This window comes from Procambarus clarkii, chromosome 44 (assembly GCF_040958095.1).
Source record: "Procambarus clarkii isolate CNS0578487 chromosome 44, FALCON_Pclarkii_2.0, whole genome shotgun sequence".
Taxonomy (NCBI): Eukaryota; Metazoa; Arthropoda; class Malacostraca; order Decapoda; family Cambaridae; genus Procambarus; species Procambarus clarkii.
This window is the reverse complement of record NC_091193.1, coordinates 16,396,657-16,468,745: the sequence shown is the minus strand read 5'-3', so window position 1 is coordinate 16,468,745 and position 72,089 is coordinate 16,396,657.

The following is a 72,089-nucleotide window of genomic DNA, read 5'->3' as shown; positions in this document are numbered from 1 at the left end:
TGGTGTGTGTCACGTGTGTACCTAGTGTGTGTGTCACATGTGTGCCTGGTGTGTGTGTGTTACATGTGTACCTGGTGTGTGTGTATCTCATGTGTGCCTGGTGTGTGTCACATGTGTACCTGGTGTGTGTGTTACATGTGTACCGGGTGTATGTGTCACATGTGTTCCTGATATGTGTGTGTGTTACATGTGTACCTGGTGTGTGCGTGTCACATGTGTACCTGGTGTGTGTGTGTCACATGTGTGCCTGGTGTGTGTGTCACATGTGTACCTGGTGTGTGTGTGTTACATGTGTACCTGGTGTGTGTGTGTCACATGTGTACCTGGTGTGTGCGTGCGTGTCACATGTGTACCTGGTGTGTGTGTGTTACATGTGTGCCTGGTGTGTGTGTGTCACATGTGTACCTGGTGTGTGCGTGTCACATGTGTACCTGGTGTATGTGTGTGTTACATGTGTGCCTGGTGTAGTAGACTCACATGTGTGCATGCATTAGACTTTTGATTTCAACATATTAGAGATAAATTAAGTTAATCCTTGACTGATATAGTTTGTGCTATAAAAGAATAAGCTGGGACTTGTAGATATGAGTTGAGAAAGAGATAAAGTGAGGGAAAGAAATATGTTGAATATCAGAAAAGGTCTGAAGCGAGTTTAAGCAAGATTTCCAATAAAAGTTAAGAGAGAAGCAAGTTTCAGCATACGAAGCGGCAAGAGGAGGAACATAGAAATAGAGAAAAATGAACGAGAGATGTAGCGAGGACTGGAAAGATGAAGGGAAGATAAGAAAGAGAAAGGACTAACTTTAAGTTCTTAATAAACAGAATTAAATGTTAAAGACAAAGGAGTTGTTGTAAAGCGAAACATCATCACAGGATCTCTCATCTTGCGGGTGACGAGGCCTTCAGGCTCAGTGATTCACACGTGGCAAGGTGGTTATAGCCAGTTATGGCCACAGGTGTGATGGCAGATCAGGAAAGGTCTTACAAACGGACCAGCCACAATGTCAAACTCCCCTCTTCATGTCGGGCGGGAGGCGGGAGGGATGGAGGGAGCTGAACCCCCTAATCAAAACAAGACCACGTTATATTATGCTCGTACCTGTAGGTCCTTGTTACATTTGTGTAACAAATACGTTAGACAAGGTAAGGCGTAACAAAGTCCTTCGGCCAGAATGTTCTCTCAGTCGCATTCTACTTTGTGGGAAATTCTTTACTTCGGCCGTGTTATGTGTAATGAAACGGCTATAGAGGATGTAAAAGAAAAAGTAAAAACTGATCCTTCGTAAATGTGACATTTTTGACCCGAAGTTTTTTTTAGCCGAACGCATGTTTTTGCCAGTCATTTTTCAGTTGCTTTTACAGAACATTTTGCTGATGTGACAAGACCAACAACATAGTCTAAAAAGTAATTTGACCTAAAAGCGATGTCCATTGGTATTTCAAGGGTCATTGGAAATTTTAAATTTGCATCTTAACTTTAAGTAGCAGGATAATGATTTAGTTGTAGGTTTGACTGACAATTACCTCGTCGTCAATCAGCTTCATAATATTCATCTTTTATCTCACCATTATCACCATCTTCACCACTATTATTATCAGTCACCTTCATCAGCCATGATCGCCATCTCCTCGACAGTCATTATCATCATCAATCATTAACAATGATCACCTTCACCGTCGTCACCACCATTCAAGCAATATCATTATAAAAAAACATGACTTTTGTTGGTAATCTTACTACATGAGCATGTCACATAAAGTGGCCCGACTTTGCCAGCACTCTGGTCCACACAGTACTAACGTTGATGGACTGAAAGGTTGCATGAAGGATTTTCTGCCCAGCTAATGGCATGGTTGCATCACGCTTTCCATTAAGCGTGATACAGCTCATGGCAGCCCTGCAAGCCGGGTAAACATCATAGCGTTCATACCTCTGAACTCTTGCCATGGAAGTATATAAACTTTAATTTTTCGTAAGTGCGCGAATTTAAATTTTTCAAGAGTGACTGGGAAGGCAAGGCATGACTGAGGAGCTTTTTATGGGGGGAATTATTAAGATAGCTTTGCTAAGCGAAGTAAATGTGATTTTAAATATTGTTATAAGTGATAACGAGGTTGATGATGTTGATAACGATAACAGTGGTGATGATATCGATGTTGGAATATAGATCTCGGGTCCAGCACTTAATAGAATAAGGATATATAGCGATATGTGTTACTTCCTTATGTGTTTCTATGCCTGAGTTTCGACTCGTGTGTTGCGTATTGTAAAGATTCCTTTTTGTATTTCTTGATACATTTGCTTTTTACTTTGTGTATCGAGTTACTTTCAAGTACTTTTTCGACTTACTTAAACTCGAGTAAACTTCCTCCGCGTGTTTACCTTCTCTTACACTCGTAGTTCTTTCTGACGTCTCTGTGGCTCATTTGTCTCTTCTCTTTGTCTTTTCATGGATCATTCTTTCACCGTTTTTTCAAATCCCCTACAATCGTACATATATATTATGTGCTAACTATTACTTTTCTCCTAGAATGCTGTGAGGACCAGTTTCCTCAGTGTTTCCTCCTCCATCTCCTCTTCCTTTTGCCTCACTCGTCCTCTTCTTTCATCTTTTCTTATTATTTTTTTTCCTTCTTGCATCTCCCTCTTCTACTTCATTTTTTTTTTTTTTACTTCTCCCTTTGACTTTTTTCTTTAACTTCTTACCTTATCCTGGTTATTGGTTTGTTCTTAACTACTTGTTCTCCTTTTTTTTATTCTCTACACCCATATATTCCTATTCGCTATCCTCTTTTTATTTTTATTTTATTTAATCTCTTTCCACCTGTTCCTCGTCGTGTTTTCCTCTCTTGTATTACTGTCCCATTTCTACATTTTCTCCACTCTTATCCTCATTCTCTCCCCTCCCAATTACCCAACTTTCTCTTCTCTTTCCTCTCGTCCTTCCTTTTCTTGCATCTCACCTTTCTCTCCTTATCTCTCTCTCTCTCTCTCTCTCTCTCTCTCTCTCTCTCTCTCTCTCTCTCTCTCTCTCTCTCTCTCTCTCTCTCTCTCTCTCTCTCTCTCTCTCTTTCTTTCTTTCTTTCTTTCTCTCTTTCTCTCTCTTTCTCTCTCTCTCTCTCTCTCTCTCTCTCTCTCTCTCTCTCTCTCTCTCTCTCTCTCTCTCTCTCTCTCTCTCTCTCTCTCTCTCTCTCTCTCTCTCTTCCTCTCTCTTCCTCTCTCTTCCTCTCTCTTCCTCTCTCTTCCTCCCTCTTCCCTCTCTTCCTCCCTCTCTCTCTCCCTCTCCCTCTCCCTATCCTTCGTCCTCCACCCCATGCAGAGAAACGAGACTGCCAGTTGCAAGACCAGATCAATACTTTCACAATATCGTTTCCCCTGAGAAAGTCACACCCTTAGATGCAACTTTTAAGCTTGGTCTTTTCTCGGAATATGACGGCTCTTCCCTGGTGCCAACGACCTTGGTAACATCCACTCCCCACCCCTTATCCATTTGATTTCCTTTATCGGCGCGCGGGGAGTCACAATTCTCCTTCTGTGCACTTCTTCTGAGCAGTGAAGTGCACCTAAGCACGCTTTATAGATGATGACGAGACGGGGAGATAAAGAGGTTATTGACGCTCTTTGAGCTATGGTATTGCTTTAAAGAAACTGTGTGCAGGGAAGAAAGGGGGGAAAGAAAGAGGAGAGGAAGGCCACAACATGGTATGGTGAATAAAAAATGGAAGGGAAGGACATTATAATTTTTTCTTAAGATTGAATTGCGTGTGTGTGGAAGGGTATTTCAAAGGAGAGTTTAAGTAAAATATGTTTTAGTGATATGGGTGTATTAGGAAAGGGTTATCTGTTCTGTATAAACGTACGGTTTGAGTGGGTGGTGTGAGAACTGGAGCATTATCGAGTGATAATGACATTAGAACGTTTCATTGAAGAATGATATGAAAACTTTTTATTTGGAGGCATTATGGAATAAGTGGGTTTTATTTGGAAGAATGATGATTTAAAACCTTTCTATTGTTAACCTGAAAAAATAGCAAGTATTGGGGGCAGGTATTTTGGACAGTTAAAAGTAAAAAAAAAAAATTAGAGTAAAGTCTTTAAAGATACAAAACAAAAAAAATGAGAGTGAGTATAGTCTTTTGGGAAGGTCAGTGATATTGCAGTGAGAGCAGGATGGAATTTTCCAAAGGCTAACTTGTAAACCAAAGACTTTTTTCAAGGGAGCGTGAAGAATATTTTGATAGAGAAGGGGGAAGAAGAAGAGCCTCTTTTTGAAAGTTTTAAGGATAAAATAAGGGCGACGAAAATATCTGGAGCAGTTATTTCGAGAGAAAAATCTCTTTAGGATTGCAGTAAAATATTGTTATTATACAGTGGAGAAGTAGTTGGCTGTGGGAAGATGTTTGAAAAGTTAGAGAATAGGAGTGTCTTAAGAAAAGATGGAAGCCGATGAGGGAATCATTCAAAGCAAGATGGTCTAAGATTGCGTGCGGCCCCTTTGGAATGATAAAGGGGAGGGATGGAGGGAGGAATTGGGTGAGAGGGAGATGTAATGGGTTTCCTCATCTTAGACGTGGGCGAGAGAACAATGCCACTCTGAGAGAAACTTTTTTTCTCTCCCAGCGTGATATCTGGCGAGCCCCGAGGCTTGTGGAGAGTAGACGGGGGAGGAGAGGGGGGGAGAAGGGAGAGGAAAGAGGGGAGGGAATAGGGGTGAGAGAAGTAGAAAAAAGAGGAGAATCTACGGGGAGGAGGGAGAGGAAAGAGGGGAGTGAATAGGGTGAGAGAAGTAGAGAAAAGAGGAGAATCTACGGGGGAGGAGGGAGAGGAAAGAGGGGAAGTGGACATTGAAGTGAGTGAGAAAAGCAAGAGGAAGAGTAATGGGTGGAGAGACTGCAAAGATTGCAAGAGGAAATTTAGTTAAGAAAGAAAGGGTCGAGGAGAAAAACAAAGAGAGATGGGAGTGTGCTAGGAGCAAAAGATGAGCAAGAAAGGCCAGGAAGGCGGAGAGAGGGCGTGAACGTCATGGGGGCACCCTAGAAGGGGAAATGGGCGGTGGCGTAAGTGGATGTGTGGGCGTGGGGGCGTGGGGGCGGGGGGGGCAAGATACTCAACACACCATCACCTTTCATTGCTGAAGACATTACAGCCTCACCTGGCACTGGTACTTATCAGCCTGGTATATTGAGCTTAAAATAGTTTTAATTGGTTATCCGAAACTGTATGTGATAACCGTTAGAGTTTTAACATTTTTGAAATACGTGATGGCTGACCCTTTGACGTAACTTGGTTTCTGTGTAATGTTGTTTTAATGGATGATGACGGAAGTTTCTGGCCAGACGCATCAGGTTGGGTGAATAAATTAAATGGTATATTTGCTTCCGAACGCGTGAGATTTTATCCTGTGTATGTGTGTAAATCCTTAAATTGAACTATTTACTGCAACTATTACAACCAATCCTTACATATGGAGATCTTGTTCAACCACCGACACACCTCTCCTAAACAAGTGCACAACCCTAAATACTCTTACAGAAACCTCGTGATTTTCGGCGAGCGAGGCGAGACAGAGTGACGGGATAAGCACTATATGGTGCGGGGAAGGTAAGTGAATCATTGATGTACAGGGACTGACAAAGACAAATAGAAAGAGACAAAGACAAAGAGAGACAGTCAATGACAAATAGAAACAGAGGCAAAGACAAAGAGAGACAAAGACAGATAAAGACAACGAGAGAGAGAGACAGATGGGAGACAAACAATGTAGTGATGGTGGTCGTTGATGTAAGCCCGCCACGTGACCCCGGCTAACAAAGACCAGCACCTAAGAACACATTGTTTTTTTCTGTCTGTATTGAGTATTTAAGTCTTGGTGAGCAAAATGTTTCTGCGATTCCATTTCTTCTTAACGAGATCATTTATTTTTAGAGTCGACAAATGAACCTTTTCCGAAAAAAAATCCGTAATATATAAGCTAGTCAGTAATATATCAGAAAACAAGGCAAGAATACCCTGTTCTGTCTTACGACCCAGCCTAACCAGTTCAGACTGTATACGCTGAAGTCATACCTTTAAGTGCTAAGGTATGACGATGTTCATTCTGCAGAATTGGAAATATCATTAATATACACGTGTATACTAGTTTATTGTACGGTATTTTGCTGCTTTATTGTTGTATTTCTTGATGTGTTGTGTGTGAGTGTGTAACTGCGGGTTTTGTCGGCCGGCCGCTGCTAGTGTCACTCCCTTGCCTCTGTGTGTGTGTCTGTCAGTACAACCAACACGGTACAGTTGGTAAGCTTCTTGTTTCTGTTCTATATACATATCTGTATGATGTTAATTTTGTGTAGTTGGAGGCGATGAGTCACAATAACGTGGCTGAAGTATGTTGACAAGACCACACACTAGAAGGTGAAGGGACGACGACGTTTTGGTCTGTCCTGGATCATTCTCAAGTCGACACAATCGACTTTACAATGGTCCAGGACGGACCGAAACGTCGTCGTCGTCCCTTCACCGTCTTGTGTGTGGTTTGTGTAGTTGAGCATCTACGTATGTTCCCAAGGTGTATATATGTACGTAAGAGTATTTTTATGTTTGTTTCTGTTCTCTGTGTTGATTTATATATTTTGTGTAGTGTTGATACTGTGAGTTGACCAGTGGTGTCAGCTAGCAGTTGATTCACTGGTCTGTCTTGGTTGTAGGCGGTCACACGTGTTGAGTTCTATTCCACGAGCCTTGCAAGAGATGCATGACATGACACCCTCCTGACATGTACACTCGATAGAATATGTATACTTAAAACGCACCGTATCGACCATCAAGTTTTGCATTAATTACCAAAGGGCGGACCGAATCGACTTGAGAATGGTCCAGGACGGACCGAAACGTCGTCGTCCCTTCAACTTCTAGTGTGTGGTCTGGTCAACAATTACCAAAAGAGTTCGAGATAAGACAAGATTTAAGCACAGACCATCCTAGACCTATTATAATGCATGTGTATAGTACATTAGGCCGACTCTTGGGAATAACATGCCTGAAACTTCCATTCGACCTGGAAAAGGTTAGATAAGGTTAAATGTTTGTAGTTTTTGTTATACTTTTAAAATCCTAACGTAACCCCTTCTTTTTATCTATATTTTGTGCATATTTCGTTAGTCACTATATGTACGTTCATTTTGGAGGGTTGGATTAAATATCCCGGAACTAACATCAGTATTAATTTATTTATGTCAATCCCATTTTGAATTACCCTCCATGAACACATATTGGATAGCAACAGTGAAAATAAGTGACGTTAACGATAATGGTTATAATATCAATTGGCAGAAGAGACGAGTATCGTTTCGATAGCAATAACAGTAACATTTTCAGTAACAACGACTGTAAAGAATGTGTTATTGATTATTTTAGAACGGGGGAGCCCGTCACATACACTGATTTACATGCTTATTTTGAAAATAGAACCTGAATATTCATGAACAGTAAGTCTACTCGCGCTTAATAGCTGGTAAATCTCTGGACGAGCACTCGGCACAAGATATTACATCTGCTATTGACTTGTATTTAAAGAAAACGGGAGACTGGCTAAATGAACAATGAAAAAATAGACGTGGAGTAAATAATTCACTGTAAGCCTTTGGTATCTCTCCCTCGCTACTTCCTCCCTCGCTTTCTCTCCTTTCACTAACATCTTTCATTCTGTTTTTCTCTCCCTCGCTTTTCGCTTATTCCCTACGTTTCTGCCTCATTCATTGCCTCGCTCTCACATCTACACCTCTTCTTTGCTCTAATGTCTTCCCCCATTACCCCGGGGCTCACCCATGGATCTCTGTTATCCCCAACCTGCGCTGCTGAACCCTCTCACCCTACACGCCTCTCTCTCACGACACAACTCTCACCCCATACGCCTCTCTCTCTCTCTCCCTCTCCCTCTTTCTCTCTCTCTCTCTCTCTCACCCCACACGCCTCTCCCTCCCCCACCATGCATCTCACAAAATTGCAGTGTGGCGTGCAGGAGACAGCCAGATATTTTTAAAAGGTTTCCCCAGTTTTATAATTTAAGTCTCCCTCGTTATGGTTCTCTTTCTGGGTCCTCTCTCCAGTACGTCGGTAGCCAGCGAGGCGTGTACATGTTCGCTTCCTAAGTCTCTCCCAGTCCCATGCTGCCTCTACAACTCTTCTTGCTACATCTTTTAGTTCTATGATGCGTCTTCAACTTTGCTGTTATGTGGCTTAGTCTGTTGGACTCCAAGCTGGTGTGTGTGTGTGTGTGTGTGTGTGTGTGTGTGTGTGTGTGTGTGTGTGTGTGTGTGTGTGTGTGTGTGTGTGTGTGTGTGTGTGTGTGTGTGTGTGTGTGTGTGTGTGTGTGTGTGTGTGTGTGTGTGCATGGAATAATATCTACCACAAGACTCTCTAACTCCAGGATAGTTTCCCCATATATTTGTTATCGGATCTGGCTATTATTCCCCTGCGCTCATCTTTATACCTTTGCATTTACTGAAAATCAATTCTAGTATCCACTTGTCAGACCATTCTTGTAGATTGCGCAAGGTCGCCTTTGTAGCTTTTCAAAATCTTCCTGTGTTTATTCTCATAATTCTCATGTCATCTGCAAAAGTGTGCAGGAAGAAGTCTAAGTTTCTGTGTGTTCACTCACATACTGTGACACTTATAGCTATTTCCCAGACACTACAGCACCTTCCAGAGAGCATAGCGCCTTCCCAGTCACTCCAATTGGCACAATACCACATTCCTGTCTACGAAAGTAAGTATTTTGTACATTATAAATGTGAGCATATTTATTTTACTATACAGTCAAGCTAAACACCGTTGGGTCTGGCCAGTAACTCGATGGGTGACCGCGTGCACATTGATATAGCCGTATAAGAGTTACATTGTTATTTAAACAGATTTACTCGAGTTTGTACTCTTTTAGTTCAGTCTGAACCCATTTTCTGTGATTAAGGTTCCGAATACAGTTTCATAATAGAAAATGGAATCTTAGCCAGAACTGATGTAGGTTTTCTGAGGCAGATCTGCCTCATGATTCAGAAGCATTATTTTGATATTTTTGTGACCATTCGGCCACTGGAGCGTAAGAGTAAGGTAATTTTCACGTCTAAAGCACGATTAAGATTTTGTGCATGTTCTTAAATAAGATCGTTAAGATCTGACATGTTCTCCATGTCGAAGGAAAACATGCTATTAAACAGGTGATTTGCGCAAGTCTTTCATAAACCAGACATTTAATCGAGCATGGAAAAGCTGGAAATATACAATACATAAACGATTATCCAATGTAAAGTAATTCAATAAATCGAATAATTTGTTTAAGTAATATTCTATAATGTTATGCCGGTTGCATTCCTTAATATGTAATCGGAGCAGTGAAAAAATTACATTATGGAGATTTGAATTATATACTTTGTACATCTTGCTCAGTTTACTTTAGCCCTGAGCAATGTATATATATATATATATATATATATATATATATATATATATATATATATATATATATACTACACACACACACACACACACACATATATATATATATATCCCGTCGGACTGAGAAGCTGTAGGAACTCGATAACCTAGTGAAAACTATGCTTAAACCTTCCATCTAACCAATGTTGTAACCCTTTTTGTGTAATGAAGTTTTTAATAAAATAATGAGAAACTTAAAAAAAATATAGGGGGTGGTTTCTATCTCTCTCTCTCTCTCTCTCTCTCTCTCTCTCTCTCTCTCTCTCTCTATCTCTCTTTCTATATCTTTCTATATCTTTCTATCTCTCTCTCTCTCATACTTCATTGTTAAATATTGAATACTGATGTCTGCAATATGTCTAATTATCATAATTTGCCTGTAATGACCTTTAATATGTGTTCATGACGTCATCAACGATGCAATCCGAACCATCGTACTTCCGCATCCCCAGACCCGCCCCCACACTGCCTCCTGAGTCTCCCCCCTACATACATACCCTCCTGCCTCGTCTTGTAAGTGTGTAAATGTGGCTTACAGTAGCAAAATAAGCAATGGCTTATTAGTAGCAAAAGAGAGAGAGAGAGAGAGAGAGAGAGAGAGAGAGAGAGAGAGAGAGAGAGAGAGAGAGAGAGAGAGAGAGAGAGAGAGAGAGAGAGAGAGAGAGAGACAGGCTTTCAGAAACACACACACAGTCAGACCTATACAGAGAGAGAGAGAGAGAGAGAGAGAGAGAGAGAGAGAGAGAGAGAGAGAGAGAGAGAGAGAGAGAGAGAGAGACAGGCTTTCAGAAACACACACACAGTCAGACCTATACACAGAGAGAGAGAGAGAGAGAGAGAGAGAGAGAGAGAGAGAGAGAGAGAGAGAGAGAGAGAGAGAGAGAGAGAGAGAGAGAGAGAGAGAGAGGAGAAGGAAACAAAGAGAGACAGAGAAAGAAAAACACGTAGAGACAGACCCATACATAGAAAGAAACGTGTACAGAAAAAGAGAGAGACGGATAAACAGAGACAGAAAGACAGGCAGGGTAATACAGAAGACAGACGAAGAGAGACAGACAGACAGACCAGGTCGATCTGGGCAGCCCGAGTACCCACTCCGGGTGTGTAGATATATGTAGAGAGGGAGAACACGCATCACAGTGAGATACGTGTTTTGACACTAACGCATTCGTTTGATCGCCCTAACAGGCGTCGAGCCTTTATGTCACCATACCCGTGAGTTCTTTGTCTTCCTCGTCGCTGTCACCTGATACTCGCACGGATGATGAAATATGCTTGGCGTTAAAAGATTTTTAACTCTATTATGACTCGTCAAAGTAAAACGGATTTTACTTGCAGTAGTTTAATTTCAATTCCCGTGGTTTGTTCGCAGGTCTGAGTGGGCTTACAGGTATGTACCAGTGATTTCTTTACCGCCCCAGTGCACACTTGTAACTCATTAGTTCCCCCAGACACAAATATACTCTGTCAGGATTTGTAGTTTATCCACCTCGTCTGTCTCTCCCAGACAAGCGAGCCGAACCGAGTAGCTAATATTACCGTCCTGTCGTCGCGTGCTCCCTTCTCCAGGCAGTGACGACCGAAGCGTGCTGGAATAACTGCCTGCTCCAGGCTATGCCTTAGACTCCGAACACCTGCACTTCGGTCCGATTGACGTATACAGAGGGATTCCTTCGTAGTGTTAAGCTGATTACTTCGTAGTGTTGAGCTGATTACTTGTATATTAAGTTGATTACTTCGTTGTGTTTAACTCATTAATAATTCTCGAGATGCATTAGGAGGTAAGTTGTTCTTGTGGTAAGTCTTCCTGGAAGGGAAGGTCTTAGTGGTTGTGATGAATTTGTATGTAAAGAAATTGGCTGAATATCTGAAACTGATAGATTTGACAGGTGAAATGGTGAAGAAGAAAACCAGTTGATCGTTCTACATATTTACTCCTTAGTACATAGTACATGCTGACGTCAAATTAACACAATAGGAAAACTTAAACTGAGCACATGCATCTGTTGTCACCACATGGTGCATAAGTATAAGCCTCGCTTAAGTCCTGGAATAACACATAACGCTTGAGTAAATATCATCGTTTCATGCAAAATTTACGAACATTTCGCATTGCGCAAGAGACTTTTTGTTCTGTACATGAAAAGTGAGCGCTAACCTCCAGCCCGTCCTCGTCAACAGAGGTCAAATGTTTGTCAGTCCAGCCGACAAACGCCGTGTTTATGTATCAAAAATGGTTTACACACGACTCACAACTGATGACGTTTGAACATTTCTCGAACAATGTTTCGCTAACGACCTCGCAACTCTATAAAAGCTTCATACTGTAAAAATATATAATTGTCAACAGAACCTAAACACCTAACCTACTCATAATAATACATAGACCTTTAGTATGAAATGATATTAATTTATTAATTTATATATGAGTGAATGTATTTGTAATACATAATTCGTTAAAATTGATGGATACGTCTTGGAGAAACGGCCGCTGCTTTAACGAGCATAGCCCGAGAATAGGTTCCCAAATGTAATTAATTGCACTTAGCCTAACCTAATCTTCGCCTGAATATACACCATATGCTAAAATATAATATAATCTATATTTGAAAATAAAATCATATTTTCAATGAACAGCATGCTAATACTGACGAATGCGTCTTTGGGGTCGACCGCTGAATGGACTGAACATATCTCGAGGACGAGTTACTACAGGTGATGGTGTAACATAACTGCAGAGGGTCAATTATCTAGACATTTCTCCATAACAAATATGTGTTATTAATACAAATTTGTCGATATCTTCAATACGTTTATGTAACCGTGGACAATCTTAAAGTTTCTTTGAAGATAGAGTTCTGAAAGCAGAATGTTCAGCACTATGAACGACCTTCTGTATGTACAGAGATTTATGATATTAAATACTGTTTCTCATATCAGATTCGACTGGAAATGCTGATAAGGTTTTCTCCGAACACCATCTCAAAATACAGTAGTAATTACATTTACACATCTCTAGTGCAAGGAAGAAAATATTTTTTGCGAAAGGAAGTTAGTTTTATTGGAGGAGCGTCAGTTAAACTACAACACGGCTCTCGGAAAAACCTTGGACGATCATTGTTTCGTGTGAAACTGGGAGCAGATGATGTTTTGCCGTAAGCTGGTGCAGTAAGCGACGACAAAACACCTGAGCTCGGACGCCTGGACCAGGTGTTGTAGGTGTTGGGAGGTGTCCGGACCGTCTACTTGTAATTTGCGGAGATTTTCCAAACATTATTTGCCTTTTTTGGGGGGGTACGTTTTGTGTTTATATCGGTGTTTTCCCATCTGTTTGATCACACTTTAGTATTTTTGATAATTTTAATTTTTGTTTGCTTCTTCCCCCCCCCTACTTTCTCTCTCTCTCTCTCTCTCTCTCTCTCTCTCTCTCTCTCTCTCTCTCTCTCTCTCTCTCTCTCTCTCTCTCTCTCTCTCTCTCTCTCTCTCTCTCTCTCTCTCTCTCTCTCTCTCTCTCTCTCCCTCCCTCCCTCCCTCCCTCCCTCCCTCCCTCCCTCCCTCTCCCTCTCTCTCTCTCCCTCTCTCCCACCCTCTCCCTCTCTCTCTCCCTCTCTCTCTCCCTCCCTCCCTCCCTCTCTCTCTCCCTCCCTCCCTCTCTCTCTCTCTCTCTCTCTCTCTCTCTCTCTCTCTCTCTCTCTCTCTCTCTCTCTCTCTCTCTCTCTCTCTCTCTCTCTCTCTCTCTCTCTCTCTCTCTCTCTCTCTCTCTCTCCAAGCCACAGTAGCGGCTTAAGAATGCATAAGATGTCTTGCCATCGTAACAATAATCTAGAAGTAAAACGAAGTTAAATTACAAGAACGTAACACATGAAAATCAATGTACGAAATCTTATTATAGGTTGTTTACCCAAGTAATCAGGGATTAGAGAAATAGCGAAGAGCTCTCCGTGCAATTTCATTGCTCTATGTTGCCAAACAATAGGAGCAGACGGGAGAAATGGCAGAAAGATATGCATAATTTAGTAGCAGCAAGTAATGATGAAATCATTAGAATAAGTGAGGGTTGTACACGCTGGTGTAATGATCGAGATATACAGAGTTATGCGTCACAGGGGAGAGAGAGAGAGAGAGAGAGAGAGAGAGAGAGAGAGAGAGAGAGAGAGAGAGAGAGAGAGAGAGAGAGAGAGAGAGAGAGAGAGAGAGAGAGAGAGAGAGAGAGAGAGAGAGAGAGAGAGAGAGAGAGGAGAATCTGAGAATATAAGTTGTGTGTCGGAGTGTAAGAGCAAAAAGCAACACTCAGAATATAAGGAGGAGATGCTGGTGGTGAATATCATGGTCGTCGTCGTCGTTTCGGAGTGGGAGAGGCGGAGGAACGGAAGGCATTAATAGGAGTAAAGGAAGTAAGAGACCAAAGACAAGAGGCCATTCTGAATTTCATGGAAAATGAGGCGGCAGGAGAGGATAAATGCAAGCAGATGATGGGCCTTTTGATATCATCTTGAAGGAGAAGTTGTGCAGGGCAGGAATGGAGAGGAGAAATAGGAGAATGAGACTGGAAAAAAGGAGTAGAGAACTTTGAAGGAAACGTAGACGGTCAGTGTGGGTATAGGGGATCATGGGGGTGCTAGTGAAGTAGAAGGCTTCACGGGAATAACGTTACACAATCCTTTTCACCCCACCACCAGAATGAAGAGCTGCCAAGAAAATATTTTCTTATTTTAGCATATTCAAACTTATGCGAGAAGGTTAATAACAAGTTTTGTCTACAATTTTTATGTCTTTCGAATAAAAGAAAATTACGGCACCTGGTAGAGCTTTTGACATCATATCCGTCGACGACACTTTACAAATCACGTAACTTAGTGTGGCCAATGAGAAGAAACGTATGATATCATGCGTCAGCAAACCTCCCGTAATTCCGCTTTGGCTCGTCAGTAACTTGTTTGACATGATAGAATGAGGAGATCATTCATGGTGACCTGCGAACATTGGCGTCTTTGTCCATTTGCAGTCACGTATGCAGGACAGATATGAAGACTGACGTTTCTCATACTTTATATGATTCAGGATCTACCAGAGGACCCATTCTCTAGTTGACCTAATCAACGGTAAGATTATTTTGGTGCAAGATTTTACAGTAGGTCGAGAGTGTTCTGCTGCGTGACCGGGAATCATTGCTCTGTCACAGTGGATAATATGCTACATTGCCGAGGACTTGTTTTATGGTCATCTGTGTAAGCCAATAGCAAGTCAGCTAGAGTGTGTGTGATCCCTCTCTATGTTTGTCTTGTGAGGGGAAAGATGAGAACACAGGGTTCTTCATTGATTCACTTTCATTTGCTAGTATAGTCGTGAGTGTTCATATCTCATTCACAGCTATATACCAAATTTCTAGTTATGGAGGGTTGCTAAAAATCTCCTCGTTAGTGTATTACTAGCCCAGTTCTTTCGATTTCAGACTCCTTAAAAGTGAAATTGTTTAGCTTAACCAATAACGTACAAACCCAAGCATCCTACCTAACCTGTCGAAACCGATGAAGAAATGTCGCCATTATTACGGTTCTTCAGTTTTTACAAATACGTAGCATTTTTAACGGACTGGTCGATGCCGGGTCGACCCTGTGCCCAAGCCAACCCAGCATCACTCCACTATAAATCAATCCAAAAATAGTATGATAATTAATAATATACAGTACCGGAAAGTCTGTCTACACATCCCCCCCCATGTCTCTCTCTCTCTCTCTCTCTCTCTCTATCTCTCTCTCTCTCTCTCTCTCTCTCTCTCTCTCTCTCTCTCTCTCTCTCTCTCTCTCTCTCTCTCTCTCTCTCTCTCTCTCTCTCTCTCTCTCTCTCTCTCTCTCTCTCTCTCTTTCCCTCTCTTTCTCTCTTTCTCTCTCTTTTTGACTACACACAGCCAAGCCTATTGTACCTCGCCGCTAATATTGCCAATCTTGAAAATTTTACTGTTCATAAAGTTTGATGGCTCAAGTCTTCCTGCTTCACTAAACCGGAGAGTATCAGCATTTGTCTCTTCTCTCTCTCTCTAGCAGCGCACCACAGCGCACTCTCAACCTTCCTGGTGGTGGGCAAGCATATCTTTGACCCCGTTTTGACCTCTGACCCCAACACGCATCAATGATCTCATGCCATTAATACGTGTTGGGGTATAATACAAACAGCACGCTCTCACTATTTGACAAATGTTAAATTTGAAGTGTTATTGTCTCAACAGATGCGTACCAGCCTACCCCTATCCAGGCTGATATGCACTTCGATGAGGCGGCATAACTATTGCAGTGCTTTTAATTTCACTAGAGCACTTAAATGTTAACGCTGGGGTCGATAGCCTCACAGCTACTTTGTATTTATTAAGTGTGAGGTCAGGCTGTGTCAGTGGCATAGAGCTGAATATAGTAATAGGTAAATGGGTCATAAACATGGGTGAATAGTGTGTCTCATCACGTGCCTCTGTAGACTGCCTGAACGCCTGTCTCTTTACCGTTATCATCTTTAATCCCATTACCATCACAAAATAGGGAAAGGGCAGTATTTTAACAGTTAACATCTCCAAGACTGCAACTGTCTCCCTCGCAGCACAATATACAAGCATCACGCGTCCTAACGAACGCTATTTACATCTCTCTCTCTCTCTCTCTGCCTAGCTCCACAGAGGTATCAACTTGCCCAATGTTATGTCAAAATTTTCTGGATTTTTAGATTCGAATTTGCTTCAATCTTTATTCTCATCATCTGTTCACACGGAATGTTGTCTCGCTTTTCAAAGTAGAACAGCCGGGAGGGTGTTCAACTAGGGACTCGTTGTCCTCCTTCATGTCACTTCAGCCTAAAATATTTCACTTTGTCGAGGGCTTTAACTTTCATTTCCATCCTTTCTTGTGCGCATTGTTTTCCCCTCTTATTCTTTTCCTTCCGTCACTTGAATGATGGGTGCTCGATCGGAAACTGATCAAGTGATTCACGTATGTTTGTAACCAAACACTCTGGCGCCTTGGCACCCAACGGCTCGTCATCAACACACTTGTCGAAACACCAAACATACCAGAACCCTCGTCTCTGTTAATCGTGGTTCTCTGGCGTCCTCTGATACTCGAACTCCCACTTCGCCTCCGTCCTATCCACTTTGTAGATCTTCATTAGCAACTAGTTCAGACGCTCCACAACATCCACTAACTTGTTATGTTCGTTTATATACAGCGGGAGAAACGCGGAGGTTGAATAGAATTGTGTTGATTATTTCACTCCTCCAACACCTGTCCCTCCTCCCATGCTTAAAGCGTTACTCTTCTCCCGGAAAAAAACAATATAAGAGTGAAAGAAAATAAGATCACAGAGTTTAAAATCAATATTTGTGTCGATGTAAAACATTATTGTGGTTTTGCAGAAAACCCAGTCGTCGCTGTTTATAATTATTTCGCCGATATATCAAATTAATAATCTCCTTTTCTTGCAGGTAAGGTAGCGCCTCGCTGGCCGGTCGTCAGTGTTGCAGAAAGGTAATGTGGAGTGCTCAAAGTTTGTTAGTCAAGATGTTACACAATACTAGCGTGGGTGGGTATGGTAGCATGTATATAGTACTCACCTAGTTGTGGTTGCGGGGGTTGAGCTCTGGCTCTTTGGTCCTGCCTCTCAAATGTGTGTGTGTGTGTGTGTGTGTGTGTGTGTGTGTGTGTGTGTGTGTGTGTGTGTGTGTGTGTGTGTGTGTGTGTGTGTCTGTGTGTGTGTATATATATATTCTTTGTGTGTGTACTCACTTAGATGTTCTTGCAGAATCAAGTACTTGCCATTTGCACATCAGTAGTTCAGTGCAATTACTTTATTTGCTTTAAATGGTGATGATGACCATATTGTTGATGGTATAGATGACTTCAGTGATAATGATAATTTTGATATGAAAAAATAATAATGCCAATTACTGTAATAATAGCGCATAGATTCGAACTCTCTATCACGGCTCCTATGGATTTTTTCATTGATACATCACGTTAGCGTGATTACTCTCAGTGTAATAACAATACTATTATTGAAAACAGTCTTAGGCGAAAATTACAGTAATAATTATATATTGTATGAAACCAAGCATGAGATCACATCTCATCCGAATGCTCTCTGATGAGGCTGGGAGATCCTCCACGGAAAGGTGCCCGGGGGAAGATAACTGACTGACCTGGCACTCACAGCCCGTTTTAGTGTCCGTGAAATTAAGCAACATTATTGCAAAAGTTAGGATCACTACATCAACTTAAACTTTAGATCAGGCTACCGGTGCCGCTCGAAAAGTTGCAACACTGTTCGCTCTCTGTTGTAACTGAGTGTTGCAACACCTAAAGCGAACTAACATCTGTATTAGTTGTGTATATTTCCACATCCAACTGCATAATTTACTGAAATCTGCATAAGCTTAGTGACAGCAACAATATTGTAAGCGGTTGTCAGCAGAGAGGCATTATTGCACACGATGCGCAAAACAGGTGACAATAATCTCTTGAAGTTTCGTTTCATGAATATCCCAAAACAGTAGATTAAGCTGATTGTGTTTTGGTGTTACTTCATCACCTGTGATGTGACGGTCTCAGTTAACAATCCGAGATGTGTCTATTAGTTAACGACGTGAGGTGTGACTTTCCCAGTTAACCACCTGAGATGTAACCTTCTCAGTTAACCGCCTGATATATGCCTTTCTCAGTTAACCACCTGAGATGAGACGTTTTAATTAACTAGCTGAAATGTGACGTCCTCAGTTAACCACCTGAAATGTGTTGCTCTCATTTAGCCCCCTGAGATGTGACGTTCTCAGATAACCCCCTGCAATGTATATAATATGCAGCCAGCGCTGTTTTTACTTGTTCATTTGAAGAGTTCTCTAAGTATTCTCGCTAACTCACTCCAGGTTCAGTAACACACAAAACTAGTGAGTTTGTTTCATAAAAGTACCAAGTAAGTCACTATGTGATGCCTTTTGGTCCTCCTTCCTAGACGTACGGTTTTCCTTGAAGATCTTGGGCATCGACCAGCTGAAATAAATAAGAGAGTTAAACTTATATATTCTTCTCGTTTCTACAACAAGATAAATTAAATAGCACTCTCTGGACAAAATAATGAGTTAGAATGGGCGATTAATATTTTCCAACAAAAATTATTGTATGAGAACAGACGTAATTTAAAAAAAAACAAAAAGTCTTCAAGTGTGTGTGATGACATTTTTAAATATACAGATTTAAATATCGTGAACATGTTAAACTAGTTAAAATTGGCGCTTGGCGCTTTCCCCTGGTAATTCCCTCCTTCTCACCTCCCCCCTCCCACACACACACACACACACCACACACACACACACACACACACACACACACACACACACACACACACACACACACACACACACACACACACACACACACACACACACACACACACACACATAAATCTCCAAAGCAAACAGCACATCTCAAACACAATAAAAGTGACCCGATAGTCAGTTCAATAGTTTCACAAGTGCCCTCAGAAGCATCTTTAGTTCGTAACTCCAAAGTTCAAGTTAAAAATCAACCCAAAAAAAGAACACAGGTATGAACTTATCTAGCAATGGAATATACTGAATCTTCAACACAAATAATAATTAACGTTCTACTTATACACGAAAGCACCGGAGACAGCTGGTAAAGAAAAACCATAACAGAAACAAAATTTGGAAATGTAACGAATTACAAAATCCTATTTGACACAAGTAGGTGAAACTGGTAGATGGGGCTGGTAGATGAAGTAGGTACATGGTGCTGGTAGATTACAAAAATTCAGAAAGTCTAGGACCGACAATGACAAGGAATTGTTGTTTTCTATAAGATGGAAATTAAGTAATTAATAAGGGAACAAAACCTAACCAAGAAGGGGGAATAAGAGGTGCTTATCCTAACGATATTAAGGAAGAGTTAATAAAATCTAACTCAGAATTAAGAGACAGCATAGGACAACTCGCAGAATGCCAACGATATATTTCTAGATACATTTAGATGTATAGAATGGAAAATCCCAGCTTAGCACGTAACAAGACCAATTAATCAATCTAATCCTCCATGAATAAATCCCAAATGAACACATAACAAGAAAACTCATCAATCTATTTCTCTATGGATAAATCGCTCAGGACAGTGACAGGTTAGAGTAATTCTGCACTAATCTATCGAGAGATAAAAGAGAAGCTAACGAGAGTTGAGAGTGAAGCTAACAAGAGTTGAACGTGAGAGGACGAGAGAGCCTAGCATACATAGTTGTGAGAAATAATGAAAATATATTTATTTGAAGAATTTTTTTGAATCGAAGAATATATATTTCAGTTAATCATATGTGAGGAGTAAGGGATATGTGACAGAAGTAAATAGTTAACGTTATCACCGATATTCTTGAAGGTGGAAACAGGAGCAACACATCATGTGGTCTAGTGGTTAGCACTTGTGGAAAAATATTCCACTGTTTTGTAAATTAATAAAAATTGAATTATTATCTGCCATATACCACCTGGATTACGCTTCTAGAATATAATCCATCTGGAGGGAAACATTATCAGATGACGAAGTATGATAATTGTCAGTTTGAGTTTCGTCTTTAATTATTAATAACTTCGTATTCTACCCAAAATAACAAGTGTTTAGAGTCATCAATGTTATCTGTTGCTGTATCATTCTTAAATACTTAGAGAATTAATGGGAAATTAACTTACGTAAAATAACAAGTTCCACCCTGTTATTTCTCAACATTTAATATCACAGTCAAGCATAGGCTGTCCTTAAAAATAATAAATTCAGAATTACGCGCTTTTAAGAATAAGAATAATATAACTTTATTATCCAGCCATGGAAAACTTTATTCTCTTGCTAACTACTAGTGCAACAGAGCTTAGGCAAAACTATAACTACAGGATAATTATAATTAATATAACGTTATCCGACACCTCGGGCGAGACGGTGGCGCCCACTGCCCACCTTGGTGGCTGGCGGCGGCCAGAGACACACACACACCTCGGAGCTCGCTCGTCGTGACTCTTGGGGTCTCTCACTTACCGCCGAGTTTATCATCTAAGCACTTGTTAATGATTAAGACCCGCTTAAGAGCGCTAATACAGTCACGGGGTTGACTCAAGTCTGCGTGACAGAACACCGCACGCTTGTTGAAAGTCTAACTTGAGTGTACTCAAGCAAAGAAGTCGTTTCGCCGCGTCGCTCTCAACAGAAATCATCAAAATATTGACACAATCCACTCCAACTGGACACAGTTTTGATTTATCGTGTTCGGGGTTGAACACCGCCCCAGAAATACCTTCAAGACGTGCGTCCGAATCTCCACGACGCTGCACTCAACGGAAGGTAAGGTATGAATTGTTTTAAATGTCAGGTTTTGGATCCATTAACTAGTATATAGTTGACCATACTGGGCCGGCTAAGACCCCTTTTACAACGTCAATTCTCAGGTGAGAAACGTCAGAATAAATTGTCTAAATCTGTTGCAATTGTGACAGGCATCCCTTTGATTATGTCAATAAGAAATTACTATAGTAAGTATTACTACTTATTTTAATTTGTGGCAACAAATTTCAATTTGAAGCTGACACAGACTTCATCAGCGAATAGTATTCATCCAACCCAGGTCATTGTATTGGCCAACCCATCCTCGTGTTTACATAGTACCTATTGTGACGATCGTCAATAGTCAGCATTCGTACGTTCTAAGCTTTTAGATAGTAGTATACTGACTACTGACGATTTATTTTAAAATAAATGAGGCTAATAGCAAACTTAAATATTCCTAGGCCTAGTATCGTACACATATGTACTATATTAGGCCTAGGAATGTTAGGTTAGGTTAGTTTAGCTTGTCAAAGCAACACAAGTAAAAAAAATAGTTTTCCGGTTTGTCTAACTCAATAGTTCAGATTTCTACTTTTAGTTTCTTTGTACGTCAGTATATATACTATGGTCCTCACCGTTACTATAAGTACTGTACTACTAAGACAGGAGGATGGGCTGAATTGGGACATCGCCTTGAGGTCATTTCAAGACTAGCAGACGTTGGCGCTGCGACACCAGGATATACGAACAATATAACTTGACACTGTAATGTGAAAGGACTATGCAGCTGTAACTAAATGCTTCTTTGGTTCCCATACATTCATTAGAGCCCGGTGGTCTCGTGACTGGTAGGTTCCCCACCGCGCTCTTATCCCCGTCTCCTAACAAGCGAGAACGATCTGACTCGCTTGTTAGGAGTCAGATCGTTAGGAAAATCCACCAAACCTATTCATTGCCTAACCGGACCACACACTAGAAGGTGAAGGGACGACGACGTTTCGGTCAATCCTGGACCATTGTCAAGTCGATTGAGAACCTATTCGTTTCCGATGGTCATTCATTCGAGAACGCGTCAATATTGCATTGCCTTAAATTAAAGACAAAGGTGTTTTAATGCTGTGATCAAGTGCTGTACGTCAACGTAGCAGTGCGTTAGCTGTGAGGGGAAGTTGAATGTAGATGGTTGAACCGTATTTATCTGCGTGTTGCTCGGACTGGATCGTACGTTGAGTAACGATGTTGCTGCCTTGTCGGCTTGATGACATTTATGATGCCAGATACAGTAATTAAGTCTATTTCTTGCTCGTTATTACGAGTGTGCTTGAATATCACCACAGATTTGCGTAGTCGTTTCCCCCACTCCTGGCACATTGTCACTGGTTAGCAGCTTTGTTTCAATGGTACATTATTATTTTTTTTTATCAAACGCGATGGTGTGTGATGAATACAACCGATTGGTGATGATTTTGAAACACAAGTTCAAGTATGTTTATTGAGACAAAAAAAGAAATACATCTCAAAGGGATAGAGTAACAGGCTATTTCTACCCCCCTGTTTTTGAAACACTTCTCTGGTGTACAATGGGTTGTATCCCAAGAGATTAGCTAAGCAAACCTGCTGTCAAGTTCATGAAGTAACATATTTCATAAGCGTCGGTGTCACTGTTTACGAATTGTGTGTATTTATTTATATTTACATAACAATAAGAGTAATGTACAGTATTATTAATTGCACATTTATCTAAGAGAGAGTCGGACAGATGGGACACTTACGGGCTATTTATGCCCGTGCCCCCTCTTGGGTGGCTTAATCTTCATCAATCAATCAGATGGGACAGTTCCATTTTATACGTATAGCCAAGCAGAGCACACCAACATATGTTGTCTCAACCTTTGACACCTGAGTCAGATTTCACAAAGCATTTACGTAACCACTTACGAAACCTATACATCTTTCCTTAATCATAGCGGCTTTGCTTACATTTATTAAATAGCCTATGAGTTACGAAGCAAACACGGTTGCATATATTAACCATGGGTTGTAAGGTATAGAAGCTCGTAATCGTTTGACAAACGTAAACAAGGCCATTATGGTTAGGGGAAAGATGCAAAGGTTTTGTAAATGCTTGATGAATCTTGGTCGTGTTGCCTTGGGCTTGTCTCGTGTTCAAACTTAAACAACTCATCAACAAACTCATTAATCAACTCCTCAACAAACTCATTAATCAACTCCTCAACAAACACATTATTCAACTCAACCAACTCAACTCATTAGCAAATTCATTAATCAACTCGTCAACAAATTCATTAATCAACTCCTTAACGAACTCATTAATCATCTCATCAACAAACTCATTAATCATCAACCAACTCAACTCATAAACAAATTCATTAATCAACTCCTGTTAGCATGTTTAAGTTAATCGTCATCCAAGATTTAATTATGTATCAATAAGATAACTATAAATTGTATCTGTACCTCTTGACAATAAATAATTACTACAGTGGAAAGACAAATTTCATGATAGACTTTATCATCTTAAAATATTGTTGACATGTTAATAATTAGCGGGTGTGCCGAGGCGTGATAACTTGTTCGCTACGATTTTTATTTTGTAGGGAGGAGGACGAGGTGGGTATAATTACCAGTATGTAGAAATGTTAAATATTGTATTTTTAAAATATTATATTTTCAAAATATTGTATTTTCAAAATATTATATTTTCAAAATATTATATTTTCAAAATATTGTATTTTCAAAATATTATATTTTCAAAATATTGTATTTTCAAAATATTGTATTTTCAAAATATTGTATTTTCAAAATATTGTATTTTCAAAATATTATATTTTCAGAGTGGATATTCATAAACTTTGCTACTGCTCGAGCATAATAATTTATTAAATGGTCATTATAATAATTAAAGACTTACTGTGAAAAACATAACTAATCAAAACTGTTAGACCTCCAACTCCCAATAATTGGGTAACTTCAATGAAGTCATTATAGTAAAAGATATTAGAACCTATTTATATATATACGATAATCCTAATGAATTCAAGTATTCTTCAATATAAATACCCAAATCTGTGAGTTTTAGCAAAAGCATTTTAATAAAAATTCAATTATCTAATTGAAATTTAGATAACAGAGTAAGAGAAGGTGAGCAGAGAGTAGACGTGTTACCAACATGGGTTGAACTCGAACGTCATTCCTGGTACCTCTATTGTTCATACTTGTATTAACTACATTGAAGATGGATTTAGTGCCAGTATTGGTTGCGGTGTTTCCGGAGGTCAAGGTCCCCGCGGCCCGGTCTCTGACCAGGCCTCATGGCTGTGCTGTGTCACAAAAAGTAACAGCATAGGAACATATGCTGAAGAAATGAATTCAGTGTACAAAATATGTAATATTGAAGATGCAAAAATGCTTACAACTCACATATAAAAAATAAGTGATGAGTACATCTGGGAGTATGTATCAATGAAAGAAATTCAGTCATAATGTGTGTGAAAGGTAGCATCAATTTCTTATACAAATTATAGCGATTTTCTACTAGAAGACAGCGCCAGAGTAGAGCCGGTCGGCCGAGCGGACAGCACGCTGGACTTGTGATCCTGTGGTCCTGGGTTCGATCCCAGGCGCCGGCGAGAAACAATGGGCAGAGTTTCTTTCACCCTATGCCCCTGTTACCTAGGAGTAAAATAGGTACCTGGGTGTTAGTCAGCTATCACGGGCTGCTTCCTGGGGGTGGAGGCCTGGTCGAGGACCGGGCCGCGGGGACACTAAAAAGCCCCGAAATCAAATCAAGATAGCCAGTATAAGCCAATATGCATGACGTTCATATTCAAACAAAGAGGTTGAAATTTATAGAAAGGAGCGATAATAGTTGCACATTCCTGGCAAATTAGGCTGCGATTAATAGGCTTGAAGACAAAAATTGAGCCAACATAGCCTGTGTTGAGCCGTGTATGGGGTCAGGAAGGTTGGACGGGGGGCCAGAGAAGGGCAATCAACATATAGATTGATTATTAAAAAGTATAATTGCTAACATAGATATACTGTATATAGAAAATGGTTTTCACTTAGGGAAGAGTTGAAGATTCAAACCTAAACAAACTTAAACAACTCATCAACAAACTCATTAGTCAACTCATCAACAAACCCATTATTCAACTCAACAAACTCATCAACCAACTCAACTCATCAAATTCATTAATCAACTCATCACCAAATTCATTAATCAACTCATTAACAAACTCATTAATCATCTCATCAACAAACTCATTAATCATCATCACCAAACTCATTAATCATCAACCAACTCAGCTCATCAACAAATTCATTAATCAACTCATTAACAAACTCATTAATCATCTCATCAACGAGCTCATTAATCATCAACCAACTCATCGCGACAATGAGGTTCTCCTCACGAGTTGTCCTTTAAGCGGTCCCTCCGTCATTAGCTAAAGTGGACGCCATTTTAATATAATGCATCACCTCGCACGATGAAGCAACAGACTCGCAACATGTTGGGCAATCGTTGGACTCATTTAATAATTGTATACACTGGGACGGAGGGAGGAAAGAAAAAAAGGAATGGAGGGATGATGAAAGCAAAATAGGAAGACAGAAAGAGAAATGGGAAACCAGAAAGGAATAGAGGCGAGGAAGTCGGAAGCAGAGAGGGAGATTGTGACTTGCCTAATGACATAATCATTTGCAATCGAGTCTAATTTGTCCTGGAATCCTCGCATTCTCGCGATTGCCAAGATTTTACCAGGATTTTCGGAATTCCGTTTAGGTTCAGAAGATGTTTAGTGTCTCAGTTAATTCAGCTCTAAGGAAGTCTCACTCGCCTTGTATAATCCTCTACCAAAATACCTCGGAAATGTTGCATATATTTCTCTCTTATACCACAACTCTGATGAGCCTGACTTCCAGAATCTTGCAAGTTGTATATCTCCTGTTGTATTGTCATATAATATTCGTATTGTGACTTCTCATGGCAGTTTCTAATCAAATATGTTGTTATAAATTATACCATGGCGTATCTTATTCCAGGGTGTGATACACGTTGATTGTCTTTTGTTCTTGGAAAGTTTCTATCAGTACGTTCCTAAGGGTTATTCAGTTGGACCAGTTTAGCCTAAAATGCAGACATTATTTTGATAATCTGTTCCTCTGGCGTTTAGATCTGGAGTTATCTACACTGTTGATATTTATCTTTTTTGACGCAGGACGCTAACATCTTCATTCTGCATTGATTATAAGGTCTTCTCACTAATAACTCACTAGTACTTGTCATAATAACTTAATATTTATTTAGTTTAAAGACCTGAAACAGTTATTCAGACCACTTTTTGAATGTGAATTATTTATTTCACAGTTCCTCTGTTCTGGCCTCATTAAATTTCCATCTTCGTCAAACATTAACGTAAATAATTTTGTTTAGTGTTTCAGGTCGTTGACGTACATTTAACAACAGGATGGGTCCTATTCTGACCCTTGGGGTTCTTCACTCGTTGCCTCTCTCTACCTTTGATTTACATTCTCTTCCACTGATCCTATTGCCCTCCTTCCTGAGAGGGTTGTACATCACCAATTTAGAAATCTTCCAGATACAGTTAGACTTCAATGAGGCTATTTCACGGAGCAATATAGAATACTTTCTAATACTTAAGACAGACGCAATCAAACCCCCTTATTCTCTTACTGTTACTCAATTGTCATCTTGTCATAGAACTCTAATACGGTTTTTTTTCATACTTTATATTTTGCGGGATCATTTTTGTTTTTTATTGGAAACTAAACTGTTGTAAATGCTCTGAGAATCTAATTTAGATAAGAATGTCTAGTACCTTGCATGGGATGCTTATTATTGAAACTGGTCATCTGTTCAGGGGGTTTTATCTTTCAACTTTCTTATATATAGTCTCTGCATCCGTCATTTGTCAAACCTCTGGGTGCTCATCCCTTTTCTTGCGATCTGAATACTAGAGCAAGGAGTTACCCAAATTTCTGATGCCTCTTTTTAACATTTTTTAAAAAATGTGAGTATGAATGTAATTTAAAAGTGAAACACATAATACAGTCTTTAATCTGCGTGCAAACAGAGGACAGTCCCTCGATACCATACCTGCACGCAGATTCAGCCCTTCGATATCATAACTGCGTGCAATCGGAGCCAGTTCCTCGATATCTTCTCTGCAGTTAGGTGCCAGCCTCTTGATATTAAAGACCTGCTCTGACTGCTTGTCCTTGGTATCATTAATGGAAGTAATCGTGACCAGTCTTTTTAAGATAATACTAATGCAATTAGACCCAGTCTGCCAATGTCATCATTGTCTTCGGCCAGACCCAGTCCCTCGATATCGTCATTGGATTCGTTGCTTAAGGGAAAATAATTAAAACAAATTATTGTAACTATTGTGACACCAATAAATTGTTGCAACAGAAAACATATCATCTACACTATTCCTTGGAAAGGCAAAGATTGGTTGTTGCCTTTTTTGTCATGACCCTCAATAAGAGTAATTTGTACCAAATGTGGAGTTGTTTTTTTAATTGTAACACTTAATGTTTTGCACATTCCATCCACAGTCGCTCTAGGCTCTATCAATTTTAGAGGATTGGTTAAATTTCCACCATACTGGCGTGGCTTTTTCAGTGGGATGATCCACAACCATTTATCAAGGGCTAATGACGAACCGCGACAGGCTAAACGAGAGTATTTAAACTGGTGTGGTGGAGGGGAAACACTGGTGCCTCCAGTCCACACGCAACCAGGTATATACTCATTGTGTCTGTCTGTATGTCTGTCTGTCTGTCTATCTGTCTGTCTGTATGTCTGTCTGTCTCGTACCTAAGAGCCTGAGCTGCCTAACATATAGCACCTTTTCCTGTGTTTGAGATTGTGTTGTATAAAGAGGTAGTTGTTGTTATGGGTTCCAATTTTATGTCCTATTTTCAAATTTCTATGGTTGCAATTGAGGAGAGCCCTTGTTGACGTGGACCTTAAAACCTGATGTCTGTTGTAGATGTGTCAGTGCTGTAATCTTGCAGAGACCTGACAGTGAGCACTTTCTACTGCTTAAGGATCCTCAGAGTGATATTCCGTGGTAATATTTAATTACGAAATGGTGAGTGAAGGCACGCTGCCTTCCCTGGATGTAAAAGTGTATGAAAGGAATAAAGGAATGGCAGTATCCACACTTCAGTCTGCATTATCTGCTTGATGGGATTCTGGGAGTTCTTCTACTCGCCAAACCCGGCTTGGTACAACAGGTTGTTGCTTGAAGCGGCCCGCAGGCCCACATATCCACCACAGCCCGGTTGGTCCAGCACTTCTTGAAGAAAACTGTCTAGTTCTCTCTTGAAGATGTCCACGGTTGTTCCGGCAATATTTCTTATACTCGCTGGGAGGACGTTGAACAACCGTGGACCTCTGATGTTTATACAGTGTTCTCTGATTGTGCCTATGGAACCCCTGCTCTTCACTGGTTCTATTCTACATTTTCTTCCATATCGTTCACTCCAGTATGTTGTTATTTTAGGTTGCTACTAGGTTGGCCAACCTAGCATATGCCGCTGATGATATCCTTTTGATGTGGGCCTCTGGGGACAGGTTCGGTGTGATATCAACCCCCAGATCTTTCTCTCTATTTGACTCTTGCAGGATTTCACCTCCCAGATGGTACCTTGTGTTCAGCCTTATGCTCCCTTCGTCTAATTTCATTACTTTACACTTTCCTGAGTTGAACTTTAGCAGCCATTTTCTAGACCATTCCTGCAGCTTGTCCAGGTCTTCTTGAAGCCTCAAGCTGTCCTCTTCTGTCTTAATCCTTCTCATAATTTTGGCGTCGTCAGCAAACACTGAGAGGAATGAGTCTATACCCTCTGGGAGATCATTTACGTATATCAGAAACAGGATTGATCCGAGTACCGAGCCCTGTGGGACTCCACTGGTGACTTCACGCCAATCTGAGGTCTCACCCCTTACTGTAACTCTCTGCTTCCTATTGCTTAGGTACTCCCTTATCCACTGGAGCGCCCTACCAGTTACTCCTGCATGTTTCTCCAGCTTATGCATCAGCCTTTTTAGGGGTACTGTGTTAAAAGCTTTCCGACAGTCCAAAAAAATGCAGTCCGCCCATCCTTCTCTTTCTTGCTTAATCTTTGCCACCTGATCGTAGAATTCTATTAAGCCTGTAAGGCAAGATTTACCCTCCCTGAACCCATGTTGATGGGTTGTCACGCAGTCTCGTCTCTCCAGATGTGTTACTAGGTTTTTCTCACGATCTTCTCCATCACCTTGCATGGTATACAAGTTAAGGACACTGGCCTGTAGTTCAGTGCCTCTTGTCTGTCACCCTTTTTGTATATTGGGACTTCATTAGCCGTCTTCCATATTTCTGGTAGGTCTCCCGTTTCCAGTGACCTATACACTATGGAGAGTGGCAAACAAAGTGCTCCTGCACACTCTTTCAATACCCATGGTGAGATTCCGTCCGGCCCAACACCCTTTCTCACGTCTAGCTCCAATAGGTGCTTCTTGACCTCATCTCTTGTAATTTCGAACCCTTCCAAACCCGTGTGTGTGTGTGTGTGTGTGTGTGTGTGTGTGTGTGTGTGTGTGTGTGTGTGTGTGTGTGTGTGTGTGTGTGTGTGTGTGTGTGTGTGTGAATGTTTGCTTGCCCGGTGCTCGTAACACAAAAATTAAATGCAAAGCTCCGCCGTCCCGCACAATGTAGGCTACCTGGGTGAGCTCATAGTGTCCCCGGCCCTGGCTGATCAATAGCTTCTTCAGGTGTATGACAGCCGACTCTGCCTAGATAATGACCAATAAATAATTACACAAGCGGACAGAAACGTTACACTAGTTAATATATTTAATACAGCACTTGGAGTCATCAAGTCATTAAATTAAAATTATGCATTATGTAATCCAGAACTTTTTCAGAAGCATTTAAGCATTTATGGAAAGTTAAAATGCAGACAGTCATGCTATGAAGGAGCTAGTGATAATTATTCTACTCAATATTGGATTGTAATGAACATCAACTTCGACTCTTGACTGTAATTATCCTTGTTGACAATGATGCAACACCGGAAGTAAAAACTAAATCATGAAGCAACTAGTTCTAATAGATCGACGCCTCGGCTTGGGTGGCGCCATGAAGTCATAAACAAAGGCACATGCAAGGTACCTGGGTGCCAGCTCACAGGTAGAAACGTTCCCTCCAGCGACACCCGGCAGCTGCCCCACCAACACCTCGGCGCCCGTCGCTGACCCAAACAGACGCTGGGCTCCAGTCTTTCACGTGCCGTCCGCTGCAGCGCACCTCCGCCTCTCGCTCCACGACACTCGCCAGTAGAAAATGGTGTAGGGTAGATAGTGAGAGAAGGTAGAGTCCGAATTTCCTTCTTCCAGGTATAAAGAAATCTCCGACAATAAAGTTTATGCCTAGATTATACATTTTCTCTTAAGACTGATTCGTAATACTAAAAGAACCGTTTGTCCCAACCTGTTGCTCTACGGCTTCAATCACCTGTTGATAGTGAGTCCAAACCGTCGTCTGTACAAAGCAAAAGTACAAATTTTCAGATGAAGATTAAAAATAAATGTTACATAAATAGGTCTCCTCTTCCAAGTGTTTAGCATGTTTTTACCGTAAAAAAAAACTAATCAATGATAAAGAGTTCACAGAGTAGGAGTGACGTTTTGTGTTAACACCTGTTGCTTGGAACACAGGTTGACGCTCAAGTACGGCCGCAGGCACGCAGGACAGATAAGCCGCCTCGTTAAACCGTCGACTTCGTTTAATTAAACACATGTTTAACGAGCGACACAAGACGCGTAAGTGTTTCATCCAGCATTACATATACTTCACACAGGTGCTGGGAATCTGTTCTGCGCAGGTGACGCTGCGCAAGTGACAATTTCTGGATTGTAACCAATTTTTTTTTCTTGTAGATAAGAGCTAGTCGTTATATTGTCATTATTTTTTTCTTATCATAGTAGTAATAATATAATTGCAGTCGTTTTAATTATTTGTTCCACTTATTCATATTCATTTCACTTTTTTTGTATAGTCTTAATGGGTCAGCGTTTTACCTTGATCGCTTATATATTATATCAGTGTATTATGCGATACGCCTTATCTACGCCGAAACAGGTCGTATTTTATATATTTTGTCTTTTTTTCCAGCTTTTAGCTTCAAGACTAAAGTTAAATACTGACTTATGGATCAAATAAGTCAGTATTTGACAAATACATTGTGAACTTGACGCCCCTTTGTTTTGATGAGAACGGAGTAAGCGACCCAGATAGTTTTCATCAGGAAGGGAAGTATCAGGGGAAAGCGCCAAGTCATTGCGACTATATAGCACTGAGAAGGGGTCAGGATAAGGATTTTGGGATGGGACGGGGGAGGGAAGGAGTGGTGCCCAACCACTTGGACGGTCGGGAATTGAACGCCGACCTGCATGAAGCGAGACCGTCGCTCTACCGTCCAGCCCAAGTGGTTGAGGTTTTCATCAGGATGTTGGTTTTAATTTTATTCATCACGAACTCGGATGTTTGGGAATATATTATAACGAGAATACGTAACGTTATTAATATGATCACGTTGGAGAGAGGCAAGAACATGCTGGGTGAATGAGTTGACCAAATAATTCGAGCAGCAACACTATAAAAGTGTATTGCAGCGATCGTTAATGCTTTGTTTAGGAGCCTAAGTGACAGTTGGGGGTCATTCGAGAAATATGTATATATATATATATATATATATATATATATATATATATATATATATATATATATATATATATATATATATATATATATGTGCCTAAGGAAGGGAACAATTATATGAAGATTACCGAGTGATAGTTTTCGATGTTTAAGACTTATTAATCTCTGGAGGGTTATTAAAGCCACCGCAATAGCTTACTGACTAACCAGCAAGTATGTGTCAGTTCTGAACATAGTCCAGGACTCTAATCAACTCCATTGCAGTTGAAGATAGTGTCAGTTAACAGTTAGAATTGAATTAAAAAGGATGGAAGCAATTACGAACATTCGGAAAATCAGAAAACAGTCATTTAAATAATAATGGTTTTGGTGAGCGAAGGCTGGCCGGGTTTGTCTGGTGGTAATTACGTTAAGTCAGAAACAGAAGCGGGAGATAAGTCAGAAGCAGTTGTGCGAGATAAAATGGGTGGGAATTTTTTACATGAGCTTAGCGGACACAAGTAACTTGACCGGAATTTATATGCATTTCAGGATATTAACATATTCGAGTGATCATTTGTTACTTAGTACTTGTTGAATTGTATTTGGGCTAGGCAGTGTTGAGCAATAATCGGTATATTTAGGTTATGTGAGGTTGATCAGTTATTCTTGGTTCAAAATGTACAAAATGCATATTATAAATGTTAATTGGAGTGAATTTATTGTAAACAGCAGACTCCAATAGGAGCAACACGGCAATCGACTGAAAACTGTAAACTAATTTATAGCTTCCGCGAGAAACAATCTGAAACATTTACAACTTGGCTTGTTTTCATTACAATAATAAATCATACTTTTATTGTTATTAGAAAGTTTCTTAGTGAAGTAAAATAGAGACAAAATACATTTCAGCCACAGCAAACTCATTTTGAAGTTAGTTTGTCGCACGGGAGTTTAACTTACTATCTCAATTAGTTCGGAAAAAGAACTATTAATTAATACTTTTAAATAGAAACTAAAAGAAACGTATTTATCAAATGGACATATTAGGCCAATATGGCTCTATGGCACAACTAATTAGAAAAGTGAACGCATAGAAGCTAATTTTATCTTTTTACGGTTGGGGTAGAGAGACTGTGTTTTGGGAAGGGGGTGACTTTAGGCGTTGCGTTCATAGAAACCCATGTGGGAGGTCACTTCTAACGATGTGTGCGTGGAAACACTGTGAGGTCACTTTTCTTGATGCGTGGAGTCACTTTTGGTGCAATGAGTATAAATCCTGGCGTATCATATTTATGTTGCGTGCATAGTATCCTTGTAGAGTCACTTTTAACTTTGCATATGTAGAAACCTTTTTAGGGGGCGTCAGATGCGTAGAAACCTTGGGGGATATCCTCTGATATTCTTAGTATCCTTGGTGGGGGTGGGGGTCACTTTTAACGTTGTCCGTAGAAACCTTGGGAGAGGGGGGGGGCATTTCTACCGTTTCGTGGGTAGAAACCCACGAAACGGTAGAAAAGGGGAGAAAGGAGTCATTTCTGACACTGTGTGTGTAAATCTTGTGCAGGATCGCTTCTGTTTTCCTGGGCAGGGGGTATTACAGGGGTCAGGATGATCAGTTATTATGTATAAGGTCCTGTTAGGGACGACGAGACTAATTTGAATACATGTCTTCCACGTCATGGCACATAATACATTGCTGAGAAAACAGTGAAAACCTTGCTTTAAAAGCAAAATTCTGGCTGTTGTAGGAAAAAATATCGAAGCTCAGGAAACCAGAATTCTGGATTATATATATAAAAGATTTATTTTAAAAGGTTAACCGTGGTAATTTCAGCAAATAATAGCTTCTAATAACTAATAGTTTGAGAATAAAGTTATAACTAAGGATTATTAAATATATACACTAGATAAACTTATTAATTAAACCAATTGAACAGATTAAGGCCTACTTATATTCTGACCATTATTTTTAAATTTACCTTACAATTAAACTAAATTATGGTTGATTAGGTTAATATAATGCCTGGTTCAAGTTAGTTTAATAATATTGCATTTTTTAAAATATTAATGTGCATCATCTATCCAGCTGGTATACTATAAGACCATAAGAATAACGTAGGCTACAGAAGGCCTATTAGTTCATACGAGGCAGCTTCAATTTACATCCATCGAAACACGTGTCTTGTCAAACCTATGCTTAAAACAATCCAGCTATAACACGTCTGTTATGTTAACCGGTAATTTGTTCCATAAATCAATAACCTATTCCCGAACTAATATTTACCCAGACCCCCTTCAGTAGTCCTACAAGGTCTCCGTCAGCCCAATGTCTACCCTACATGACATCATATCTCAGGGTGTAGTGCATTGGCAGAGGCAGTTATATAAGGACTGGGATTGACAGTGTCTGCCAGAGGTCACGACCTCTATGTAGGGTGCAGTCGCACCTCCACAGGTCTCCAGTATCAGCTATTGATACTGGTAATGGCTCTAAAGGGTCACCACTTACGGGCTATTCATGCCCGTGCCACCTTTTGGGTGACTTAATCTTCATCAATCAATCAATCAGTATCTGCGTGTTTACCCTCTTATGCATTTTTGTTTCCAATTCAGTAATTGCAGCTCAACTGTATCATTTATGTACAGCTTCCACTGTGGAAAGAATGGGGTTTGTTGGTAGAAATAGATATTTAAACACAACAAAATACTAAAATGCCAACATGATCCGACTATATTAATGATTATAATGTTTATGATTACTATGTTTATTGCAATATTCGAGGCTGTTAGTTAGGCGTAACTTTTCGACTGTAAATTATTGAGAGAAAGTCACAAATAATAATTTTTTCATAAAACTCTTAGGATGTGTCAATTTATCTTTCAGTGTAAAGACCAAGCACGTCTTGGTCGTGAAGCAGCCCGCCCTCATCAACAAAGGCCAAAGGCTCGTTAATCCAGCCGCCAAACCCACATCCCCCCCCCCCCCTTCCCTGCCCCTGCTCATTAATGAAGAGCTGTTTACACACGACTCACACCTGATGACGTTCGAACATTACTCAAACTACTGCGCTGACGACCTCTGTTCGAATCGTAAATGCTTACTCAGTTACTACAAATACAAGTAATCTTCAATAGAACTTTAACACCCAACCTAACCATAGTCTAACTTTCCGCAGAGCTTTAATATATAATATTAAATTACATATGAGAACGAACTTATTTGTAATACTCAATAAGCACAAATTTATAAATGTGTCTTGGAGGGACGGCACTGCTTAACACTGGCATGAGGAGTTGTGTGAAGGAGGGAATCATGTGTAGGTATAATGATTACAATTCTCGTTTACAGTTGGGATGGGTTGGGTCACGGTTTTTTAAAACTGCATTTCATTCGTCATTGTGGGTATTATAAACATAATGTATTGATTGATGAACGCTGTATAATATAATATATATTATTACTATCCCCTCTACTACACCTTACTTTGTTCCTCAGCGCTCTCTTGCCTATTTATTGCCTGTCTCTACTTCCTCATCACAATCGACTTGAAAATGGTCCAGGACGGACCGAAACGTCGTCGTCCCTTCACCTTCTAGTGTGTGGTCTGGTCAACATACTTTAGCCACGTTATTGTGACTCATCGCCTGCAACGCTGTATAATCTCTAAGATAGTGTTGTGAAACTTTCCTTATTGCAGAGAAGGGATAATTATGATTCTCGATTCACGACGGAAAATCCCTATTTCTATATTTTACCATTTCGAAAGTTGAAACAACAATAAGGATATAGCATTTTTATTTATATTCCACGGTAGATAATGCATACAAAACACTTCCTGGTTTATAGATTATTATTTATGTACTCAAATCTTTGATTTGGGGAATTTGTATTAATTGTAATTAATGTTAACATAGGTAACTTTGATAGATATATAGCAGGAACTCTTCAGATGAAACTCCATAACCAATTTACGAAAGGTTTTGAAAATAATAACTTGTAGATTATTTGACTGGATTTTTTAATATTTTGGGGTTTTCTGTATTTAGTATATCTACTTGAACTTACGACAAAATATATGGAAAGTGTTCTGAATTCCACTCTTTCATAGGGGAGCAGTTATTGGTATATGGACACTTTTTGTTGCATTAAATTGACTCATATTTCATATTTCCTATAAATTCATATTTCCACCTCAGGAAGTTAAAATTTCCAGCTTCACTAAGAACTCTTGCAAATAGAGCCATGTGGATAAAGGAATAACGAAATATATGTTTGCCCAAATAACTAATTTTTGCCTGACACTTGCGTTTTCGCTTGTCGTTACCCCGAGTATCACGCCTTTCCCTGTTACGTGTACCGACTTGTCGATCAAGCGGCGCACACCTGAGTCCTCTCGCCTAATTGGTTTCCATTGTGTCGAGCTTCTCGACAGATTCCCAACAACATAAATACTTGTGCCTAAGTTGAAGGGAGAGTTCTGATTGAGCAAATCCGGTTCACGAGCTTGCTATGTGTCGGCGTTGTTTGCCTGGTTATGGACAGTGTCACAAATTTACGACTATATAGCGCACATTATTTCGGCATTGAAGCGCGGTAATAGCCATTCGTTAAGTCCATTACGGGCTCACCATAGCCCGTGCTGCTTGGAACTTTTTGTTTCGAGTAGCTGAATTTAAAACAACAACAACAAGAGTCATTCGTTTGTTTGAAGGTTAAGAGAGTACCTCTGTAGGTTGTTGTTGTTGTTGTTATAGATTCAGCTACTCGGAACAAGTTCAAAGTAGCACGGGCTATGGTGAACCCGTTCTCTGTAGGTGTTTGGCGAGCTCATTTAGAGTCTCTACCCGAGCACGCTCTTCTGATATCTGATCCTAGAATAATGTGCTGTTGTTTTTATTAGCCCCTAGCGTCCTGTACTGACATTACTCAAAGCATAAAATTATGTTGTTTTATTGACTCAACTCGCTAGCTGTCATTTATTGTTTTCACGACACATCAACGAGTTATCAATCTTTATTTCTCCATACTTGGAAGATTTTGATTTGGCATCAATCAAGATGTTAATGTGTTCAGGCCACAGTGATCGATCATGTATAGGAAGTTCGCCTGTAATAACTATCTATACAACACTCGTTGTCTGTCTTGAAATTGTCTTACTTACATGGAAAACTTTTTTGGTATTACATACAGCAGTTACAGTGCCTGCCTGTATTAGTTATAAAAAATAACCAGTAGACGTTTTGAAATACTTAAACAGTTGTATGTGATATATATTTTCGTGTCTCTTATTTAAATCAATACACGATGAATATCTCACATTTTAAGGGAAAACACTATTAAATGCAGTTTTGTTGATAAAGTCGAGTAAAATGCACATTCGGCCTCCACGTCCTACTGAGCAGGGCTCCACGTGAGTCAGCACTGGCTCCTATCTTGTTGTTGATCTGTGTAAATTATCTCACAGAGCGAATAAACTTATTTCTCTTCATGTTTGCTGGTGATGCAACAATTATGAGGAAGATAAAGGCGATAGAAGACTGCTACAAACTGCAAGTCGACCTTGATAAACTAAAATAATGCGAACAGCAAGTGTGTATTACAGTTTAAATCAAGAAAGTAAATGTAATGAGGCTGGGTGCTGGGAACCTGAGACTGAACGTAAATTACGAAGGAAAGGGGGAAAGTGCTAAGCCATAACGCCTATATAGCACTTGGAAAGGGTCAGGATAAGGATTGGGAATGGGACGGAGGGGAAAGGAATGTTCCTCCATTTCGTAAATTACGAAACGGGAGACAAATCCCCCCTAATGTCGGGCAGAGAAAAATACAAAATCAACTGATTATTAACAGCTGTATATGCAAGGTTAGCTAATATAAAAGTGCCATTATATATATATATATATATATATATATATATATATATATATATATATATATATATATATATATATATATATATATATATATCTGAATAAGAATCCATTCTGGACCTTGTTTACACACATATCAGATCATTTCTGTAATAAAGTGGCCCCAGCGTAGTGCTAATCGCGTAAACACAAAATAGGGCTTATGAAGACCAGAGATATACCCACCTAAATCGTATTAGGGCTTGAACGGAATACGTGCTGAGGAAAAAATCTTAGAATAAAGTCTCTCGTCAATGGAATATAGCAAACTCTGCGGAGACGTGATTTCCACTTTCACATTACTCAGAGGAAAAGGTTCATTATTTAAGCCCCACTAAAAATAACATAATCTCTTCATACAACGAGATTATCAGCAGAGTCTCACAAGCCACATCAAAATTATCGACAGATATGTGGCCACTTGGAGATTTGACATAGCAAAAACACTATATTTAACACACTAATCCAATTACTAAGAGTCAACATCTACATACTTATTTCCCATTTCCAAGATCAAGAGAGAATTGCCATTTTTAACCGTACCAACCAATTTAACCAATCAATAAAATTATAGTTCCAGATTACTCTGTTCCCTTGACAGGGTAACCGTATCTTATCTTTCTCACACACACACACACACACACACACACACACACACACAACTAGGTGAGTACACACACACACACACACACACACACACAGCAAGGGACCTGATAGCTGAGTGGACAGCGCTCTGGACTCGTAATCCTAGAGTCAGGGTTCGATCCCCGGTGCTTGGCAGAAACAAAATGGGCAAAGTTTCTTTCACCCTGATGCATCTGTTCACCTAGCAGTAAATAGGTACCTGGGAGCTAGACAGCTGCTACGGGCTGCTTCCTGTGTGTGTGTGTGTGTGTGTGTGTGTGTGTGTGTGTGTGTGTGTGTGTGTGTGTGCAAAACCCCCCACTAACAACCACTTGATTGATTGGGTTGAGAGTCAACCCAATCAAACTGTTGTTTGATTGGTTTCGTCCCGGAACTGAGAGATATGAGCTACGAGGAAAGGCTAAAGGAGCTGATACTCACGTCCCTGGAAGACAGAAGAGTAAGGGAAGACATGATAACCATCTACAAAATTCTCAGGGGAATTGACAGGGAGGACAAAGACAAACTCTTTAGCAAACTCTTCAGAATAAGCAGAAAAGAAGAGCTAGAGGATCACCTTGCTGAACACTTATACGTGATCTGATTTCGTGTTCGCCAAAGAGCAATTTTGATTCACCACTGTAGCAAGCCAGAATGAACTGGTAGAGGGGCCATAATTGGCGATGTACAGCACGATGTACAGCACACAATGTGCTCTGTGCTCAGAGCACAGAGCACATTGCATCTCTTCTAACCATGTTAAAGGCATTTTTGAAGTCCAGTTTGAGCAAGGCCTTTTCGTCAGAGATGTTGGTGATGTATGCTCGTGCTGCATGAGCGTCCGCTTCACAGTCTTGAGGGATCCCAAATCTTAGCTGAATTGTTTTCAGCAATACAGCTGCTTGCTTGCAGACGACCCCTCGTGACAACCCATGGCAAACTAGTGTGTTGCCAACCAAGATTGGCTTGATTCCCCCATCGTTGAGAGCACAGAGGGAGGCACCAAAAAAAGAAAGGCCTTTTTTTTTTTTCTTTTCTTTTTATTATTTTCTACCACAGACGTGGCCACACATTTGCAATGCTAACCAGCATATATACATTTTCTTCTGTCCTCCATGGACAGGGTTAGAGATCAGTTAAACATATAGTTCAAAGAAAGGCCTGATGACCTCAGGTATACTACCAGCCAGGCACGCATTAACGAACCTTGTGCGTTCCATAAGAAGATCTCATGCAGCATCATCAACTGCAGGATTTAACATTCCTTGATGTGAGTTGAGGTTTTAATCCTGTAAAGCCGCCTGCTGACCCAGGGGGGGGGGGGCTCGACACACGAACACACTGGGGGGGGGGGGGCTCGACACACGAGCACACTGGGGGGGCTCCAGCACCCGGATACAAGGCCCCCCCTCGTCCCTTTGGAGCTCTAGCACTGACAAACCGAGCAGTTGTACAGCAGCTGCTGGCATAGTCTGCATGTGTCATCAGTGGACCATTCTCAACCTTCATCAAGTCCAGTGAAAGTACAAAGCATTACTTAATATTAAAGCCGCCCCAAATTTTGTTAAATTTTTTACATTTACATGATCACTTCAAAACTTTTTCATAACTTTTATCGTATAACCTTTTCTTTTTTAGAAAAGAAACAACTACTACACTGAAAGTTGTTCTTTGCTCTAAACTCATTTAAAAAGCGGCATATCTAGATATACTTACACCTTGAGAAGTGATATATATATATATATATATATATATATATATATATATATATATATATATATATATATATATATATATATATATATATATATATTTAATTTTTAACTCGCAACCTCCTTTTCTACCTCATCTTGACTTAAGTATATAAATGCTGCCACTGCTGCCTCCATAATGTTTCCCTCCGCTCTTGTGAAAGTAACTAGATCATTCACTAAAAATGAGAAAAAATAATCTATAGAAAATATCATTGAGGAAGTTTCATTTTGAAGATAAGCAGCGTTTGAAGAGGGATCGAGGTTTAAACACGCTAGCGAGTGAAACCCTTTGTCACGGAATCGAATCCCCTACACTCGCACTAGTTTCATTAACTCATCACCAGGCTTCCTTTTGAAGTGCAGTTGCCATACGCTTCATCGCAAAATTTAACGTAAAATTTATCAACTTATTCTGTGTGATACCTCAAAAAATAAACAGCCTTAATCAGTGTAAAAAAAAGGATAAAACGCTAACAAGAAAAATAAACAAGACTGTAAACTCAACTCGATTCGAATGCCTTTTTGGTGTGTGAACTTGTGTCGTGAAAAGTGGAACACGATCACGGTATCATGGTAACTAGGATTTGAGATATGTTTCATGAAAACTGGAGACCAGGACGACTAGATCTTTCGTTACGAGCAAAAGTGATTCGCGTTTCGTATTATTTGCTAACAGAAGACTCGTGTCTCGTAGACGTATGTTACTAACAGTAGACTCGCGTCTCGTTGACGTATGTTACTAACATACGTCATAACGTAGACGTTAGTCTTCTAAGAAGAAAATCTGAATAGAAGAATTTACTAATTATATATATCACATAATATATTTAACAAAAAGGAAAGATATTTATAAATTTAACAGAACGTATTTAAAAAATTCATTTAGTAATATCTTATTTCCAGCAGCTAATACTGAAAGTTATCATTAACCATTTAACTAATAATAACAACAACGGTAAATAACAAATAACCGGTTTCTTTTGGTAAATATGCGTGATAGATGAGCTCTCATAACCAACTTAAATTATTCACCGCTTGTTGACTACGTGATGCGAATCATGTTACAAAAGTTTGCTGACCATAATAGTTCGTTATCGTGTATACATGACTCCATCTCCGAGCAAACCGATATTGATTTCAATATGAAGGAGAAAAATTGAAGCATTTCATGTGTGAGACTGTATTACAGAATTGAATATAACCTAAAAGATTAGATTAGGTTTAACTTGTCTGAATTGACTTGTGTAAATTTTCAATTCAAATTTGTGTGTGTGTGTAAATCAAGAAAATTAACACGTGTTGAAAAATGTGACAGTATATTTCATCCATCAGAAGATTTTTCCAGTCCAAAGGTATTGCGTGATGAAAGTTTCTTTTTGCTGCGTCCAGGCTTTTGAAATCAAAACGTTCACTTGATTTTGTAACTTCATTTTTTTTTTCAAAATGGTAGCACAGAAATCGCTGAACGGTTGATCACCTAATTTGATAAGACGGGCAGTCATATATATATATATATATATATATATATATATATATATATATATATATATATATATATATATATATATATATATATATATATGACCGCCCTGTCTGTATGTCATATATATATATATGTCATATATATATAATATACATTTGCATTTTTGTCATCTGTTGTTTTTGAATGGGCAATCGAGATGTAAAATATACGCGTGTGCCATAAGACAACCCATAAATCTTTATGGCACAATAGAGAGGGCCAAGATTATGCAAGGTAGAGGCAGACTGGACGAAGCAGAGCCCAGCAGAGGCGCAATACTGGGATATGTTGCTCTCAGACCTGTCACTCAACTTTTGTCTCTATAAATGTATTTCCCCATGAAAATTCAGCTTGGGAAAACTAACACCATTTTCCTTACCCACGGCAATGAAGCAGTTTCTCGTCTTCATCGTAATTTAACGCTTAGTTGCACAAGATGATGATCGGGGAGTTATGATGCCAGATTTCTCTCTACATAATTTTTGTTGGTAATCGATGTGGGTGTGCAGTGTACCATGTCCGCGTGGTCTCTCGCTTCTTATGTCTGTAACGTGGCAATATTTCCCTGTATGCTGAAAGCTGAATATTACTCGAGTTGTTGTTTGCTGTAAATTATACAGTAGCATTTAAAGACACAGTAACCTTCCTTAAGCAAGGCTGCTGGAGGTGGTAGTGCTGCATACCTTCCCTGTCATCTTGGCTATTGTAATGACAGCTTTTAGATGCTTCTTTGAGACTGAATCTTGTATTTAAGTTACAAGTGTTAACGACCCATTTTTTTGGCTTTTCCATGTCGTCAAGTTGTGACAGGGTAATTAGCTCTTTAACGGATGAGGTTGGCAGATGAAATACATTCAGGCAACATTAATGGAAACATTTCCAGAGGGCAAAATGCTCCTGTTATTCCTATACCTTCCGAGAACGGGGAAACACGTACAGCTTCTTCTATGTCAACTTCCGATAGTCAACTATGGCTTCCACCATAGTTGACTATCATACTGGAGATACAATGTGTCAGGGAATATATAGATTGGTAGTTAAACAAAATAGCTGCATATTGGAGAGATAGCTTAGTAGTCTGTCTTAGAAATAAGAAATGTCCTGTGTGGGAACACAGTACAAAAAACCGCTACAATTACTTCGTGATCGTATATGAAGTAGTGTTTAATGCTCGCAGAGTTCTAGAAGGAAGTTTGAAACACGAGAAAGAGACGCAAGTCTGCTAGAACAACCATAAATAGCAAATGAAGTGACAGACTTCCTAGAGGTGGTTCTGAGAATCAATGTCCCCCCAGCCTGGTTTCTGACCAAGTCTTCTGATTGGTGGTCTGATCAACCTGGCTGTTAGTCGCCGTTTCTCGCAGTCTGGCTTATGAATTACAGTCAGGTTGATCAGGTAACCTTCTGAACATCTAAGTAATGAGACGAATAGCTTTCCTATATAATACAGAACAGTGAAAGAGATGTTTACTGAGCTAAGGTAGCTGAGAAATTCAATACCTTCAGAGCCTGGAGAGGTTTCTCAACGCATTAGATGTCTAATGAGTAAGAAATGAAGAGACTGAGAAATGAGAAGATTTGTTCAAGAGAACTGAGGTTCTACAGTGTTTTCATGCTAAAGCAGATAATAACCAGGAGTTTGTTTTAACCTATTACTCAAAACCTGAATTGTATCATGAATTGATTGTTTGACGTCCCTACAGACGTGGAATTCAAATGGCTCATAGGAAGCTTAAATGTAAAGTTTGAGTAAGAGGTGTAGAGGTATGAAGGAGTGGAAGTGTTGTCAGCATTGGAGCAGATATTGTATATACTGTGAAGATCTGGCTAGATGTGGTGTAAGCCTATAGTTATCTTGTAGACGATAGCCCAAAGTTATAACAGGCTTTATAACATAATATTTCAGCGATGAAAATAAAATGATAACCACACCAAAACTTTCATAAAATATTCTTGTGAAAAACATCATGAATATTAATATTTTTCACAATTATATTATTAGTTATCCAAGCTTTTTGTTTAGTTATACTTTGATTTTGTTCCCGAAATATAATAAGCTGAATGTTATACATTTGTTCAGCAGCATACATCATAAGCCAAATATAGCTTGAAAATTAAACAATGTGCAATCAACCGACTTTATGATCGTTTTCATTAAATTCATCTCTAACAGGATGCTGAGGTAATCTTGAGAAGCTGTATTACTACTTGAGAAGCCGTTGTCTTGTGAGCTCCACTCCTTAATAATACACCTACCCAGACCTTCTCCTCGGGGCCTCATCAGTTACCCAATCGCCTTAGTGAAGCATCATATAACCTTGACTTATATTACATCTTTATTTCTCGTAAGACAATAACATTAGGATTCATTTAATACTATTGTTAAAGAACAAGAAATGCGATATGTCATCTCTCGAGAGCTACACTCGGTTTATTCAAATAATATTTTTAATGTGCGAAATTTGAGGATTTGAGGATTGAGGATTTGAGGAAATTTGAGGATTCGAACTATTTTGAGGATAAGGAGGAAATTTGAGGAACTGCCGCACCATCCTTCTAAAATAAAAGTATTTATAGTAACGATGTGGTCTAGCGTATAAACATGGACGTGACTGAGCAATACAAATTGGACTTTTGTATTATTAAATTTGGATTATTCGCAAAGTTTATCTTTGTATGTTTCTAATGAAACATACTTTAACCTAACCACCTTAAGCCTAACACACGCTGAGGCCTAATATACAATATATATATATATATATATATATATATATATATATATATATATATATATATATATATATATATATATATATATATATGTGTTATACTAGGCTCAGGAATATTTGTTTGGTTTTTAAGCTGTATTTTTTCCTCGACTATAAAAAGAATAGTACCAAATTCTACTTTCTATTTATCCATCACGATATTTGTAAGATCTTCGCCATAGTTACAAAAAGTACTTAATCAGAAGGATGGATATGGAAATATTTGTTTCTTTGAAGGGGGATAATTATCTAGAAGATAGGAAGGAAGGAAGGGAATGTAGAGAATTATGTGTGAAAGAATGGAATGGGAGAAGTTACCTCAAAGAATGGAGGGAAGACAGATAGGAGGAGCGAGTAATATGATCCTATCAACCGGAAGGGATCAGCACAGAGCTCTCTGATTTCAGATATCGCTCTTGAAATCCCTAGTAATCCACTGTTATCTCCGGAAAGCGCGAACTATATCACGATCTCTCTCGTAATCCTCTGAAATCGCCCAGCCACCTATTTACCGTAGGGCGTGATTTTGTTACCTAAGAAGCAAGAAGGAAGGCGCATACAACAATTTTGAGTTTTTTTTTATCAAATAGGGAATTTTGTGTATTGTATGTAGTGTGTAATGTTTCTTTTTATAGTCAATATGTGGAACAGAAATTGGAAAGGGGAGATTGGGACACACACACACACACACACACACACACACACACACACACACACACACACACACACACACACACACACACACACACACACACACACACACACACACAAATTAATTATAGTTGGAGAGAATTATAAAAAGAATGAAAGAGAGAAAGGGGGAGAAGAGATCAAATTATAGCCAGCAACGTATGGATCTAAGATGAAAACAAGGAGGAATTGGAGGAAGTAAGGGATGAAGAGTGGATAAATAAATTTAATGAAAGGTGGAAAGAGAAGATTACATTACATAGGAAGGGAAATATAAAAGGATAATGCAGATAAAAAATAAGTGTTAGAATAATTGAATTAAAGAATAAGAATCATCAGTACTCCCTTTTCCCATTTTTATGGGGTGGTGGAAGGTATTAGTTCAGAATAAATAGGATAGCAAATAAAAAGGCATAAATATACCTCCAAAAAGAACCCCCACTATACCTAAGAGATATGAGAGGGAGACGATAAAATCATAAATGATGGGAAATAAACAGGGGTGGGATGGAAGAAAATAGAAGCAGGCAGAATTCCAAGTATAACTCGCATCTGACCTTCATCAAAAACAGTATTTATATTCTGAGCGACAAAATAAATCACTTGTTAGAGCGAAATAACTTTGTGTCAGTAGTGAAACTAATTGTCTGGACAGAACAGGGACTGAGTAGTATACACAATTATAATTAATATATATAATATGAATGTAGATCACCCACTATTATTTAGAAATACAAACCTTACAACCGCTTTCATGTATTGGCTTCGTGAGGGTAATGAAGCACAAATGGCGATTCTAAAAAGGATAACATAATTGAAAGGCAAAACATTTCCTTTGCTTGCTTTTTTGCATGATATATTTTGCTTGTGTATATTATCGTCAGAAACCTTTACTGAGAATAGTATTATAAAATACTATATATAGTATTATAAAATACTATATATTTTATAATAGAATTATAAATTCGTGAATGACCAGGAAGAAGTAAAGATGAGGCGGGGAAATATAATATTAGCATTGGGAAATATAATATAGCATTGATAGCAGGGTAAGCATCCCGTGCCAGAAAGATACACCGTAAGAAACCAGTAATGACCCAGACTGTTCCAGTATTGATGTGTACTCGCATGTGCTTGCATGAGAGAGCTTCAATTCTTGGGCTCCACCTTTCAGTCGCCGATCCCTGCCCCTTTTCTTATAATAAATATTTGAAATTATTGGTGAAGCTAGCTTCGACCAGCTCCCCCTAATTCCTCCTTGTTTGCCAGTGTTGGAACACGTGGCTGTGAAGGGCGGAATGTCTTCATTACGCCTCATATTGTTTTTGACATTTTGGATGAAGGAAAAATATGGGCCTCAAAAGTACTTAAATATTAATTATTTTTTGTATTATAATAGTGCAGATGTTTGTAGCGATAATAAATACAATAATTGGCGTAGTAAAAAAAAAATTGTCACTCATAAATGTTCGAAAATAATCGAGAATTGAATGATTATTTGTCGATTCTTATATGATATTGAAAGTTACATCCCTGGAAAACTTTGATCTATAAAAAAGGCGCTATATAAACTAGCATATGAGAAATTAGGTTTACGTTTTTGTACGTAAGATGAATGTTTTATTATAAAATAGTGGGAATATGTTCAAGTGGGTGGGTGAGAGCATGTTGTGTTTGTGAGTGTGTGTGTGTGAGTGAATGCGTGTGTGTGTGTGTGTGTGTGTGTGAGTGAATGCGTGTGTGTGTGTGTGTGTGTGTGAGTGAATGCGTGTGTGTGTGTGTGTGTGTGTATGAATGCGTGTGAGAGAGTGGATGTGTGTGTATGTATGTCAGAGAGCAGTGTGCGCGCGCGCAGAGTGACAAGTCAAGTAGCTGTGTCTTTTTGCTGGGGTGAAAAAGTAATCAGGCATTGAATACGTATCATAATAAAAGTAGTGCGTGTAATTTCATTTTTTTCATCACAATGAAAACGGTGTTTGTGTTAAAACGTGCTGTATAAACTCTTGCTATGAAAGGGTTCGCTGTACTTCAACCATCCTTACATAAGATATAGAGAACGGGACGAAGACGATCTTGGGGGGGGGGGGGGAGGTTGCTTCATATTCATCATAATTGATTCATCAGTGTTTTATTTATGCACACACACACACACACACACACACACACACACACACACACACACATTAACACACACACACACACACACACACACGCTGGTAGCTGAGTTGCCAGCGCGCAGGACTCGTAATCCTGTGGCCCGCGTTCGATTCCCGACGCCGGCGAGGAACAATGGGGCAGAATTTCTTTCACCCTGATGCCCCTGTTACCTAGCAGTAAAAAGGTACCTGGGAGTTAGACAGCTGCTACGGGCTGCTTCCTGGGTGTGTGTGTGTGTGTGTGTGGGAAAAAAATAGTAAGTAGTTAGTAACAGTTGATTGACAGTTGAGAGGCGGGCCGAAAGAGCAGAGCTCAATCCCCGCAAGCACAAATAGGTGAATACAAATAGGTGAATACACACTGATTGGCGAGGGTGGCACGGAGACTGCTGAGAGGCCTTGGGGGCGTGGCATGGTGTGTGGCGTGTCGAGGCGTGTCGAAGAGTGGCGTGGCGAGGCACGGTGGGGAATGGCGAACCAGGGCCCAGGAGCTGAGAACCACCAGCCGTGGATCACACTTATTATGATACGTTAACATCAAGGAAACCATTAACACACACAAACAAACACATCTGTCGAGTACACGGTACTGTTTAACCCACTACTTATTTATTTATTTATTTCAGTAGTTCCAATGGTCAGTGTGTGACTCTCTCAACAGTTGGCTATGGCTAATCGGGCTATCCCGCCAAACACACGACGAAACTACGACGTTGCTACAACATTCGAACAAGATTTATCACCTAAAAACTTGTAACAACCAATATAACACGTTGTAACAACGTTGTAATATGTCATGAAAATGTTATAACTAGATGTAAACACTTTATTACAAGTTATAACAAGCGGAAAATGGGGACAGTTACGTTGTGTGTTTGCAAGGATAATATTTATTTTATTTTAAACAGTCTGTTGTTTTATTGATCTCAAATAGTATTGTTCCATTTGTTTTATGTGGACAATGCCCCAAACATGTTGCAGAAGCTTTGAGAATGACTTTGAGAATTGAATGACACTATACGTAGTGACAATAGGTGACAATACTCATCTAGTCAGGTGAGTATTGTGAGTGACAATGTACATGCATTTGTGAGAAGATGAGTTGAAACTGTTGATAATATCTAGCAATGTTCAATATCTAGCACCCTAGATAGAATATCTTCTATCTAGGCTGTGTGTGTGTGTGGGTGGGAAAGAACAGTTAGTAGTTAGTAACAGTTGATTGACAGTTGAGAGGCGGGCCGAATAGAATATCTTCTATCTAGGCTGTAGAAGGTGAGGCAGGGAGAAGTGAGGCTTTGAGAGCTGAGGCAGCGTGGACTGTGAGAGAGTCTCACAGCTTCCGGATTATCCAGGATATAAGTTGTGGGTAGAGATATACCTGGGATGATATCATCATGAAGGCTGCCTCAGTGCTACAGTCAGTCTTGTTGGTGTATCTGACTCATATACAGTATAGTCAGGGTTACCAGAATTTGGTGGCAGATGGGCTACAGAAAACGGGGGCTACAGCTTCACTTTTTGTAGCATTTTCCACGGCTATTGCCGACCTTCCGGGCATTCGTTGTTCCTTCAGAATTCGAGTTTTATTTTATTTTATGTATACTAGAGATTAAACATTCTTGTAAAGCCACTAGGACGCATAGCGTTTCGGGCCAGGCATCTATATCAGGGAAAAGCGCCAAGTCATCACGACTGTATAGCACCTGGAAAGGGGTCAAGATAAGGATTTGGGATGGGACGGGGGAAAGGAATGGTGCCCAACCACTTAGACGGTCGGGGATTGAACACCGACCGTCTCGATTAAAGCGAGACCGTCGCTCTACCGTCCAGCCCAAGTGGTTGGGCGCTTTTCAGGCAAGTCCTTAATCCTAATTTTCCCTGGAATACGACCCGTCAAATCGTTTAACATCCAGGTACCCATTTTACTGTTGGGTGAACAGAGGTGTACAGTTAAGGATTGGCGCCTAATCAATCCTCCCCGGCCTGGATACGAACCCAAGCCAAATCGGTCGCGAAGCACCGGGAGAGTTTTACCACTGCGCCACGGGAACTGCTTAAATCTTCGTACATCTTCGCAAACATACGGTTTCCAACTGTGTGCATCCACACTAGAGATACGATTGTGTTCAATGTACATTGAAAACGATTGCAAAATTTTGCACGTAGTTGAAAAAAAAATCAAAGCAGTCATCGCTACAGTCAGGGTCCATGATCTAGAGCCTCTTATAGCTAATGAACTTTGGTTAATTGGTGAAGTGTTGTCAATTACCTGTATTTACTGAATTTGAACAAATGTTTTTAAGAGGAGTTCCTTGAACATTTATGAAGTGTGAGAAGCACAAATTTAGAAAAGTTTCGAATGTACTTATTGAATCCAAACAACTATCGCTGAGGGCATATGCAAAGTGGTCTCGAGGCATAGTATATCTATGTATAGTATAGTATATCATAGTATATGCATAGTATATCTATATCAAGGTCGGAGCCTAGATATAATGCCGTCACAATCGGAGGCAGACTACATTTAACAAAATCCTCGTATAATCCCATTAATAGTGCAGACAATTCAGTTATTTTCCCCTTGTGTAATTGGCAAAGAATATTGAAGGTGATTGCACGTAACTGAAGTTAGAAATATAATCATTTTAAAAGTATAACCAAAAAGAAGAAGCTATCATTTACCAATATAAAATAAAATAAAATAAAAATAAAATGATGAGTAATGAATACTCATATCTTCATATCTGATAAAATGACAAATTGTTAAAAAAAAATTCCTTACCAATAACACTGTAGGAAAATATTTCTATCTGTAATATTAGCAGAATTATACGAGGATTTGGGTAAAAGTAGTCCACCTCAGATTGTAGTGCCATTATGTCTTAAGATTCGGCCTGAGTCATATCTAGGCTTCGGCCTGAGTCTTGAGAGAGGCCAGGAACTGAAACTATTTATAGATTGTGATCTTTCTCGTGTCAAATGGGACGGCTATGCAAAGTTTGGTTAAATTTAGATAAATTGCACATAGCTGACACACAGACAAACTTTCGGGTTTAAATAAATGTTCAAATTTATGAAGATTCCATTTACCAATACAGCCAAGAATTGCATTCGTAAAGTTTTTGATTCACCTGAAGTAACATTTGTCGTACATTTGATTGGCCAAAACTTACATTTGTAGAATGTATGACTCGCATGAAGTTATATTTTCAAGCACATGATTCGCCAACATCAAGAACTACATTTACAGAGTCCTAGACTCACAAAATCACAACTCAGCAGATGAAGTAACTTCTCTGCTAGATTTCCTTAAACCCTAATCTTCAACTGATAACAGCTTTAATCCAAAAATATGCTGCTGGGTTTTCAAACACGGATATGTTTCCTAGTACATACCCCGCCTGACCTACTCTGGGCATACACTGCTGACAGTTTGGCTACCTGCAACAGTACCCTCGTGCCTCATTAGTCGCAGATCGCGTATTTTACACTAACACGACTTGTGCTAGGGTACTTTACACTATACACACACCAGCTGTTCACAGCATGTATATATACATATCTCTCTCGGGTATACTTGGAACTAAAGTTTGCGAAGCATGGTGCCTTGGAGTGAGCTCCTGGCTAATTTGTGGAGTATGGTAACCAAATATATAATAAAAGTTAACGGAATATATATATATATATAGGCACTGACCCCAAAAGGTGAACGAGAGAGAGGGAGATAAATCAAGGAATCAGCACTAACTGCCAAGGACCGTGGACTGGCAGAGGGTGAGAGAGGATACTGTACAAATGAGCCCTCGAGTCAGGCACTCCCTCCCAGGGACATGCGGGTAACCCACAAACACAGGTTATCCCTATATAATTGGCTTAATCCATCACCCTCAGAAGAGTCGCGAGTGGGGGTTGCCCACGAGATGTTAAAGTGTCCGTGTTTTTTTTTTAAGCTTATTACATTTAGGGATTGGTTAGTGTTGTCTTGTTCCAGTGTGATTTATTTCGGTCAAGTGTTAAGCTGTTTGATATTTGTAGTTTCTTTCTTAATTCGTTCATCCTTTCCTTTTAATTGTCTTATTTTCGAGTTTTTATCACATCTCTCTCTCTCTCTCTCTCTCTCTCACACACACACACACACACACACACACACACACACACACACACACACACACACACACACACACACACACACATGGCGGGCCTCACAACTGTGAGTGGACAGCATTCGGGGGTCGTAGTCCTAATGGCAATTAAGGTTCGATTCCTGGCGGAGGCGGAAACAAGTGGGCAGAGTTTCTTTCACCCTGATGATCGTGTTCACCTAGCAGAAAATAGGTACCTGAGAGTTAGACAGCTGCTACGGGCTGCTTCCTGGGTGTGTGTGTGTGTGTGTGTGTGTGTGTGTGTGTGTGTGTGTGTGTGTGTGTGTGTGAGAGACCTAGTTGTACTCCCCTAGTTGTGCTTGCGGGGAATTGAGCTCTGGCTTTTTGGCCCCGCCTCTCAACCGTCAATCAACTGGTGTGTTTGTGTGTGTATGTACTCACCTATTTGTACGCACCTATTTGTGCTTGCAGGATCGAGCATTGACTCCTGGATCCCGCCTTTCTAGCCATCGGTTGTTTACAGCAATGACTCCTGTCGCATTTCCCTATCATACCTAGTTTTAAATTATGAATAGAGTTTGCTTCCACAACCTGTTCCTTAAGTGCATTCCGTTTTCCCACTACTCTCACGCTAAAAGAATACTTCCCAACATCTCTGTGACTCATCTGAGTTTCCAGCTTCCACCAATGTCCCCTCGTTCTTTTACTATTACGTGTGAACATTTAATCTATTTCCACTTCATCAATTCCCCTGAGTATTTTATATGTTCCTATTATATTCCCCCTCTCCCTTCTTTTTTTCTAGTGTCGTAAGGTTCAATTCCTTCAAGCGCTCTTCATATCCCATCCCTCGTAACTCTGGGACAAGGCTCGTCGCAAACTACTGAACCTTTTCCAGTTTCCTTATGTGTTTCTTCAGGTGGGGACACCATGATGGCGGCATACTCTTAAGACTGGTCTCACGTAGGCAATGTAAAGCGCTCTAAAAGCCTCCTCACTTAGGTTTCTGAATGATGTTCTAACTTTAGCCAGTGTAGAGTACGCTGATGTCGTTATCCTATTTATATGTGCCTCAGGAGTTTGATTAGGTGTTACGTCCACTCCCAGGTCTCTTTTTCGAATCATTACAGGTAGGCATATTATCATTCATTGCCTACATTGTTACAATACATTTTATCATTCATTGACTTATGAGCAGTATGTGTATTAGATGACACTACGCCGTGGAACGTAAGTACAGTATATGTGTATGCCATGATATCACACTGGGGTAGGGAAGTGCAGTGTGTGTGTATACCATGATATCACACTGGGGTAGGGAAGTGCAGTGTGTGTGTATACCATGATATCACACTGGGGTAGGGAAGTGCAGTGTGTGTGTATACCACTGACGAACGCAAGTGCAGTGTGTGTAAGCCACGATGTTCAGTGTTATAGCTCGTACTTAGGGACATGTAAGCTGTTTGCACTGATTCTCTTTAATCATGACCCTTCCCCCCCATCCTCTTGAACCATCACCTGTGTGGGAGAGTGAAGCTCCAACGACCCGAGGAAAGTTGAAAGTAACCTGTTAAACCCCTCAACCTAAATGTATTCCATCTTTTGGGGGCTAGCCCTGTTGTCCCTTGGGAGCCACAGAGCCCTATCTCATGTGCTTTGGCTAATTGCTACTGTGGAGTCAAGCAGAGTCTTATCATAACTCAAATGCTCAGTGAATGTTTATGTGGGTTAATTGCACAGTTTTTTCGAATCCAGATTAATGATTGTATAATCATTTTCCCTGTATATCTAAAACGATGGTTGCTAATAGGACTGCGTTCTAAATAAGAACGCATCACTTAAATATTTTGAGAAAGTTAAACGCTCGAAAACTCGTATTAGGCCAATCAAACGTGTAAACACCCAATTATCCTGTTCAAGAAGGTAACTTCCTTGGAAACACAAACCGAAACTGTCTATTTTCCGCTTGTCACAACTTGTAATAAAGTTGTTACATCTTGGCTGAACGTGTTTATGACGTATTAGAACTTTGTTACAACTTCCTATATTGGTTGTTATACCTGGTTAGGACGTGTCTAAACTTGTTCGAACGTTGTACCAACGTTGTAGTTTTGGTGTGTGTTTGGCGGGTGTAGTGATGTGCTTAATGTATATATATAATTAAGTAATAATTCCCCATAAATGTAACCATATTAAAATATATGAAAGTTTGATGACCAGACCACACACTAGAAATTGAAGAGACGACGACGTTTCGGTCCGTCCTGGACCATTCTCAAGTCGATTGTGACTTGACTTGAGAATGGTCCAGGACGGACCGAAACGTCGTCGTCTCTTCAATTTCTAGTGTGTGGTCTGGTCATCATACTTCAGGCACGTTATTGTGACTCCCCCCACCTCCCCCCCCCCGCCTTGCAATTTGCACATTGCACATGAGTAAACATACACTAAGACGCCTCACCGATACTGTTTAAAGGAAAGTAAACACGCGAGGGAATGATGTCTATTATCACCCTTGTTGTCTGTACCAGTTTATGTTCAGACATGTTTGTTGTTCACTGTCTTGCTCTGGAGAGTGCATTGGTAGTGTGTGTGTGTGTGTGTGTGTGTGTGTGTGTGTGTGTGTGTGTGTGTGTGTGTGTGTGTGTGTGTGTGTGTGTGTGTGTATATGTGTGTGTGTGTGTGTGTGTGTGTGTGTGTGTGTGTATATGTGTGTGTGTGTGTGTGTGTGTGTGTGTGTGTGTGTGTGTGTGTGTGTGTGTGTGTGTGTGTGTGTGTGTGTGTGTAATTGCTATTTGTGCCTGCAGGATCGAGCTGTTAGCTGTTGGACCTCGTCTTTCTAATTATCGGTTGTCTAATGTACTGACTCCCCGCCTATTTTTTTTCTTGTCATATTTACTACATGTTTCTGTCACACACACACACACACACACACACACACACACACACACACACACACACACACACACACACACACACACACACACACACACACACACACATCCCTAGGATGCAGCCCGTAGCTGATGTCTAAGTCTCAGGTACCTATTTACTGCTAGGGAAACAGGGAAACCCGGGACCTTGGGACTACGACCCATCAAGCACGTGTGTGTGTGTGTGTTAGTACTCACCTAGATGTGCTTGGGGGGTCGAACTAGGCTCCTAGCCCCGCCTTCCGAAACTTCTTAGATGAATGCAGCGAATAATTTCTCACGCTTTTATCATATTTACATTTAAAACATTGAATCGAATCAGCTTCAACGACTTCTACGTGCAGCGTATTTCTAACATAACTTACATAGTACTCTAACACTGAAAAACTTCTTTCTGACGTTTTTTTACTCATTTGGGCCTAGAGTTTCCATCTATAATCCCTCGTTCTGCTGTGCCTAGTATTGAACAATGCTGCTTTGCCTACCTTGTAAATTTCAATTAAAATCTTATATGTTGTGTTACGGCCCTAATGGGACGCAACCGGGTTCTTTTCTGATGGTATTAGAGTTTGGGTATCTGGCCCTAAGTTAGTAGAGGCTTTCAAGGGGTGAGCTCAGTAATACAAGTAAAAATGAAAAGGGGAGGTACATTAAACCCTATCAATTCCTTTGGGAATCGTGTATATGGTGATTATGTTTCCCCTAACTCTTGTGTCTTTCAACGACGTGAGGTTTAGTTCCCATAGTCTCTTCGTAGCTCATACCCTCAGCTCGGGTACTAGTCCGGTGGCATACCACTGGACCTTCTCCAATTAGACATTTGTGTGTGTTCATCCATAACCTCTCGTTCTGCTGATTTCCATTCTAAATTACCTGCCTTTGACAACTTCATTAATTCCACAATATTAATATCCCTAGCCTCTGTTTTCTGGGCCCACATTTGTGGTGAGCCTTTCGACTTATACATTGCTATCTTGGGGTTTATAAGACGGGGACTCCATGCCAGTGCTGTATACTTCAGCCTCACATAAGTGGTGCCCAAACAATACTTATCTGGAGTTCCAGTAGGCGGGACCCAGGTGTTAAATGAACAAATTCACAAGGGCCGTGACGAGGATTCGAACCTGCGTCCGGGAGCATCCCAGACACTGCCTTAATCCACTGAGCTAGTGTTGCTTGTGGCAATGATTCCCAACCTTCACAGTTCCTATATAAATAAATATAAAACTTTATATGTATTAAATATAATACATATAAAACTCCTGTTCTTGTTAGTTTCATTTCCTTGCAACTCTTGCACTGAATAATTTTGTCCTTGCATCCCGATAGCGCATCTGTCTGTATGAAAGAGAGAGAGGATGAGGCAGATGGACATACAAAGCAACGAAGATGTAAATTATCATCCACACTTCCCTGGAAATAAACATTCCATTCACCTGGGCTCTTAGGAGACTCGAACCCTGGACCCCCCGCATGTGAGGCCGAAGCTCTATCGACCGAGCTATTGAGTAGCCTTAATAAGGAAAGTTTCTTAATAACGAAAGACAACTCAATAGCTTAGTCGATAGAACTTCGGCCTCACACACGTGGGGTCCACGGTTCGAGTCCCCTAGAGCCCAGGTAAATGCAACGAACATGATTTTAAAAAATAAAGAATAAACCCTTAAACGGCGCAATGCAGACACGAAAACGGAAATGACAAAAGTCAGCTGAATGACTTGAGAAGCAGATACACAAAGCATACCAGACTCCGACATGCAGTGAGGACGAGCGCTCGTCTCCACGGCGACGCTTGATGAAACTCGCTCATAATTCGTCAGGAGAAAAATGTCTGGAGTTTGGAGGTGGGAAATCCAATATGAAAGTATGAGAGCGTTCGGTCCGAGTTGAGCCAGCGAGCAAGTTCCCCGTTAACTTGGCTTCACGTCCGATCTCCAATCAAACGCAGGTACGCTTTCGGATAGCTGAAGCTTCTTCGGATGAATCAGCGGCTTATTGTCGGAATTTGATCCGGAAGTTTAGACAGGCACTGATCTTAGAGAAATACATATTTCTGACGCAGATTTTTGACTCACGATCTAACTTGTCCACAGGTAACGAGGAAATTGGTAATTGAAAGCCTTGAAAATCTAATCTTAAATATTGGAGTTAACATTAACATGATCTTGGCTTCGAGGACAAATAGGGTACTATACATTTCTTTGTAAATGTATAATCAGTGTTTTACTTAATTCCTGAACTATACTCGTTGAGTTCTTTAAAATTTCTACTATTATCTCTTTTGGCTCATTTGTATCCGGCTTACATTTATTCTCTCTCGTTATATTGTATTCATTGTGAACATTAACTCGTTTTTCACCATGTCATTTCACGTAAGAATTTTTATGTCTATATCATGTACGTCCTCTAGATCATATATTTTATATCGTTAGGTCAAGACCTTGTAAGTGTTTTCGTATGTGCAATCTGAGGTGGATCACCACGATGATGACGCACGCTATGACAGGCTATAATTGCAGTTGTAAGTGTCTTAAATATCTCCTTAGTGTTGCAGACGGTGAGTCATAATAATCAAGACTAAACCACACACCAGAAGATGGGAAGACGAGAACGTTGACGGACCGAATCATATATATATATATGTGTGTGTGTGTGTGTGTGTGTGTGTGTGTGTGTGTGTGTGTGTGTGTGTGTGTGTGTGTGTGTGTGTGTGTGTGTGTGTGTGTGTTCTTTGAAGATGCCTTTTTTCTCCACCGACCACAACAGGAAGGTGTATCTTCTAGTCGTAATTCGGGTGAACAACATACTCGTGGTTCCAGCTTAAAACAGTTCTTATTCACACAAGGATAATAAGTTCAAATTAATATATCAACATTTAAATGAAGGAGAATGAGAATAATTTTCTAGTTTTTAATTTTGTTTTTTTTTTGGCGTGATTCAAAAATAGTTTTCATCAATTTGTAAACTTGCATTTTGTTGAGTGCAGAGTGTCAAGTTTACCTGATTTCCTGTAACAGTGGAGTTAGTCTCCATGGGTATTTGGTGGCGCATAACACTGCAGTTTACATCACTTCGGGTGCAGGGTATCCCACAATACTTCAGTTTACATCACTTCGGGGACTCGTAGTCTCATACCAGTGCAGTTTACACCACCTCGGATACCCGTCACATAACGCTGCACTAAACTTCATCTCTTATACTTCGTTTTTCCCAAATTTGTATACAATTCTGCCTAGTCAAATGAGCTTCTTCAGCATTATTTCACACAAAAGCAACTGTTTCTCTGTTGCGACTGAACTCGATCGTTAAATATTAGTCACGTAAATAGTCCTATTGCACCAGTGGGAAATCAAGATGAGTGACGGAGTGTCCTGAGCTTGACGCTTGGTTCACGCGATATTTAGCCAATCATGCTAAGGATGAATTTGTGCACGATGCGGATGATACACAGTTAAACATAATTATAAGTAAATGTTAGTGTACACTGTATATAAAAAGTGTCTCACTTTACACTGTGTTCACTGTGTGGATATTTGAGCACATAATATATCGATATTTTGCAAGCTATTTTGAAAGATATTTTGATATCTAAGCTTGGAATAATACAGTTTTTGAATTGTACGGATTTTGATTGTTGTTGTACTTGTCTTGTTGGAGGCATTCAGTCTCCTGATAGGCCATGTATTTCAAGGGCATGCTGTCAATACTTGTCAGGTGATATGTCAATACGCAGCATCAACGATTAACACCTCAAAAAACCTTAAAACGAGCCTAGGTATCTACACGTTTCATCGCAATTCATTATTGCCCACCACCACCACCACCTGTCAGCAGCTATCTCCTCACCGATGTTGACAATCGATGTTGGGTAATGATGTATTGTCTGACGGGTGTTGACAGCAAGCTCCTGCGTGTTGACAGGGTAATGCTGGATAATGACCTACTCCCCTGACACCATGACTCGCGGGAGCCTGGCAAGGGTGTGAGGCTCTCATTAGTTATTCCAACCAGGTATTATGTGGCAAAATTCCTGTAGGGAGAATATGTACCAAGTTCGTAAAGAAAGTCTTGTTAGTTTGAGGACCTTGCTGAGAGATTCTTGGGGGGATTCTTATGAGAGATCTCGCAGAAAGTTCCCACATGAGATAATGTCAGACATCGTAAACAAATAATATTTTATGAAATTTTTGTTGAAGATTCAGAAAGTGATTAAACTATTGGGATTAAATTATCTAAATTGGGTAAGGCACAACACATAGAAAGTAGAAAGATCTTTTGTAGAAAGATCTTTAACGCATGTTGTGTAAGGTATGATGATAAGGCTAATGATACGCATGCCTTGTGGGGTATGAGAATGTGGGTACAGATACGCATGTCTTGTGGGGTATAAGAATGTAGGCAGCATTCAAGCAAGGTAGAATGTATTTGAATTTTTTCGTACGTTCTGGCCAACTTGACATGCAGATCAACAGGTATCAGTCAGTTGTGAATACATCTATCTGCTGCGCATGTTGGTAGGGATGTGCTAAATATGTGCCCGTCTTCTCTCTCCTAATACGTCGCATTTCCAACGGATTCGAACTAGTCAAAATTATAACACAATATTAACGTTTTCTATGTATAGGTCTTCGTAAATAATGTAGAATGCTCGAATAAGTTCGCTTCTGATTAGCCAAAACAAATGCATTTTTTTACCGAGTGGCAGATCGTGTGAACGGGTTGAGATAAATCGATACGAGAAGAGACGTAAATGAATTCATTTATATAAGTTGATAAACCTACATATATAGGCACAGGAATATTAAACCAAATTGCGTTTAATGAACGTTTTCGAAGGAATTTTAGTAAAAATTTAACTGAGAAATAACGTGCTGAACTTTAACGAGGAAAATTCGATGGAAGTTTTTTTTTATGTAGAAGTTTAGAGAAGGTACAAGAAGATTGTTTTTAGCTTATTTGTTTTTATTAGGCTTCAGGTGTGGCCAGTGCTGAAGAGTGGCTTATGTGTGTCCAGCGCTCAAGAGTGGCTCAGGTGTAACTAGCGCTCAATTGAGACTCAAATGTTGCCAGTGCTCACGGAAGGCTCATTTTGGCTAGCAATCAAGAATGGCTGATGTGTCGCCAGTGCTCAAGAGCGCTTGTATGACCAGCGCTCAAGGTGTGGCCATCGCTCAAGAGAGCATGAGGTGTGTCCAGTGCTCAAGAGTGGGCCATGTGTGTCCAGCGCTCAAGAGAAGCTCATTTGTAGCCAGCCCTCAAGAGTTGCTCTTGGGTGACCAGCACTCAAAAGTAGCGAAGATGCGTCCAAGACTCAAGAGAGGCTCAGGTGTAGTCTAGGAAACACAGAGACGTGATGGTAACACCCAGACACAATGATGGTAACCCAGGATGGAAAAAAAATTATGATGATAATAAAAAGAAGGAATAAATTGCAGGAAGAAGATATATGATGAAAGGGCAGAAAGGAAGCAAACTTATAAAAGTCTTGAGCAAAATAACGGATAACGACACCTCAGCAGTCTTGTGAGATCGTCTTACCCAATTTTTTCCCCAGTGTAGCAGACCTTCCCAAGAAACGATACCTGCTCCTGCTGTAAAGAGATATTCTGTACTGCGTCCTGGGATACAAAGAAGTTGAATGTAAAATTTGTTTTTGCCTTGGCATTAAATCTTGCAAAAGATTGAGTTGAAGTGAAGTATAGTTGATATTTACGTAATGTTGGTCGGTGTTGTCGGTAGAGAGGTCTTACGGTTCGGATTTTTTATTTTATTTGCCATTCTACGCTTTAATTCCGAACGATAACCTCGCAGAGGAGAGATAAAAGTATAGAGGAGTGAGAAAGACAGATTGAGAGAGTAGAGAGAAAGGAACAGACGGTAGAAAAAAGGACGGAGTAGAGAGGAAGGGATAGAGAGAAAGAGAGGGACAAGCGAGGAAAAAAAGGGACATTAGCGAGAAAGTGAGGGGACAGAGGCAAGAGTAAGAGATAGAGAAGGAGGAAGGGAGAACGAGAAGAAGCAAGAGAGAAAAAATGGTGTTGTGTGAGACCTGAACACCAGTCATTAACAAAAATACCGAGAACGCTCAAACTTGGGTCTTAACACCCCTCGGGTCTAAGGGTTCAGCCCTGACGTAACCCTCTTAGTGATATGAACTCTGGAAATACCTTTCCTCTCATGCCTTGAAATTTGCCTTTCCCTTGCCTGTTACATTCCGTTATTCCGGATGTAATTATAAAAGATTCCTTGATGGCAGATGGAGCCTGAGGCTTCCCCCAGTCTGGGCAACTAACCCCATTCAAAATGAAAAAAAATGAGCAGGAGCACTGTAGTGATCTGTGGTGATCTCAGATCACCACAGATCAATTTGGATGGAGGGGGTCACACTAATCAATTTGGATCACCACAGATTAGTGTGGTGATCTCAGATCGCCACACTAATCAATTTGGATGGAGGGGGTCACACTAATCAATTTGGATCACCACAGATTAGTGTGGTGATCTCAGATCGCCACACTAATCAAACACCATAAAGATCAAACATCACAAAGATCTGTGGTGTTTGGTTACATATTTAAAAAAAATATGTAGACATTTTGTAAATTACATAAATGGTAAGAAAAAGTGATACTAGCACGAGTCTTCTCTATACCAGTATTTCTCATGTGCTTCACTTGAAATGGTAGTTGAACAAACGACTCTGAAGGTCAGTTTACAGTGTGACGCTAAAAGATGCACTTTATTGATCCGGTAAACGTTTTTAACGGCAGAGGCAATGAAGTAGATACAAATCGATTGATTGATTGATTGATGAAGATTAAGCCACTCAAGAGGTGGCACGGGCATGAATAGCCCGTAAGATACAAACCAGATGGGACAACCTCATATATAACCAAGAAAGGTGAAGTGAAGAAGAAAAAAAAAACACGGGAGACATCTCCCGTCACGCAGGGTGCAGTCGCACCTCCACAGATCTCCAGTATCATCTATTGATACTGGTAATGGCTTAAAAGGGCCACCACTTACGGGCTATTCATGCCCGTGCCACCTCTTGGGTGGCTTAATCTTCATCAACCTTCAATCAGTGAAGAAAAGTTCATGGTGCAATAGGCCATCTGCAGTTCCCCCAACGTGTATGTTCATATGTTGGCTAAGCCAGTGTGTGCTAGATATTGTGTCTTGCCTTAAGACTCATATAACGCATTAAAACATATAAACACAACACAAGCAAGAAGCATTAATAATCGCTTTGAAGATAATGAACAGAAGATCGAATATTGGTTTGGAAAACACCTGTTCAGCCCAGCGCCATCAACGAGAGTGCCGTAGGGGTTAATTATTTAAGATATTATTGCCAACCTTAACCTACAGCTTTATTCTCAACTTTAGCCAGTCTCTTTGTCGTCTGTGACTGTTGGAAATATACACATTAATAATCTACTTATTAAATTTAATTCAGGATTTAAACATTTCCCTACACCTGTTTTAGTCTTGGTTCTGTAGTATCTGCCTCTGTTCTACAGCATCTGGCTCGGATCTGTAGCATTTGGCTCAGCTCTGTGGCATAGCTCAGTTCTGTAGCATTTGGCTCAGCTCTTATAACATCTACCTCTGTTCTTTGGCATCTGGTTGAGCTCTACGTCATCTTACTGTGTTCAACAGCATGTGGCTCAGCTGTACAGTATCCGGCTCAGCTGTACAGTATCCGGCTCTGTTCTGCAACATCTAGCTCTGATTTACATCTGGTTCTTCTTTATGGCATGTCTCTACTCTATAACATTGTCTGTGGTCTGTGGCAACTGGTTCTCCCACGTCTAGCTCTGCTCTGTGGCATTAAACATTCTTGCTTCGCTGGTGTATATCAAAACACAACAATTATTCAAATGAAGTAATGGTCCGTTCTCTCCATTTAACAAGCATCAAATATAAATTGGTTGTTACCTATTAGAAGCGTAGGAACCCTAGTCTATGTAAGTACCTAACCTGCCGAAGCCGTTGTTCAATATTGCGGTGTTTTTAATGGCACTTAAAGCATTGCATTGTGTACGTTGTTTGCTGCTAACGTTAATATTGTGGTGCATTATGTGTGAGAGGACAGGTTAGGTTAGGGCTTCCTTTTGGTGTACTTTTCATTGTACCGAAGCTATGTAATTATTGCCTTTCCTGGTTTAATTATTCGCGGTGATCTTGAATTTTCGATATTTTGAATCATTTATATGGCAACGAATGCACTTACTGGATATCAGGTCATTACTAATTCCTAATAACTTTGCAAACTGGAATATTTACATTAGATTAACTAATCTGGTACTGAAAATCTCATTTATGTGCGGGCCATTTTAAAATTAGAAATTAAAATGACCGTGTAATTACTTAAATTTACTGTTTTTAACATAGGATCGGAAAGCTTCTCTTCTCTTTTTGTAACTAATCTACTAAATCCCGTTGCGAGTAATTGATCACATTTATTATCGTAAATATATAATAATTCCGTTGAATTGTACCTGTTTTGTTCAGTAAGTTTATACCGTTGTGAATACAATGGTGTATTACACATAGGAATCGTAATAGCGTGATGCATCAAATGAACACATCCACAAGAGCCGTGACGAGGATTCGAACTTCGTCACGGCTTCCTTCCTACGATCCTCATCGGACGCAGGTTCGAACCCTCGTCACGGCTCGTGTGGATTTGTTCGTGTAAACGTATTTTTCACGCAGGTGAAAAATCCCTGAAATTAGGATGAGATAATTTACAAACACAAGTACTCTCCTTGTGTCCTGAAGACCAGCTTGAGTCAGGAGCAAGACCACACTAATGAACAAATCCACAAGGGCCGTGACGAGGACTCGAACCTGCGTCTGAGAGCATCCCAGACGCTGCCTTAATCGACTAAGCTACGACATGGAAAAAGGAATTGAAACCGAAGTTCTACTGAACTTCCTGGATCCTGCAGCCTCTCCGAGGCACAAAACAGGGTGTTACACAACTCCTCCCATGCACTCGAGCTATGTCAATAGGCCGTTCTCCTATTTTGTTCATTTGATGCATCACGCAATTGTGATTTCAGTGTGTAAAAGACCACACTAACTTTGTAGGTATTAAACTCGTCACCAGGACGAAAAACATCAGGCGACAATATATGGAGTCTGCAAACATGAAACACTACAACACGCTTAAACATTATTAGGGCAAATTCTACATTGTTTTCCCTCTTGCTAAATTAATACTTCGGAAAATATAATATATTTTATAATCCATCATATCTGTGACCTTGAACTCACTGACCTCAACCCACCTGACTTCATCATTCCTTCCAGGTTTGACACCTGTATAAACGCTAGCTTGTGAATCGCTGTTAGATTTGAAATGAATCCAATTGACGAAACTTTATCTACATAATTAAATAATCTCTTATATTATTGTTTCTCTATATTATCTGTCCGTAGTAAGAGGCCAAACGCTATGGGCTAGCCTCACCCAACTTTCACACACATGAAACATGGAGGGTATGCGAGTATCAGAGGCGTCGGGGTCGACTCAAAGGACATGCTTTAAAAATATCGGTTTCTATAGCCCAACCGCAACTTTCACGAAGTCTGAAATAAAATCGGGCATATGTTTTTCGTGTAGTTTGGTGCTTACTACCGCTACTTCACTGAAAAAAAAATATAGATGAACATGTTCATCTGCCCGAACATGTTCAGGTCTGCCCGAAACCCTTTGCGTAATAGTGGCTTTAGGCATTGTATGTACTAGCTCTATCTATACATCCATCAACTTTGTATCTTACCTTGTATGTATGTACCTTACCTGAATAAAAATTTATTTATTATTATGTTCAAATATTTTATTTTGTTAGGTTAGGTTAAGTTTATTGCGAATTGTTTCCTCATAAGTGAACGGAAATGAGTACCTGTGTGCAATAGTTTTTGTTAGATAAATCGATCCTTAGAGCTGAGTATGTTAAATATACCATTTGCGTCTTGGAGAGGATGGGAGAGGGGGGGAATACTGGAAGAGAGGGTACGAGAGAGGGGCAAATGGTGAGAGAATGTGGTAGAAAGGGGAGGGAAGGAGAGGAGGGAGAAACCTGGAGAGGGGTGGGAGTCGGGTATGTTTGAAGAGAAAGAAGGAGAGGGGAGAAGATAAGGAGAGAACTAGGTGGAGACGGAAGGAGAAGAGGTGGGAAATAAGGGAGAGAAGGTGGTTAGCGATGTAGCCGGGCAATCCATTTCTGGATTACATTACTCTGGCGATGACGCAGAAAACTGGTCACTCTTGGGCCCTTGGTTTCCCTAATGAGATTATAACCCGCCTCATTCACGAACCTGAATACGCATTTTCCACATGAGCCGATGATGAAGAGTAGTGGTGATGGGCTTAATGCCGCTTCCCGCCTGAAATTCTTCAATAGAACAAAATTCTTCGCAACTGCCTGAACAAACTATAGGTGAAAGAGAGATTTTTGAGTTAAACAAAATTAACAAATTAAACATTTCATATTTGATTAAAATCTCACCTGTTCTGAACGCAATTTTTTAGTGAATATCGCGGCATTTTTCTCTGTAAATTTAAACAGATGATTTTTTTTTCAATAATGCAGAAATGAGGTTATCTTTCACCTCAGAAATACCGAGAAATAAAGTTATCTTCCACCTCAGTAATCCAGAGAAATGAGGTTATCTTCTCGGTATTCCATATACATAAAGTCATCCTCTTAATCAGTAATCCCGAGTTACGAGGTGTTTTCCTAATCAATAGCAGTTGTCATAAAGCCTGCACAATGGGGGGTTGAGGGAGGGCCCTCTCGCACATTTTATCCACATCTCTGATGCAGTCCTTTCATCCACATCATCTCAGCTGCATCCTTCTCATCCACATCATCACATCCACATGTCAGCTACATACCTCTTATCCTCATCATCTTAACACCATCTACATCATCTCAGCTTCATCCCTCTCATCCACATAATCTCAACATCATCCACATAAACTCTGCTACATTACTTATCCACATCATCCCATGGCTTCTCATCCCATTAGCGTGTAGGCTGTTAATCTTGTCGTCGGTGTACCTTCCGTTGATTAAAATTCTCCAGTATTACATTCCTGATCAGAGTAACTGCTTAACGGTCGCTGGCAGATATGAATTCCAGCAAAAAAACGCTAATTATATCAAAGCTATATATAACATACTCTATTGCTCTCTTAACATAATGAACGAGATATATATCATGGCATTTTGACATCATGATTGAATATATCATGACATTTTGATATCATGATTGAATATATCATGACATTTTGACATCATGATTGAACATATCATGACATTTTGACATCATGATTGAATATATCATGACATTTTGACATCATGATTGAATATATCATGACATTTTGACATCATGATTGAATATATCATGACATTTTGACATTATGATTGAATATATCATGACATTTTGACATCATAATTGACAATTAAATGTCACGTTCTCGGTGAAACATACAATTTACATGGTTTTCTAAAAGCAACATTTAGTATAAATTAAATTAAAAATGCGTTTTTTTAGGAGCAAGAGTTTGGTACAAATTAGAGAGAAAGGAACAGGAATTCCTGTGAAGCTCTTACGTCAATTCTTCGAAAGTGGAGATTCTAGGAATTCTGGACCTGGCGGCCAAGGCATAGTCGCGTTGACAGTGCTTTGTTGTCGTTGGTTGTGTCGCCAGTCGTTGTTATTATCGTTGAATGATAATGGTTGTTGTATTGGCTCATATATTTTCTTCACTTCGGAATCGTTAGTAATTGTCATTGGAATGGATTTTGTCGCTGTTGCTTTTACCCCCTTTGTCGTTGATGTTGGGTTTTGTCGTCGTTTGCCGTTGTCGCTTTTACCGTTATCTTTGCCGTTGTCATGTCTGTTGTCGCTTACGTTAACATTTTAGCCGTTGCTTTTGCCGTCGAAACTATCGTGCTGTCTATGATTGACGTCTTCAGTTTAAGCCTTAACTTGGGTGACTGAACCGTATGAGAGAGAAGTCCTCAAGTCTGATGGCCAAGACGAAACATTTAAAAATTAATATTTCTTGCATTTAATAATTCAACTGGAGCGCGGTCGATCATTAGCCCTTAATTGTATATACGTCATGAACCTCCTAGCATTATACAATTTAATGCAATTTTAATAGAGAATTCAATGTGCCAATTGATTCTCCCAGCAATTAGTTTATTGCATATTGCGGCTTGGTGTATTCCTGGATGACCCCCCCCCCCCCCTATTCGAGACCAATCTCATCCGCATCTAGTGTAATTATCAGAATGCCAAACAGGTATATAATGAAAATTTAACCCAAAATCTGCATAACATATATTATCTGGTGAAAGCTACCGGTTTTAATATCCGGGTCAAGCGTTCGATCGAACATTTACAGCATTTGTATAATTGCTTCACGAGCTTCATATAATTAATCCATCATGATTTCCGTGCAATCGGAAAAGAGCTCCGTGCAATCAAGCACAATTTACGTTCCATCAGGGAAAAACGTTTCGTACAATCAAGCGCTAATTTCCGTCCAATCGTGTACGAGATCAGGGTATTGGAAGAACGTGGCTCCGTTATATCAGCCTTGAGGCTCCTTGAGACTGGACAGAGCTCCGTGAGATGGGTCACGGGCTTTCCATAATCTGACGTGAAGTCCGTGTGCTGAGGGCTAATAAAAAAAATAGACATGTTTCAGACCCACACAACTGAATTCCAATTTCTCGTGAACGGAGCGTAATAATTCAGATAGAAAGTTTAGAGTCTGGTGACGAGAACAATGGCTTTCTGCAGAATGAAGCCTCGACAGGAGACAGAACGCGACTCAATCGCCATCTCGACCCGAATTTCGAAAATTTTGTTCCGGAAGACCCGAGATGAAGAAAGACTAGAAGATGAAGAAAGACAGTTATTTTCCCTCATTTTGAAGAAGCCGCCGGAATCAGTCAGTCAGTCAGTCAAGTATATGGGCGTATAAGTGGTATGGAAGGCAGGCACGCACGCAAGCAGAAAGGTGAGCATTCAGGCAGGCAGAGCAGGCAGGAAATGCATGCAGGCAGGCGGGCGTGTGCATGGGGGATAGTTATAAGCTACGATGTTCACTTGACTCCAGTAGGAGTAGCGTGTATTGTGTGCTGTACTGTGCTCGCCATGATCCAGAGCTCTGGGCAGTAATCAAAAGATCATCATTTATGAAATGTGTTTTAATGACGCAAAATTTATTAACACCACATAAGAGAAATTGTTCTTCTTCTTTTTATTATTATATTTTCCTGATCTTTTCTTGTTCATTACAAGGGCAACATTCATGTAATGTCATGAACTTCCAATAATTTATAAGTCAAGAATTCCGTAGTCATGTACTGCTGTTTTTAATGCTCTTCCGAGTCCTCTTTCTCTTGCTACTCTTCTTTACTTGGGTATCCACGTTTTCTTTATCGTTGATCTCCACCTCTTCCTTCCCTCATATCTCCAGTCTCGCCTCACACTTCTTTTGCGTCTTATAATTATCTCGGCGTGTCTCGTTCCAGTATTACGGGCTATTCATGCCCGTGCCACCTTTTGGGTGGCTTAATCGTCATCAATAAATCCTTCCAGCAGCAACATATTACTCAGAAACAGTTTGGTACATTGGGTTTCAATTAATTTTTGTTGGGGATAGATAATGTTGATGTATAGACGGCGAGGCTCTGTTATTATAGATGAATATATAGATTTACTAATTGGGGGTACCCGGCTGTGCCTGGGTCTTTCTATCCTCTCTCCCTCCTCTCTCTCTCTCTCTCTCTCTCTCTCTCTCTCTCTCTCTCTCTCTCTCTCTCTCTCTCTCTCTCTCTCTCTCTCTCTCTCTCTCTCTCTCTCTCTCTCTCTCTTTCACCTCCCTTGCCCTATTCCCAACTCTCCTACCTTCACCCTCAAAATCCCTCCTCTCGCCCTTTTCCCCTTTCTCGCTTCTCCTTCTCGTCCACCCTTTTCACTTTTCTCTTCCTTCCTAAATTTCTCCTCTCTCTCTCCTCATCTTTCCCAATCTTCTCCATTTTCCCCCACATTTTCCCTCACCCTCATTCACCTCTCTTTCCCCCTCCCAAGTCTCACTCTCGAAATGAGAGAGAGAGGAGGACGCTCTCCCCCATTTCCTTCCCTTTCACTTTTCCTCTTCCCCGCCCTCTTCACTCTCTCACCTCTATATCTTTTCTCCCCCTCTCTCATTTTCCGCCCCCCCCCACTCGTCCCCTCTGCCCTTTCCTCCACCTTGTCCCCTCTTCCCCTTTCCTCTCTCTCCCTCTTTCCTCTCACCTTGTTCCTTATCTGCCCTTTCCTACATTCAGCCCTCTCATCTCTAACCCCTCTCCCATCCTTTCACCCTCCTCTCTCCCCTCTCATCCATTCCACCTGTTCTCCCCCTATTCTCCCAATATTCCCCAACTTCCCTCCCCTTCACCCTCTCTTTTTTTCAATGACATCATTGACTGACTGAGTCCTTTGGCAAAGTTCTCCGCTCTCCTTATTATTAAGTTTCAATTGTTGACGAGCTGAAGGAGTCAAGGGCTCCGAGGAGTTGAAGATGGATCATTTTTGTCAACCGAGAGGCAGGAAGGCAGAGTTGAATAGGAAGGAGAGCGGGAAAGAGGAAAGTGTATGAGAGCTCATTGGAAAAAGGCAGGCAGGAGATAGTAAAGGGTGGTGAAAGTTTTAACACTGGGATGGAAACAGGTGGGATTGACAATACTTACACGAAGAGAAGAGGGAAAAGAAGGAAGGTAAGGGACGGTAATTTGGTGATAGCTGTAATCCGGGGTGATTATGCAGCGGTTTGATGAATATGAGGACAAGTTGAGTGCTGGGATATGGGGATTTCACTCTTGATTGATTGATGAAGATTAAGCCACCCAAAAGGTGGCACGGGCATGAATAGCCCGTAAGTGGTGGCCCTTTTGAGCCATTACCAGTATCAAGAGCTGGAGATCTGTGGAGGTGCGACTGCACCCTGCGTGACGGGAGATGGCTCCCGTGATTTCACTCTTGTGTATACCCCCCTTATGTCGCTCCACCATACTCTTGTACCCCCTTGAAAATTTACAATTGTGGCAACAAGGTGGGTGCAAGAGCTAAGAGGGTTCAGCTACGAGAACAAGCTAATGGACTTAAATCTCACAACCCTAGGGGATAGAAGCAACAGACGGGGATATGATTACAACATACAAGATTCTGAGGGGAATAGATAAGATGGACAATGATAGCCTCTTCAAGCCGAGTGAAAGTAGGGCAAGAGGACACAGGTGGAAACTGAAAACGCAAAATGATCAAAGGAATGTAAGCAAATACTCGTACCCTGTACAGCAAGACATCATCAAGTGGAATGCACTGAAGGAAGAAGCTGTGGAAGCCACCTCCATCCACAACTTTTAAGGCCAGATTCGAGAAAGAATTTGAACGACAAAATAGTTAAATTGTAATGTAACAGGTTCAACAAGGCTAGTGGACGGGGCATAGGGAGGTACCTCACTCCCCCGGAGACACTGTGAGGTAAACACCTCACTCGCTCTCTACCTTCCTCCCTCCCTCTCACCCTCCCTCTCACCCTACTACCACAGACTGTCGTAGAAGGGAACTTTCCACAGGTTGTTCACGGTGGCAACCTTGGTCGCTCGCACGGTAAATCTAATATATTTGGAGAATATTTAAAGTGGAAATTTTGATTGCATGTCGATGGTGCTCGGTTAATTCTCCCCCCCCCCCCCGTTTTACCCACTCCTCTCTCTCTCTCTTTCATCTCTCTCTCTCCCTCTCTCCCTTGTCTCCTCTCTCCCTCCTCTCCTCTCTCGCTCCCTCTCTTCCTCCCACTCTCCCTCCTCTCTCTCCCTTCTATCCTCTCTCCCTTCTATCCTCTCTCTCTCTCTCTCTCTCTCTCTCTCTCTCTCTCTCTCTCTCTCTCTCTCTCTCTCTCTCTCTCTCTCTCTCTCTCTCTCTCTCTCTCTCTCTCTCTCTCTCTCTCCTCCCTCCCTCCCACCCTCCCTCCCTCCCTCCCTCCACCCTCCCTCCCTCCCTCCCTCCCTCCCTCCCTCCCTCTCCTCCCCCTCCCTCTCTCCCCCTCCCTCTCTCCCCTCCCTCTCCCCCCTCTCTCCCTCTCTCTCTCCGTCCCTCCCTCCCTCCCTCTCTCCCCCTCCCTCTCTCCCCCTCCCTCTCTCCCCCACTCTCTCCCTCTCTCTCTCCGTCCCTCCCTCATAGTTGCCATACAGATTTTCTATAATGACTTGCACTCACATATCGATCACCTCATCGTTGGGGCACAATAGCCAAAATCATTGAATAGACACTTAGCTCTTATCTTCACAGGCTGGCCGATATCGATGCCGCTCTTTAAACAACTAAAATGATTCTGAAGATATTACCGATATTAATTTCTTTTGGTCTGCAATATTTTGCTGGTCACGTATTTTAAATATTATTTTGTCCCTAATGGGCCAATGTATGGTATTATTTCCAGGTGCTCTGTTGTCAGGTTATTGTATTGGGGGCAGGTTATTGTATTGTTGTATTAGGCAACAATACAACAATATTTCTCTCTCTCCAGTTTATACGTTAGTCTCTTATTCAACATAACATTTTGGTAGTTACTTCTCCCTCCTGTTACATACCTGTAACAGGAGGGAGAAGGCCAACTGTATTATGAAGCACTGGAAGCTCGAAAGCCTTCACATCAGACGATCAAGAGTGACAAGTCGTGGCCCAGGAGCTGGAAGCCATTTGTCTTATCAGTGTTACATTTTGGGTGTTTTTATTTTCCCCCGTTCGGTCCTCTCGTGGCTTCATTTCATCAGTTTCCCTTACTCTAAACTTTACTCTTTCCTTGCCTCGAGGCTTCTACCTCTACTTTCCAAGCTTCTACTCTACCTCTACTTTCCAAGCTTCTACTCTACCTCTACTTTCCAAGCTTCTACTCTACCTCTACTTTCCAAGCTTCTACTCTACCTCTACTTTCCAAGCTTCTACTCTACCTCTACTTTCCAAGCTTCTACTCTACCTCTATTTTCTACTCTCTACCATTCACCCATCCTCTTCCTCAACCTTTTCCTTTTTTCGTTTTAAAAAATTTGTTTTTATTTTGTAAACTTTTCCATTCAGTGTATCATTTCAGCATTTTCCCTTCACTCTACCTTCCAGCTTTTGCATTTCTTGCCTTTTTCTTTCAGTCTACCTTTCCCCCTCTTTCCAATTTTCCCCTCAATCTATTTTCAGCCTCGGTACATTTATCCCCCATTTCACTTTCCCTCTTGCTATTCCTTCCTGTCAGCTTAACCCAAACATGTGAAATATTTACTCTTAACCATCCAGCCTTTTTATTCTGAAACATTTTCCTTTATAGACTACAAGATGGGAACCACTGTGATGACGCCAGCTCCAATGTCTTCATTATTTCGTCTTTGTTTTATTCTAATCTTCCTGCTCTCCTTTCCCCATTTCTTTTTAGAATAATTACTTTATCCATATTTTCTATTTTCCTTCTTTATCTCTCATTTCCTATTTCCTCATCAGCTCTTCTCTCGCCTTCCACAGCTCTACAGAGTCGCATATTTATTGTACCTTTCCTCTGACGATGCCCTATGAGAAAATTATATGATAAATGAAAGATTGAATAGAGTAGGAAAAATGGTTATATATAAAATTGAATATGAAATTAGGTAATTGGAAATTTCTCTTCGGCTCCTCTCTCTCTCTCTCTCTCTCTCTCTCTCTCTCTCTCTCTCTCTCTCTCTCTCTCTCTCTCTCTCTCTCTCTCTCTCTCTCTCTCTCTCTCTCTCTCTCTCTCTCTCTCTCTCTCTCTCTCTCTCTCTCTCTCTCTCTCTCTCTCTCTCTCTCTCTCTCTCTCTCTCTCTCTCTCTCTCTCTCTCTCTCTCTCTCTCTCTCTCTCTCTCTCTCTCTCTCTCTCTCTTCTCTCTCTCTCTCTCTCTCTCTCTCTCTCTCTCTCTCTCTCTCTCTCTCTCTCTCTCTCTCTCTC